At 38.0% G+C, this 72,089-nt stretch overlaps 2 protein-coding genes, 1 long non-coding RNA gene and 1 other non-coding gene across 4 annotated transcripts; 2 read left to right on the top strand and 2 right to left on the bottom strand.

The window, feature by feature from the left end:
• Positions 1-943: 943 nt before the first annotated feature.
• On the bottom strand, positions 944-2,038 carry LOC113285875 (EID1-like F-box protein 3). The gene has a single exon (XM_026534645.1). The coding sequence runs from the start codon at positions 2,036-2,038 to the stop codon at positions 1,172-1,174; it is 867 nt and encodes a 288-aa protein (XP_026390430.1). The 3' UTR covers positions 944-1,171.
• Positions 2,039-46,951: 44,913 nt separating this feature from the next.
• LOC113283255 (probable calcium-binding protein CML36) lies at positions 46,952-48,053 on the top strand. Its single transcript, XM_026532458.1, has one exon. The coding sequence runs from the start codon at positions 47,126-47,128 to the stop codon at positions 47,804-47,806; it is 681 nt and encodes a 226-aa protein (XP_026388243.1). The 5' UTR covers positions 46,952-47,125; the 3' UTR covers positions 47,807-48,053.
• A 1,538-nt stretch (positions 48,054-49,591) lies between these two features.
• LOC113342248 lies at positions 49,592-49,716 on the bottom strand. The gene has a single exon (XR_003356538.1). It is a non-coding gene; the product is annotated as a U6atac minor spliceosomal RNA (small nuclear RNA).
• A 17,999-nt stretch (positions 49,717-67,715) lies between these two features.
• Positions 67,716-68,844, top strand: LOC113327688. The gene is made up of 2 exons (XR_003349146.1): positions 67,716-67,977; positions 68,383-68,844. It is a non-coding gene; the product is annotated as an uncharacterized LOC113327688 (long non-coding RNA).
• The last annotated feature ends 3,245 nt before the right edge of the window (positions 68,845-72,089 follow it).

The following is a 72,089-nucleotide window of genomic DNA, read 5'->3' as shown; positions in this document are numbered from 1 at the left end:
AATTTGGACCCGGGGAAGTGATGACATGCATCGAGCTTTTCTTTTGCGAAATTTGGATTACATGTTCAATAGGTTTATTGATCAATGATTTTTGTTTTTAAGATGAGACACCTCTGAGTCTCTGACAGATTGATAATGATAAAAAAGACTTCATAGAATTCGACTCTAGCAAACTAATTTGGTTTATAGATAAACTTATTTTTAAGTGGCAACAACTAAGATCACTTTATTCATTCTCATTTTGGAAAAAAAAAATCTGGACTGCATTACTCCGACGGAGCTGGGGCGGCTGCGAAATGAACACATCTGTTCCAAACAATAGGGCCTCTCTGTAATATGCCCGGTGGAAATATGCGAGGTATTAATCCATCGAAAGTTTCTACCAGCATATCATAACACTTCCTTCCAATCTTATTGATGAGTTTTTGGCAACAATCATAAGTCATACTCTTGGTATTCATAGCCATCTCTGATAAAACATACAGAGAACATTTTTCTGAGAAGTTGCTTGTGCAAGAATCTAAATATTTATAGTATCCTGGATAAGGTTCTGGTGGTGCAATGTCTCTTAAAATGTACCAGAAAGGACCACTGTATTGTGATGGTGCAGGTGCCGGTGCAACACTAGATCCAATACTAGGCGTAAACATTGCTGCAAAGGAAGCTAGTAACAATACCGCCGTCATCGTCACTTGTGCAGTAGTGTTAGGCATATTGATTTACTTGGGTTTGAATACTGAACTGCTGCTACTTTTTGGTATATTTTTTGCTGAGGCATGTTTATATAGTGGTGAATTTGACGACAACAGATACGAAACCCTTGAAACTTCGGATTAATTTGATCGGTTATTTTCCTTAATCTCATTGTAGTTACTTATGCAGTAACCTTCAAAATTTAAGCCTAAATCAATTCGTTACGTTTACTTCTTGAACTGAAATACTATTAGGAAACCAAAATTTCATTAACAACTAAAACTTACAAAATGAGAACAACTTACATGGAATACTATCAGGAACCCAAAATTGAAGACTAAAAATGCAGCATCTGGAATGCCACATAAACCTTAAAAACTTCAAAAACAACAAATCCTATCACTACTCGCCACACACTTAAAAACAAAAACCAAAAACATTTAAAAAAAAAGGACAAAAAGAGGAGAAAATTGTTCGTTCATAAACAAATCAATGTTTCAAAAACTTCCTCACCACTTGAACTTGTTTTTCCAGTACTACTCGATCCCACCGGTTCGTCGTTCTCATCATCATCATCTTCATCATCATCATCATCAGACGATAATCTAGTTAACCAGCACGTCCCATGTAAATGACCATGCACACAAACAAAATACTCCAACCTACTAGCATCAACAGACCCAAGTTTTCTCAAAGCACTCTTCGTTGGTACAAGCTTAGCCAATGTCATACTCCAAACACGAGACTTACAGTAAGGACATCGAACATGATGTTCAAACTGTATTTGTCGTTTGATTAAACACTCTCTAGTTTTTGATTTCACAAATCCTTTAAATACCCCTCTGAAAACACCCAAATCATCGTCATTACCATCAATACCACCAGCAGCATTAATATTACCAGTACCATGTTCACAAGGATCGCAAATGTACAATACATCAGTTTGACATTTTTTGATCAAGAAACTCTGACCAGAAGTCTTGGAAAACCGAGAAGCACTGGCGAAATGACCTTTCAGGACTTGTTCCACTTGGAAGTTTGGACTGGGTTTCCCGCCACAACAGTAGAATAAAATCTTAGCTAGTGAGTCCCAACCACCATTCAATCTTCCATTCGCCGGCGCCATTCCTTCGACCATACGAGGTGCTCGTGATATGCATAATTCTCTCCATAGTACTCTTTTCGCGACGGCGCTTACTTTCCGACAAACACATGCCATTAAACATAGAATGTGTGGATCCCAATTGATTGATTGAGAGACTAAATAGAGAACTTTTTCATCAAGAATTCCTGATGAACTATCTGATGTTGTTGATAAATCGTTTGATCTTAATCTCTGGTTCATTGTTTTTTTTTTTTATGAGCTGAAATGAAGAAAAACAAAAAATTTCGCGATTTGAGAATTTGTTAACCTGTGACAGTGGTTGGACATTTATATACTCCCTAGTCTTGAAATAGGTCCACACGCGTTTGCTGAACAGTGGTTGGTAACTTTAGCCAAAGTAATTTCGGCAACGATAGACACGTGTTTAGATCTCTAATAAAAAAGAATCTTTGCTGAGAGCAGAATATTATTGATCGATTATGGACTGTTTCATTTAGCTTTTTACCAATCAACTCAACACGTGTCTTAAATAACCTGAACATAAAGATATTTCTCGAGGAACAAAATATATCTGGTTGCTACGTGTCGATTCTTAAAAGCAAATGCAGGTTGTTAAACGTTTTAGCTGATTTTAGCTAACAAGAGTCTTACATTTGGGGTCCTAACAAGCTTACACGTATAAAACAGATTATCTCGTAGAATGATCACACTTTAACAACCTCTTTTTTAACTGAAAAGTACATAAGACTTCCCCCGATCGAGAACAGCAAGCAATATCTAAAGTCAGTAAGCCTAGTCATCGACCTTTTTGCAATTCTATGACCATTAACTTTCTCCCTTTTTTTCCTCCGACATGTACATTAACCTTAGACACCAGATTACTGCAAATCCTTTTCCAGTCCTTGAAGTCTAACTAAAAAGAACCGGATATATATTTAAAGTAAATAACTCATGCCCTCGACAGCTCGACTCCACAAACTTCCAAAGGGGAGGCAGGTTGTGAAGAATGGGTCTACGAGCCACCAATTGACACTATGCGAGGATGCAAAATAAGCTTCTCCCTCCGTCCCACTATTAGATGACCTAGTTGAAGTTTGCATGATTTTTAGGGCAAGGAATAGAAGAGAGTATTTTTAAGTATATTTTACAATTATATCCTTATGGATAATAACTTGTAAAATTTAGAAATAATTTATCTCTCAAACTATATCACGGATTTTCGTAAACTTTGTATCATTGAAAATCATTTTAAAACACCTACATAACGAGTATAAACATGGATATCAAATTATACATATTTCTTGTACTACCGATAATCAATCAAAAGGATAATTTTAGAAATATTTCCTTATTTAATGAAATAGGTCAACTAATAGTGGGATAAAATTTTAAACTAAATAGGTCATCTAATAATGAGACGAAGGTAGTATAATAGTCAAAAATTGGCTTGAATAGTCAAAAGTGGGGTTCCGATCCAATTGGGATGGGGTGTGCAGCTTCAAGATGGCTCTGCGCCTGTCAACTTCTCCTTTCAAACCTTGCTACAGTAGATTCTTCATATATTAATACTTTTTTTTTTGTTTTTTATAAACAAGGGAACTTTTCATTACTAGAAATTCGAGATAACAATGAGTTTAAGATCGAAACTATGAGAATAGAAAGTAATAAAAACATACCGTAAAAATATGACACCGAGAAATCTGAGAAGAGAAAGACAAGGATTACCGGAGTAAGACAAATACAAGTATGAATAAGATCCGATTAAATAAGAGGAGGAATGGATTTTCTCGGCATTAAAATCCAACCATTTAGTTAGTTTTTCTTCTTTAAAAATGTATGCTACCAAAATAGGAGTGATTTGCTCAAATCTCTTGTAACTAGTGATGCAGCTTCCGTCGTCAAAGAAATCACCGTTAAAGATTCCGTCATCGGATAAGTTGATGATGAAGATTTCGTCGCCTTGGAGAGCATCATTATTGATTTTAAAACCCAACTCATGTCAATAACCAAGAATCGCCATTAAAGCGAAGATAAACCTCAAAAGAATAGATAAAACCACCATATATATATATATATATATACTAGTGTTGATAAGTAGAAAACATGATAATAACTAAGCCAAAATAACTAACATAGAAAGCAAAGAATGGTGAAGAAATCTGTTCAGATTCGGTCCAAAACGAACCAAATCTGAGCAGAGAAGGGTTGTTTGTGATGGTTTTGTTGAAGAAGAAGAAGAAGTGAGAGAGGGGAGAGAGAGAAGAGAGGGGGGAAATCTCGTATATTAATACTCCATATATCAATAACCGGATACAAAATCATAGTCCTAACCTGTAAGATTATACATTTATCAACCTCCATATATTAATAAGGGTTGTTTGGTTTTTGGTACTTACTTTTTGACCTCAACCTGGGTTTGGTCTAACATTTGTCCAGGCTTTGCGTTTGGTCTAAAGACCAACGTTGACCCGTGTTGACTCGGTTACATGGTGACTTGTCTAACTATTGACTTTTTTTTTCTTTTTACAGCCCTCGACTTATTAAACATTTTCTTAATCCACCCCCAACTGACAACTCACTCTCACGATTCTCACCTAAGTAGCGAAGAAGACCCCAAACTCGTTCTCACTTTTTTGCAGCCAAGCTCAATTTTTATCCAAGTAGCGAAGAAGACCCCCACCAAAATCATGCCTCCAAACCAGAAATTAAACCTCAAATCATCCAAATTATATACTCTAAATCTATCAGTATTTGATGATGATGACGATTTTCAAAATCCTAGACAGCTAATTTTCCTTACCCAAAACCTAAAATCCCAGAAACCCAAGACAGTTTCTCAATCAAATCCCTGTGTAACTCCATCTGATGATTGAATCAACTGTGGATAGTTTGGTTGAAAGCAGCAATGGTGGTGTGTTTGAAATGAATGATGAACTTGAAGCCATTGAGTCCACGTTGTCCGAGAATTACAGCGCTGATAATAGCGAGGGTTCAAACAATTTCAGTGGGTTTGAACTGATTTGAGTTAAGAATTTAAGGTTTGATCGATTCATGGAGAGTTAGGGTATGAGATTGAGGAGCTGAAATCAAGGGCTTTGTATTTGGCTGCGATTAGAAGAAGATAAAGATGTTGATGATTTCACTTATTGAGTTGTGTTATTCAAGAATTGGAAGCTAGGCTTTTCTGAAGAAGTTGAGATTTGGGATTTGATGGTGTTGTTGTCGGATTTGAAATGGCCAAGAACATATTGATGGCGGTTTTGAGGTTGTGTTGCGATGCAGTGAAGCTGGTGATGGAGAACAGGTAAGTAGTGTTGCTGAGAAGAAAATAGAAAGAACAGATTGTGTTGTTCTTAATTGATCTTGTTTTTCAAATTTTGAGATGCAAATGGCACAATCCAGTGTTCATGAGTTGTGAATTCCTTTGATTGAATCAAATTTAGGTTCTGACTGTTTGGATTTTGAAGTGATTGCGGATTTTTTTCTGGTGAGATTTGGTTGTTGTTGAAGAGGAATCTGGGTGAATGATTGTGTATTGGCGGTGACTGGATGATTTAAGGTGGTGGTGATGATGGTGATGTTACTGTTGTTATGGTGGTGCAGCAGCAGACACATAGAAGGAGAAGAAAAGAAAATGGGGGAGTTATCATTTTTCAGGCCTCTGGTAGTTTATACATAATAATTTAAGGGGTGCAAAGAAAATAAACCAAGCAGTACACCATTTTTTAAGAATTAGCAATGGCCCTGGCTGTTGCTGGCTGGGGTCGCAACGGAAGATACCTGTTGCAAAACAGCGTGTTGTAGATTTTTGCAACGACGTCATCCCGTTGTGACTCTTGGTCAGCAACGGGGATTCGCAATGGCCGTTGCCGGTGCGAACGGTGTTTATTCGCAACCAAATCCTGTCGTTGCTAAGTTGTTGCTAGTTCCAGGAATACTCCTGCTACCGGGAACTAAATGATATTGGTTCTGGTTCTAATTTAGCAACAGAAAATAGGCGTTGCTAATTTTTTGAAACAGGAAAAGAAAAAGGTGTGGTCTTCATTGACCTGGTCAAAATCCATTTCCCCCCACATTTACCCCCTGCAGTTTCCCGGTTCCCCATATTCATCATTCCACAGATATACAAACTATATCATTCATTCAATGGACAGACACAGATATACAAACTTGACACATTCATTCAATTTCATTTCCACATTCACCATTATGAAAAAAATGATTCTTCAATTGAAGTTAACAAGATACAAATGTATACTATCACAACAAACTATGTCATTCATTCAATGGACATACACAGAAACATACTTAGTTCCTAAGTTCAGTTCATACAAGTTACAAAATTCCTAAGTCCTTCTAACTTAAATCACTATAATGAAATACTACATTAACTTACAAATCTTGCAGCTGCTAAGGGACCTAATGGCTGTTGCTTTGTTCTCCAACCTTACAGAGCATTATTCAATTAATCTGCGAACAAAGCATCACAAATTCTTCCAATCAGATATCCAGTATATATGCTTATAAAGATTGAGTCGAAGAATAATAGGTTATATACATTCAATTAATGAAACAGAAACATGTATGCCTAGTTTTCCTAAAACCCACAAACATCCCTCTCACTACTTATATGGTTCTGTTACTCTTGCTATCAAACTTTTGGTGCAAGTCCATACAACAAGCGTAATGTCCTATCTGTTGGCGAGTTCAATTTCTATTGAACTGTATTTTCACTGGTATATTCAAGAGATGTCAAGTTGATTTCCTCAGCTTTAGCAAGGCGCATTTCAATTTTAGTTGACATGACTTCATAGGATGATCATTGGACTCGTTGATTGAAGAACGGTCTTCCACTTCCTAAAAGAAAAGATATTGGTACAAATTCAGCAATAATAAATCATTCAAAGAATTTCTCCAAGTTTCATAAGAAGCGGGTAACAAAGCACAAAAGGATAAAAGTTGTTTCATTAATCCAAAAATTTGGTGATAGTCATCATATTCTCTTGCTTACAGTCCACATCCACAAGTATCATTAGGGAATTCATTAAATAAAAGGAAGGGATTCAAATTAGTTAACAGTTACACAAGAAGACACATGAATATCATTTCACAGCAATAGTTGGCTCACAACAGAATCGCTGCAACTGATTTATTTTTTCAATAACTGCAAACGATATCGTGTTTCTCTGTGCTAGATGCATTTACTGGAAAATAAATGATACTAACCGATGATATTCAACACTAATGAGATATTTTCTTCAAAGAAAGCTGTAACAAGGTTGGGGATGATTAAGCAATGTTTCCGAAAAGTAATGAAACAAGGGCTCCGGAGCCAAAGTTTGTACTAATAATAGTCAAAAGAGGTGATGAGAGATTCTAATTTGTGAGGGCTAAAAATTTCTAACAAGGAACATAAGTGCAATACTGAGTCCAGTACATCAATCAAGTAACAATTCTGTACGCATTTATCAGATTTGTAAGTAAAAGATGCAAGAAATGACTCGCATTGACGAGACATTCCGTGCTTGTCTTGAAACTAAAGAATTTGCCAGGACAAATGATCCTACCCCGATTCCTAAGATTAGTTTCTCGATGTATGTTAACTAATCAAGAATGACATTAAGTAACAGACCAGTTCAGATGCTAGAATATTACAATGTCACAGAGAATTACAGAAATGTATAGCACCTCGACAACAACCAAATGTTGTCAAATTTGAGATGAACTTGTTGTGCTTCTCAGGAACAATCAAAGTCAACTAGTGTTCCATTAATTGATTATCCATTGAAATTGTTTGCCACTATTGGGAGTAAAAAGGGACAAGAAATTTACGGAACAAGCAAGAAGGAGCTTACCAGTCCAGTACAGTTAGTCTCAGTCTTAGCTTATCGCCTAGGATATATATATTGTGAAATCCACAGCCAAGATGCACAAGCACGTAACAATCATCTGCAGTGTAACCACATCATTCCTTATGAGGGAAAGTAGGACTTCAAAAGCACGAAATAATGTAACAAACTAATATATTAACATCAGAACTAGAATGCATACCATGGAAACTCTATATGCTGAAATATTTTCCCTAACAGAATATGCAAGGTCAGATCCTCTTTCTGAATATGAACCTAATCTAGATAAGACGTATAGAAAGAAATGTAAAGGTCTCCTCTCACTGAGCAAACTCCATCACTCTAAAGTTATGTGAGCAACAAATTCAACTGAAAGAAGAGTTTGAACAACCAGATGATCCATACTTTTACCTTTTGTCTCCAATGCAGAAGAGCAACAATAATATCAAGCAAATCGCACATATATTTGTCCATTCTGCTAGAACTTGACATGAATATAGATGTTGGTTAAACTTGAACATAGAAGTCACTAACAAGCTGGTTAGGACAAGATTAGGAAATTGATGTAATCCTAAGGGAATTAGAAGTCATCTAGTTCTAAGAAAAGGAAAGACATGTAATAAGGTAATAGGACTAGGAAAATGAATTCATAGTTCTATATATATATATATGATCACCAAAGTTGTGGTTGATCATATGAGCAAGATTAGAGCTTGTGTTTAGTATTGAGAGATTTTCTAAACATCAATAAAGAGAGTTGTCTTTATATAAGCTAAGTTTCATCTTGCAGTTGCCATTAATTGGTATCAGAGCTTGTCTCTGAGCCATGGAAAATGAAACCACCATTGTGGGTGCAAAACAGTTCACGCCACCATCAATACAAGTTCCAATCCTCAACGCCGCAAACTACACAGTATGGGCCATGAGAATGAAGGTACTGATGAAAATCTACAAAGTTTGGGAAACAATTGATCCTGGTACATTGGACCCAGACAAAAACAATGTTGCCATTGGATTACTCTTTCAAGCAATACCAAAATGTCTTGTTCTACAAGTTGGTGAACAAGAAACTTCAAAGAAAATTTGGGATCAAATAAAGGCACGTAATCTCGGAGCTGATCGAGTTAAAGAAGCCCGTCTGCAAACCTTAATGTCTGAATTTGAAAGAGTGAAGATGAAAGACACTGATACTATTGATAGCTTTGCAAGAAAGCTGTCAGAGATAGCCTCGAAAGCTGCGTCACTTGGAAAATCCATTGATGAAGATAAACTGGTAAAGAATTTTCTCAATAGTTTACCAAGATCCAAGTATATTCATATCATAGCTTCTCTCGAACAAGTCTTAGATTTAAAGAAGACTAGCTATGAAGATATAATTGGAAGATTGAAAGCATATGAAGAGAGAATCCTTGATGAAGAAAACAATGGAGAAACTCAAGGAAAACTCTTGTACACAAACTCTTACCAACAAAACTCTACGACAAGAGGAAGAGGTCGTGGAAGAGGTGGTAGAGGAAACAGAGGCCGAGGAAGGGGAGGAAGGTTTAACTCACAAGATAGAACAACAAGTCAGAATGATCAAAACCAAGGGAAAGAAAAGAAGGATAGATCAAACATTATTTGTTACAGATGTGATAAACCAGGACACTTCTCCTCTGTATGCCTTGAAAGAATACAAAAGATGGAAGAAACAAACAAGAATGAAACAAGGGAATCAGATACATCTCTTTTCATGCACGAAGTTGTATTTTTAAACGAAGGGAAACTAATACCAAAGAACTACGAATCAAAGGATGGAGAAGAAGGAATCCGGTATTTAGATAATGGAGCCAGCAATCACATGACTGGTAAGAGACACTACTTTTCTGAACTCAATGAGAAAATCAAAGGACAAGTGAAGTTTGGGATGGATCTTCTGTAGAAATTGAAGGGAAAGGATCAATTCTATTTCAGAGCAAGACCGGAGAACAGAAGCTTGTCACAAACATCTACTTCATCCCAAACTTATAAAGCAACATTCTAAGTTTATTACAAGCTACAGAAGTTGGATGTGATGTTAGAATGCGACAAGATTATCTAACAGTTCATGACCCAAGTGGAAGACTTTTAGTTAGAGTCTCACGCTCACAGAATAGACTCTACAAGATAAGTCTCATGATTGGAAGGTCATTGTGTCTGAATATGAGACTGGAAGATCAGACATGGAAGTGGCACGCAAGGTTAGGACACATAAGTTTCAGAACCTTAAAAACTATGTCTGAGAACAAGATGGTTCGAGGGCTACCACAGATAAATGATGAATCAAGGATCTGTGAATCATGTTTAGTTGGGAAACAAACGCGTCAAGGTTTTCCAAAAGCAACAACATTCAGAGCCTCAAAGCCATTAGAGCTTCTTCATGCTGATTTATGTGGTCCTATTACACCACAAACCCTTGTAAATAACAAATACATATTTTTTATTATAGATGACTTCTCAAGATATATGTGGTCTATTCTTATGAAAGAAAAGAGTGAAGCATTTGACAGATTCAAAGCTTTCAGAAATCTGATAGAAAAAGAGTTAAAAGAGGAGGTCAAAATGCTTAGAACTGATAGAGGAGGAGAGTTCACTTCCTTAGAGTTCAACAAGTTCTGTGAGTCAAATGGAATCAAAAGGCAACTCACAGCACCATATACACCACAACAAAACGGAGTGGTGGAGAGGAGAAACAGGACTCTAATGGAGATGACAAGAAGTTCTTTAAAGGCTATGCAGGTACCTAATTATCTATGGGGAGAAGCTGTATGACACTCCACATACCTAATAAACAGGATACCTACGAAATATCTGAAATACATGACTCCATATGAAAGTTTGCGAAAGAGAAAACCAAACATAGATCATTTAAGAGTGTTTGGTTGCAAAGCATACGCAAAAGTTGATTCTGCAACTCTTAAGAAACTGGATGATCGATCTCAGACTCTTGTGCATCTAGGAATTGAGCCTGGATCCAAAGCTTACAGATTATTCAATCCAACAACGAAAAGAGTAATAGTGAGTCGAGATGTGGTATTCGATGAAAAAGCAAACTGGAACTGGAAAGAAACTAATGATGGACCAAGTAGGGATCCAGGAATGTTTCACATGAGATGGGGCCAAGTAATTGATGAAGGCGAAGGACCCATAATCATCAATACCAATGGAAACAATAATTTTAATCAAGAAGAAGAAGAGAATAATGAAAACACTGAGAATAACGAAGAAGAAGAAGAGATCGATGGAATAACTCAACCCATTCCACTGCGAAAATCGACAAGACAGATACAAAAGCCACAGTATCTGGAGGATTATGTTCTTCAAGCTGCAGAAGAATGTGAGATTATGCTACTTTCTGTTAATTATGAACCAAGGAATTTTTAGTAAGCAAAGGTCTCGACTAAATGGACACAAGCATGTAGAGAAGAAATTATTTCAATCAACAGAAAAAAGACTTGGTTTCTAGTTGATAAGCCAGGTGGGGTAAAAGTGATTGGTCTTAAGTGGATCTTCAAAATAAAACGGAATGCTGATGGTACTGTCAATAAATACAAAGCAAGGCTTGTAGCTAAAGGATATGTACAAGAATCAGGCATATATTTTGATGAAGTTTTTGCACCAGGTTCTAGAATTGAAACAATACGTTTATTAATTACAGAGGCAACATCAAACTCATGGGAAATTCACCACTTAGACGTTAAGACAGCATTCTTACATGGTGAATTGCGAGAAGATGTGTATGTTGAACAACCAGAAGGTTTTGAAGTAAAAGGACAAGAGCATAAGGTTTATAAGTTATCAAAAGCTCTATATGGTCTAAGACAAGCTCCTCGAGCCTGGAATACAAAGTTAGATCAAATCTTAAGAGAAATCAGATTTGTTAAGTGCTCTAAAGAAACATCAGTATACAGAAGAGAAGAAAAGGGAACGCTTCTTGTGATTGCAGTCTATGTAGATGATCTATTTTTGACTGGCAACTCCCTTCAGGTGATCAATGAGTTCAAGAGAGAAATGTCATCAAAGTTTGAGATGTCAGACCTCGAAAAACTCACTTATTACCTTGGCATAGAAGTCCATCAAGGAGTAGATGGGATTCAGATTAAACAAGAAGCTTATGCAAGGAGAATTCTGAAAGAAGCAGGACTTGAAACTTGTAATCCAACTAAGATACCAATGGAGTTTGGGCTTAAAGTTTCAAAGGCACAAGAAGAAGCAGAGATTGATTCAACGAGTTATAGAAGAAATGTTGGATGCCTAAGATACTTATTACACACAAGACCAGATTTGGCTTTCTCTGTGGGAGTAGCAAGCCGTTATATGCAGAGTCTACGCAAGTCTCATGGTGATGTAATAAAGCAGATATTGAGATATCTAAGAGGAACAATCAGCTGTGGGTTGAAGTATGGTCGAGGAGGATCAAAAGGAATTGTTGGGTATAGTGACAACAGTCATAATATTGAACAAGATGATGGAAAAGGTACAAATGGTCATATATTTTATCTAGGTGAAGCACCTATTACATGGTGTTCACAGAAGCAAGACACTGTAGCCCTCTCATCCTGTGAAGCTGAGTTTATGGCTGCAACAGAAGCAGCTAAACAATCAATATGGCTTCAAGAACTGTTGGGTGAAATCAAAGGAAGAGAACCTGGAAAAGTTCTCATCAAGATTGATAATAATTCTGCAACTCCACAATCCAGTGTTTCATGGGAAGACGAAACACATTCACAAAAGGTATCATTTCATACGAGAATGTATCGAGAAGGAGATCATCAACGTTGAACACATACCATGAACTGAGAAGAAAGCAGATATATTGACAAAGGCATTAGCTCGGATCAAGTTTGAAGAAATGAGACAATTGATTGGAGTACAAGATATGTCACGGGTAAGGTTGAAGCTTAACGGGGAGAATGTTGGTTAAACTTCAACATAGAAGTCACTAACAAGCTGGTTAGGACAAGATTAGGAAATTGATGTAATCCTAAGGGAATTAGAAGTCATCTAGTTCTAAGAAAAGGAAAGACATGTAATAAGGTAATAGGACTAGGAAAAGGAATTCATAGTTCTATATATATATGATCACCAAAGTTGTGGTTGATCATATGAGCAAGATTAGAGCTTGTGTTTAGTTTTGAGAGATTTTCTAAACATCAATAAAGAGAGTTGTCTTTATATAAACTAAGTTTCGTCTTGCAGTTGCCATTAATAGACTCATAAAAAGATGTATAAATGATAAAGAATTACACTCCAAGCAATAGTTCAAAAGTGCACTCACAGTGAGAAAAAGAAGGGTAGGAAGAACAATAAATAAGAAATCCATAACCAGCGTGCTCATGTAAATTCTCCAACTTATACCATCAATAGTCCCATCTTTTTCTTTCTTTGATGTGATTTTCTTGGCATGTAAAGGGCCTGGGCAGTCGATAATTGGATTAACCATTACGACAAGTAATTAGAATGTCATATTGATTGAACTATCATATCACAAAATTAAGAAGGATTACTACATAGTCCCTTTGAGCAAACATAGTGACGCAAAACAATCAAAGACTGCACAGAAAGATGGGACCTATATGGTTAATAATTGTCATATCTATGATGCAACTGGACAAGAACACAAAATCAGGGCAAAAAATTCAGCTTACAGGTACAATTGTTGAGAGGGAGACAATTTCAAGAATGGAAGATCCTGTCAGGTTGCTTACGAATCTAAACATTAGAGAAGAAAAGTGTAAGTGGTTGAGCCGTTAATAACTTAAGAAACAACGATATAAATTAATGAAGATCATGCTCTTGTTTCAGATGCTTGTTGGGGTTGAAGGAATTTCGAAGAGGATCCATTTGGGTGTTAAGGTGAAAAAAATTCTAAACTATGCCTTTAAGAGAAAAATTCTTTCATCCGTCTCGTACGTTTTCGATAACAATTGAAAAAAGGGTGTTTTTAGTAAACCGTGAGTGTGAATTGAAAGCATCCAAAACGCAAATATATTCATCCATCACAATTCATATACACGTGGCAGAATTTATCCTACGTTTCAAATTGCATAATAATCCCTAAGTCTATAATATATTTTCCTAAAGAAGATTCAAAGAATAAATTGGCGAGAATTTACTTTCAAAAATTGAGAACTCCGACAATTCTGTCCCTATTAACCTAGTTCCAAGCACTTATACCTTCTTTTGGATGAATCTCTGCAACCTGAACGGTTGACAAACCAAAGTTAGTCTCTAATTAAAAAAACATAACACATTATTGCTGAAATGAGAACATAGAAATTGGGAATGGCAAGAAAAGAAATAACATCAAATTAAAACAGATGACACTGGCTGCAACTCTCTTGTCACTTGTCGCAAAAAATGAGCACATAGTTTGCTTACAGAATTAGATTGACTTCAAATTACAGAAGGTAAAGACCCGTGAGTTTTGATGTGTACTGTATTGTAACTAGTAATTTATACAGAAAGGTGGTCTTCCACAAGTTTGTTCTTGAAAACACATTAGAAATGCCTAGTATTGAGAAAAACAAAATGAGCATAATACACAGTTAAAAAAATTTGAAACTTTTGTTGTTGTGGTCGAATAAAGGCATGACTCATGAGTGAGGGCAACAATGTAGCTTCAACTGAGTCCTTGTGGTAGGGTTACTGAAGCCCTTAGGTTAACGACAGAAACATCCTCTCAACAAAGAGAGAATGAGCTACAAGTAGCTTTTGCAATTCACCACTAGGACCATTTTTATCATGCTCACTAAGATTCTATTGAAATCAAAATCAGACTTAAAAAAATTCTCACATTCAGTCCATACAAACTTATAAAATTTTCTAAGTTCAGAAATAATACAAAATTTCTAAGTTCAGTCCATTTTTATTATGCTCACTGAGATGTTATTATCATAAAACTTCAGATAAATGATATAAAAGAACCAAAATAATCAAAACAATTTCATAGTTGGATATACCTACTTAGTTCTTCCTAAACCAACTCTGACCAGTTCTTCTTCAAACTCTGATGAACTGAAATGACATTACAACAACAAACCATAAAATCAGTTTATAATTTACAACCCAAAAATACAAATTAAACCCCAAACTAAAAATACATCAAAATCCCTAAAAAACTTAACATAGAACAATATATCAAACTTATACCTTCAATGTTCATCAGATCTCCAAAGTACTTCAGTTCTTCAATCTTGACAAACCCTAAAATGGAAACAATCAAATCGTATTAGATTCACATAAGAAACCCTAAAACTGAAATCGAAAGAATCAGATTCACAAATGAAATCGAAAAACTGAAATCAAAGATTAAACCCTAAAATCGAAATCTGTAAACCCTAAAAAATATGTCAAAGATTATACATGATGATAGAGTTCTACACGATGATAGAGTTCAGAGATTGAGAAGAGAATAAAGAGCTCAGCTGAGAAGATCGAGATGGAGACGGAGATGGAGATGGAGAAGAGAGGAGAGGAGAGGAGAGAGTGAGTCGAGACAGTCTGCTTGTGGCGGAGAAAAAATGAAGAAGGAAATGGAATAATGGCAGGATATAGCTAAGATTGGGATTAAGGGTGGAAAAAAAAACTCTTGACCAAAGTTTGACTGGGGCGTTTTCATCAGCTCTAGTGTTCCTACCGCACAAGCGCATCACACGCTTGAACAAACTGCAGTTGCAATTCGCAACCTTACCGGCGAGGTTGCAAAATTCGCAACAGATCCTTGTCGTTGCGAAAAAATAGCAACGGGGATTAGCAATAACAATTTCGCAACGGACCTACTGCCGTTGCAAATCTGGGTTGCAAATTCCTTAAAATGGTGTAGTGAAGTCAATAGTTAGACAGGTCACCATGTAACCGAGTCAACATGGGTCAACGTTGGTCTTTAGACCGAACGCAAAGCCTGGACAAATATTAGACCAAACTCAGGTTTAGGTCAAAAAGTAAGTACCAAAAACCAAATAACCCTATTAATAATTTTGTGTGTTCCGAAGAGTATTAATATATGGAGATTATACTGTATCACCAATATTTTTATTACTGATTTCACTTCTTGCTATCACTAATACTTTCATCAGCGATTTGGCTTTGAAAAATATCAAAACTAATGATTTTTTTAAGGGATAATTAGCCTTTGGTACTTGGGTTTAGACCAACACTAGGCTTTGGTCTAACATTTGTCCAACGTTAGGGCTTGGTACCTGGACCACACGTTGACCCATGTTGACTGTATAACTGGTGACGTGTTTAACCCTATAAACATTAAATTGCGCAAATACTGTTTTAACTTTAACTTTTGTAACAATGACTTGTTGTGTCCTTAACTTTCTTCACTATTCAGTCTTCTTCTCAAAACTCTCGCGTATGTTTTCAGTAGCAGGAGCATTTTTTTTTACTCAGCAGCAGGAACATCTCCATCGCCTCTCTTTTTTCAACACAGTAGAAACAACAATTTATCCTATTTCTTCACCGCTAACAAGGATTCAGTGCTGAATTTCGTTTTTTCTTCTCAAATCTCACAGTTAACAGCGAGAATGGAAAATTTGCCGCCATCACCATTTTGATGATGAATCTATTCTAAAAGTATAAACAAGGACAACTGATTGAGTATTTATCTGTTAACAATATCACAGAATGATGAATCATTCTCATGTATTGATTCTTGATAATTAACTATTGACGGTAACCTATTTATTCATTTTTTTCGTTTGATTTTGTTAGGGTTTCACTGAATTTTCCAAATTGGGTTTTGTTGAATTTTTTGTTGCGGTTTGTTACGTTTGTAAATTGGGTTTGTTAGGGTTTCACTCAATTTTCCCAATTGTATTGAATTTCCATAGTTGATTACAATTATAGAGTTTATCCGCCTCTCTCAAGTTAGATTGTTTGAATGATTATAGATTGTGCTGAGTAATTCTGTGGTGACATATATGGGTTGTTCAATTCGTATTAACAGTCACGGGTTGGAGTTTCAATTTGAGAAGAAAATCAATTAACAGTTGGGTTCAGATTACAATTTGGGGAAGAACATCAATTAGGGTTCTTCTTCACATACGGTCATGTTAACGGTGTTAACTAGATATATTTTTTTAAATATTTACTAAACAGAAGTCAAGATTTAACTGGTCAATTAGAGTCAACGTGTGGTCCAGATACCAAGCCCTAACGCTGGACAAATGTTAGACCAAAACCTAGTATTGGTCCAAAACCAAGTACCAAAGGCCAATTATCCCTTCTTTTAAAAGAAAAATGGGCGGGGGTAAAATCCTTCTCAAATTTAACTAGCTTTGTCGAGCTAGCCTGGTCATGCCGATTGTAAAAATAAATAGCCATTATGTTTCGAATTAATTTTTCATTTTATTGGTAATTTTAGACTCAATTAATGAAAATGATACAGATAAAGGTAATGATCTTCTGATGATCAATGACGATGGAAGTATCTTTAAGGATGCATGGTTGTTGACTTGGTGTAAGAACTGTATATCGAATATAAAACAAATAGATCTTTTTATATTTTTGGAGAATGGAAGCGTGAAACATAAAAAGTAAGGCAGAAAAATATAAATAATTGAGCTAAATTCATATTTTCGTTGATAATTTTAATGTATACTGTAAACTATAGCGAACATGTCTCCTTTTATAAGGAAATATTACTCTGACAAAAATAGTCCGAAAATAATTCTATTAACTCTATAAGGCTTTAACTTGGAAAATAAGAGATACCTATTGATAGGTGTTTAAAAACACTTCTCTAATTATCGATTGATTATGTTTTCTTAACTAGTTTGCTTGCAAAATTGTATTATTAGTTTTCTTTTATATTTTATGGGAATTTTGGAGTTTATTCCCGAAAAGAATAAGAAATCATCCAATAGGTTATAAAAATGCACAATTATCTAGGAGTCCTTGATATCATCTCGAAGAGAACGAAAAGACGAAGCCAATGGAGAAAGAATGGAATCAATCCGACGTCGTATGAAGAATCTGGAAGCATATGAAGCAAGTCGAAGTTATCGAAAACTAGAGAACCTGCAGAACTGTTATTGGCACCCGATTAATATACTAAGGGCCACCTTCTTCTTCTTCCTAAAACTATAGAAGTTGGTCGAGATTTTCATAACTCAGTGTTCCCATTCCAGCTCAATCATGAAGACTACCTCTGCACCAAGTCCTTCTCGCCGGCAAGCCTTATGTCACGATGGCTCATCGGTTAAGGAAAAGGAATTGTGTGTTATATTGAGAACCTGGAGAAGATTCAGATATGGTTATTAGCCGAGACAAGACAGGGATGAAGAAGAGCTCGTTGCCATTGAAACAGAGAATGAATGAAGGAGATAATGAGGTTTTTAGAGTTCTCATAGAGCCAGGAAGGATGGGTCTGGATTGTGTATGAATTTCAATGCTGCAGGGAAGGAGATGTGCAAAGTATCATCAACAGCAAGCTCGATATCTGCATTACCAGCGAATTACACGAGAAACGTTTGTAAAAATACCTGAACGACCTGTGTCTCCAGCTGATGGTAGTGAAGGTCTGGTTGTCTGAGTTCGGGAACTGAGATGATAAGCTGTGATTGCTGTTGGATAATGAGAACCAGTCGAGCTCAAGTCGAACAGAGAAGATGCAAGGAGAGCTTGAGAGGTCTGTTAGGTGATCAAACTGAAGCATGACGATGGAAGGTCGAGCTTGGTAAGAGCATGTATCTGCTACCACTATCGGTGATGGTTACTAATGGGACAGTGGCTGTGATGATTGGAACTGAGAGAAGATGATCGATTGAGTAACTGCCAGTGAGATGAATTTGGCAGCTGCCATTGAAGATGGAGTTGAATATGAAGCGGAGTATAGCCAGATGCTATTGCCATTCATTGGAGTGATGACGAGTTGAGCTTGAGTTACAAAACAGGGAAAGAGTATTGCAGTGATGACTAGCGAGAAATGGTGGATGGGTTAAAGCTCGAGTGCAGGAATGGATTAATGTCACTGTTAGAGACAATGGAGAGACTCGAGTTATTTGTTGCTGAGAAGAGATTGAGCAAACGATGCTAAGTGATGGGTTAGCTGATGGAAGTTGCAAGTGAAGATGGAGATGGGATGGTAGCTCGAAATGGTGTGAACTGGTGAATGGTTTCGAGCTGAGTTTGTGTGGTGATGTTGGTAGAACAGCACTGCAATGGAGTGTTGGTCTTGGCTTGTGTTGTCTTCTATTCAAATGGGGTTGTCTCGGGCTGGGGCTTTGTTTGTGTTGCTGTAATGGAGATGATCTGAAGATAAAAGAGCTCGTGATTGTCTGCAGGTTGCCATGGAATTGATGGTGGAACTGAAAGCATTGTTGGTTGTGCAAGCTTAAATCTGAGAGGACTAAGAATGGGGAAGTAAAGTTTCAACTGTTGTTGTTGTTCAGTGCTGGTACTGGTAAAGAGAACTGATGATGTTAATGTCAGAGTAAAAGACGAAATGGGTGTAGTTCTTGTGGAATCTATGGATGGTTAAATGAGGTTTCAGAAGACAAAGTTGCAGTAGGTGATGCTTGAAGTGGAGAGACAAATGGTCCTGGTGGTATGTTCTGTTATAGATGGCCAGTTCAAGAATTGCTTGGATTGCAAATGGGTGCTGCGTATGAGGTGCAGCTCAGATGGAGGAAGGAGTTGGCAGTGCAGTGAAGGCTAGACGAGTTGTTGCTTGTATGAGTATTTGAGTGGCAGCGGAGGCAATGGTGGTGCAGTTCAAAAGCCGAGTTCGAGCTGCATTAGGAGACAGGAAACGGAAGATTACAGTGCAAGGAGTAATTGTAGGTTATGGAGCTGCTGGAGGTGGTTATGTTACTGGTATCAAGCAAGAGAAGTAGTTGCTTTGACATTGGCTGTTTGGAAGTGATGTTGTTAGCGATGCTCAGAGGGACTAAATTGTCGCAATGGAGCTGAGAGCCGAAGACAAGACACTGGAGTTGCAGTGTGTAAGCAAGGCAGTGGTGGAATTGAAGCTACAAGGAAGTGATGCAGTTGCATGAGTAATGGCATAACTAAGTGAATGAGTTGAGCTGAAACGATAAGTGTATGCTAGGAATGTAATTGTGCAGGGATTGAGTTCTGAATGGCCTAAGTTTGTTTGGGAAAACATGCCAGAACACTCAAAACTCGGCAGGAATCGGTTATGGCTGAGTCGACTCAGTGAGTTATCCCGAGTTGACTGAGAAGGACTTGGACCTGTATTGGCTGCTAATGGGCTGGAATGTGGTGAGGCCTTGGTCGAGATTTTTCTACTCACACAACATGAGGAGATATATAACTTTTCTTTTGGGATCTCTTTGGGGAGGAATATATTATCTTTGCTTCTACTTTTATCCTAGGGTTTGAACATGATAGTTCTAGTTTTCCTTCTTGTTATGAACTCCATTCACATGTTTAGATAATTTTATCTTGGTTAAGGAACAAGTTGGAATTCCAACCATGGTTTTTATGCAATGAATTAGTTTTGTCTCCATACTTTGTTGCTTATGATTCACTATTAATAAGGTTATATGATTTTGAATGCATGTTTAGTCGAGTCGCGAATCGGTTGAATTAGTTTTCATCTCTATTGCTAGATTAGAGTTATTATACGTAAAAGTGATAATTCCTAATTGCAAGTAGCATAATTGTGAGTATTGCTTGTAGTGATGCATCCTAGTAGTCACAAGTGGACCATAACCTTTGTTAAATCGGATTAGTGCTTTTACACGTTCGATTGCTTTGATTAGTCTTATTCCATATAACTCAATGCTTTTAGGGAGTTAAACTTAATTGTGCTTTTACACTTTAGGTTGCTTTCTAGGAAGAATTCACATATGCATCTTTTAATGTGGTTGTGATGAAATCAGGGAATTAGCGAGATATACTTGCGATCAAGATATCTTAGGACTCTTAATAAAGTTGAGATTAAATATCAATTCTAGTTATTATTGAAAAGCATGTTTGTGGATGAAAACGATATCCTTGACCAATCCTTTCACATATTTGAATTGTGTGCTTTATTTCTTTGTTTTGCTTTTATTTTGTTTTAGTATATCAAAATCAAAAAATCCCCTTGGCTTTACATAAGAAACCGAAACATATTGACAACCTAGTCCTCTCTGTGGGAACGATCATTTCTTACCCTTGCTATATTATATATTTTGAGTAGTGAGAAAGTAATATTATTTTTGACGCATACGATAGCGATCAAATTTTGGCGCCGCTGTTGTCACTTGTTTTTGGTTTCTTATTTTTGTTTTTAGTTTGTTTATTATTTTGGTTTTTCTTATTTTTCTAGTTTTTAACCTTGGTTTGAGAACTCTTGTTTCAGGTACCTATTATGGAAGGAGCATATTGGAACAGTGGATACGGTTTTCAACCTCCTCAACACTATGACGATTGGCCACCACCTATGGGATAAGATCGAAACCAATTGATTGGATATGATCAGTAACCAAGAGCTTATGGTGATTTTCATACATACAAACAACAACCTTGTAGTAGGTATGTAAGTCAAGCACCTAGGTGGGACAATTCTACTTCTTATTTTGTTTATCCGAGATGTATGAGTATTATAAATGGACTAGACCAACTTGACAGTGATAAAGGGAATGTCGCACAAACCAATCTCTGCAACACTTTTTCTTACCCGACTTTAGATCGTAGTTATGATCATTCACACATTCAAAGGGAAGAGTCACGGGAAAGAGAACCTATTGTAACCAATGGTGGTAAGCGTGTGAATGTTAGAAAACTTGCACATAAATTATACAAGTTGGAAGATGATGGAAACTCGGAAGATCTTGTCGATAAAATTAGTAGGACCATTCATATGGAGCTTCAACGGCGTCGTGATAAAGGATGGTAAATCGATGAAGATTCTTATTACGGTGAGTCTGAAAATGAAGATGACTGTGTTGAAAAGGACCAACCTTTGGAGATATTTGATGACACTAGTGTAGAGGACTCAACTCTTGATCTTTATAATGATCAAGCACCTATTCAAAAGGTACATGAGTATGATGAAACTAGTGTTTTACAGAATTTCGTTGCAACAAGGTTTGAATCTAATGAAGAAGAAAAGGAATATGTTGGCACTTGTGTAGATTACTCAAGCATTGATCTTTATAATGATCAAGAGCCTATTCAAAGGGTGGAGCTTGAGGATGATGCATTTTTGAGTCTTCTAAAAAAGTTCCTTGTAGTGAAATTTGGAGCCGCAAAAGAGTATGTGTCTTACAACAAAGAGGAGTGTGTTGAGAATGAAACCGATATGACCAATATTGTGGAAGACCCAATTGAGCTTGCATATGATTGTAATGTTGATGTTAATGTCGAGACTTTGGTTAAGGCAGAAACTGACGGAGAATGGTTGCAAGGTTTGATAGAGGACCATGATATACAAGAGGTGAATAATTCACTTGAATTTTTCAAGGATGAAGAGGATTCCGTGATACAAGAGATTGTGCAAGGTTTGTCTAACCCTTTTCCTATTGTTTCTTCTCCTTTACCTCTTATTGGTTTGAATGTATGTGCTTCGAGAATATTATTTAATGACTTTGTTTCTCGATTTCCTCCATTAGAGATACTTGATTTTCATATTATGCAGGTTTTGGAACAAGAAACCGTGGAAGTACCCGACTTCTACATTCTTTATACACTTCCAAGTGTGGACAATAATAAGTGTGGGGGAAACTTTTATCGGTTAATAGCTTCATTTATATTTTATTGTGATAATATGTGTGCGAAGATAGTGTTTTCAAAACAGGTATTATGGGTGGATCCCCAATTTTTTAGGTTATTGGTGTATGGGGAATTCGTCGTGCAAGTCGGCCTAAAAACGTTAAACTAAGCGCTAAATGGGAGGCAACCCACTGAGTTTGTATTTCTATATTTTGTTTTTCATATCATATTTGCATCCCCATGTTTAACTTCCTTGAGTCCATAATCTATTTTAGAAGAAAATTATGACGAATACCTTTTCGTCAGAGAATTTCAGACTGCACGTAGTTCAGTGCAGAGACCATAACAGTCAGACCGTTTATCGAAACACTGTTCCCTTTTGACACTTGGTATAAAAGACGTAGGCGAACAACTTTAGTGAAATAGTGGTTTGCCAAATTCCTTACCAATTTGTATAGTTTTCGTGTTTTATCTGCTGTTACGTCAGAATTCAGAATTTTCGGTTTTTCACATTAAGGACAATGTGAAGTTTAAGTGTGGGGGAGTGGTTAAGCATTTGCAATTTAAATTTTTCATGAAATTTTCAACTTTTGTGTAAAATAGTGAATAAAAAACTCCAACTTGTGGTTAGTTTAGAGTCACATAGTATACATGTCGCTAAGATTACATCGAGATTCTCATAAGAGTGACTGAACTTAGAGATGACAGAGAACATGATCGGGTTTCTTACTTGTATGAGAGTTAAAGTTGGATTTAACCATCCCAGTGGCAAATGAGGTGCAAACTGAATTCGGTATTAGATTTGTGATCCCCTATAGTGGAGACTACCCATGTTACATCATGAGAGGCACCGACCTTCACTTCTTTGTACCTGTCTAAATATGTGCTTTTAGAGAGTGTCACCGTACGTAAACTCCGGGTAGAATGGTGAGCTACCCAACCTCCCACCAATAGAAGCACTTTTTTGATCTCTTGAGTGCTATTTTATCAATCATGATGGTGACATCGAATTGCTAACTTACATATCACTTGTATTCTTGTTCGCAGTTAGCACCATCACTTTATCTCTCTCTACACCAACAGTCCATAGAAACACCATCATCATCAACAAGAGGAGCATCACAAATTCGAAGGAAAGTTGAAGACGTTCAAGGTTTACAAGCAACAGTACAGAAATGAGCAGATTCAGATTCAAGTAAAGCAACAAGACAAGGAGCAGAATTTTTACAAGTTGAAGACTATTGTACAAGAGCGAAGATTATTAAGATGAGAGTTCAAGGAGTTTATGATATGGATACATAGAAGTTGTGAATAATCAAGCGGTAAAGTACTTACACCATGGCCTTTGTACTTGCATTTTTTTTATTTTATCATATTTGTATATTATTTCTCTTGTTCTAAAGAGAAAACAAAAAAAAACAAAAAAAAAGGAAGAAGAAAATAAAATTAAAAAAAATACAGAAAAGAAAAGAAAAGAAAAAAATAACAAGAGAGAATTTTGTTAGGTTTATTATTTTGTTTTATTTTTATTTTGTATTTGTTGTATTTTTCTTGTCTCAATAAAAAAAAGAAAAAAAATAACTAAAAAAGAGACAAGAAAAATCCTTTGTATCATATTTTGGGTTTGTATAGTTCGTTTTTAGTTTTGTATTCTTTCAATAAAGCCAATGGAAAGAAGGAATATCCACAATGAAGTTTCAAGCAACAAGGAATTAGAGGAAAGAGTTACATTGTCAAGATTCTACGAAGTTCAAGATTTCATCATCAAGAGTTAACCGAAGACGAAGATGAAGACAAGGATTGAAGACCGAAGACGTTTCTATGGATGTTGTGAGAGTGGTGCTACCTGCACGCCGAACGGATAACGAGGTAAGTAAGCATATTCCCACCTTCGTTAAGTGGTTGATTTCCTTTCTTAGAGATCGTCAGAAAAAAAGGTTTTAAAAATGAATAAAAGATGTAGGTTTTCAAAACAATTCGGAGGATTTTTGCTTTCCTACCATTCAACGTGTCGCAGGATTCTCTCTTTATTCCTACCTGGACACATGTGTGACCCATAAAAAGTTGTTTATTATTGAGAGCAACTTCATAAAACCCTTTCTTGTGAGGCAGAGTCGAGACTTTTGATCACTCCGAACCCGAATTTCTTTCGAGAAGGGATGGTTATTTCTTTCTCAATTTTTAAAGATGAGATTGTGTACATTTATGTGTCTAACTTCTTATTACTAGTGTGCAGAATTTCTTTGTCTTCTTAGCGCGTTGGATGCTATCATTTCGGAGAACTAGTAAGTTGGAAAAGTAGGTTTTGTGGGTATATCTCTAGTAAACCTTCACGAGAATATAACTCGTCCACTAGGGACACCTAGGGGTTTAAAGGCATGTTATTCATGCTAAGAGTAACCGTACTCTCGACGACACGGAGTTGTTGTATTTTATTTTTATTTCGTTTTGTTTGCTCGAGGACTAGCAAAGTCTAAGTGTGGGGGAATTTGATAGGTGTTTAAAAACACCTCCCTAAGTATCGATTGATTATACTTTCTTAGATAGTTTGCTTGCGAAATTGTATTATTAGATTTCGTTTATATTTTATGGGAATTTTGGAGTTTATTCCCGAAAAGAATAAGAAATCGTCCAATAGGCTATAAAAGATGCACAATCATCTAGGAGTCCTTGATATCATCTCGAAGAGCACGAAAAGACGCAGCCAATGACGAAAGAAAGGAATCAATCCGACGTCGTATGAAGAATCTGGAAGCATATGAAGCAAGTCGAAGTTGTCAAAAACTAGAGAACCTACAGAACTGTTATTGGCACCCGATTAATTTACTAACGGCCACCTTCTTCTTCTTCCTAAAACTACAGAAGTTGGTCGAGATTTTCATAACTCAGTGTTCCCATTCCAGCTCAATCATGAAGACTACCTCTGCACCAAGTCCTTCTCGCCGGAAAGCCTTATGTCACGATGGATCATCGGTTAAGGCAAAGGCATTGTGTGTTATATTGAGAACCTGGAGAAGATTCAGATATGGTTATTGGCCGAGACAAGACAGGGATGAAGAAGAGCTCGTTGCCATTGAAACAGAGAATGAATGAAGGAGATAATGAAGTTTTTAGAGTTCTCATAGAGCCAGGAAGGATGGGTCTGGATTGTGTATGAATTTCAATGCTGCAGGGAAGGAGATGTGCAAAGTATCATCAACAGCAAGCTCGATATCTGCATTACCAGCGAATTACACGAGAAAAACGTTTGTAAAAATGCCTGAACGACCTGTGTCTCCAGCCGATGGTAGTGAAGGTCTGGTTGTCTGAGTTCGGGAACTGAGATGATAAGCTGTGATTGCTGTTGGTTAATGAGAACCAGTCGAGCTCAAGTCGAACAGAGAAGATGCAGGGAGAGCTTGAGAGGTCTGTTAGGTGATCAAACTTAAGCATGACGATTGAAGGTCGAGCTTGGTAAGAGCATGTAGCTGCTACCACTATCGGTGATGGTTATTAATGGGACAGTGGCTGTGATGATTAGAACTGAGAGAAGATGATCGATTGAGTAACTGCCAGTGAGATGAATTTGGCAGCTGCCATTGAAGATAGAGTTGAATATGAAGCGGAGTATAGCCATATGCTATTTCCATTCATTGGAGTGATGACGAGTTGAGCTCGAGTTAGAAAACAGGGAAAGAATATTGCAGTGATGACCAGCGAGGAATGGTGGATGGGTTAAAGCTCGAGTGCAGGAATGGATTAATGGCACTGTTAGAGACAATGGAGAGACTCGAGTTATTTGTTGCTGAGAAGAGATTGAGCAAACGATGCTAAGTGATGGGTTAGCTGATGGAAGTTGCAAGTGAAGATGGAGATGGGATGGTAGCTCGAAATGGTGTGAACTGGTGAATGGTTTCGAGCTGAGTTTGTGTAGTGATGTTGGTAGAACAGCACTGCAATGGAGTGTTGGTCTTGGCTTGTGTTGTCTTCTATTCAAATGGGGTTGTCTCGGGCTGGGGCTTTGTTTGTGTTGCTGTAATGGAGATGATCTGAAGATAAAAGAGCTCGTGATTTTCTGCAGGTTGCCATGGAATTGATGGTGGAACTGAAAGCATTGTTGGTTGTGCAAGCTTAAATCTGAGAGGACTAAGAATGGGGAAGTAAAGTTTCAACTGTTGTTGTTGTTCAGTGCTGGTACTGGTAAAGAGAACTGATGATGTTAATGTCAGAGTAAAAGACGAAATGGGTGTAGTTCTTGTGGAATCTATGGATGGTTAAATGAGGTTTCAGAAGACAGTTGCAGTAGGTGATGCTTGAAGTGGAGAGGCAAATGGTCATGGTGGTATGTTCTGTTATAGATTGCCAGTTCAAGAATTGCTTGGATTGCAAATGGAGGAAGGAGTTGGCAGTGCAGTGATGGCTAGATGAGCTGTTGCTTGTATGAATATTTGAGTGGCAGCGGAGGCATTGGTGGTGCAGTTCAAAAGCCGAGTTCGAGCTGCATTAGGAGACAGGAAACGGAAGATTACAGTGCAAGGAGTAATTGCAGGTTATGGAGCTGCTGGAGGTGGTTATGCTGCTGGTATCAAGCAAGAGAAGTAGTTTCTTTGACATTGGCTGTTTGAAAGTGATGTTGCTGGCGATGCTCAGAGGGACCGAATTGTCGCAATGGAGCTGAGAGCCGAAGTCAAGACACTAGAGTTGCAGTCGTGTAAGCAAGGCAGTGGTGGAATTGAAGCTACAAGGAAGTGATGCAGTTGCATGAGTAATGGCATAACTAAGTGAATGAGTTGAGCTGAAACGATAAGTGTATGCTAGGAATGTAATTGTGCAGGGATTGAGTTCTGAATGGCCTAAGTTTGCTTGGGAAAACATGCCAGAACACTCAAAACTCGGCAGGAATCGGTTATGGCTGAGTCAACTCAGTGAGTTATCCCGAGTTGACTGAGAAGGACTTGGACCTGTATTGGCTGCTAATGGGCTGGAATGTGGTGAGGCCTTGGTCGAGATTTTTCTACTCACACAACATGAGGAGATATATAACTTTTCTTTTGGGATCTCTTTGGGGAGGAATATATTATCTTTGCTTCTACTTTTATCTTAGGGTTTGAACATGATAGTTCTAGTTTTCCTTCTTGTTATGAACTCCATTCACATGTTTAGATAATTTTATCTTGGTTAAGGAATAAGTTGGAATTCCAACCATGGTTTTTATGCAATGAATTAGTTTTGTCTCCATACTTTGTTGCTTATGATTCACTATTAATATGGTTATATGATTTGAATGCATGTTTAGTCGAGTCGCGAATCGGTTGAATTAGTTTTCATCTCTATTGCTAGATTAGGGTTATTATACGTAAAAGTGATAATTCCTAATTGCAAGTAGCATAATTGTGAGTATTGCTTGTAGTGATGCATTCTAGTAGTCACAAGTGGATCATAACCTTTGTTAAATCGGATTAGTGCTTTTACACGTTCGATTGCTTTGATTAGTCTTATTCCATATAACTCAATGCTTTTAGGGAGTTAAAATTAATTGTGCTTTTACACTTTAGGTTGCTTTCTAGGAAGAATTCACATATGCATCTTTTAATGTGGTTGTGATGAAATCATGGAATTAGCGATATATACTTGCGATCAAGATATCTTAGGACTCTTAATAAAGTTGAGATTAAGTACCGATTCTAGTTATTGTTGAAAAGCATGTTTGTGGATGAAAACGATATCCTTGACCAATCATTTCACATATTTGAATTGTGTACTTTATTTCTTTGTTTTGCTTTTATTTTATTTTAGTATATAAAAATCAGAAAATCCCCCTGGCTTTACATAAGAAACCGAAACATATTGACAACCTAGTCCTCTCTGTGGGAACGATCCTTTCTTACCCTTGCTATATTATATATTTTGAGTAGTGAGAAAGTAATATTATTTTTGACGCATACGATAGCGATCACCTATACTGAAATATTAGATATTAAACAACAATAATAATTAATAATGAAAATATAAATCTGAAATCTAACATATGTCCTACATCAGGCCCGTCATATTAAAAGTACTGAAGAACATGCCCTATATCAAGCCCTCATCTTGAAAAGAACTTGATGTCTAGTTTACCAGATACTACAGACGACCCGTCCCGCGAATAATATATATACTTAGAATATGTTGACGAGCGTAGAGTTAAACAACATATAACGTATCACTGATCACAAAAATTGACGTCAATGTAGGTAACACTTGGAATAACAACTTTCTCGCAATACTTTTGACAGACAAAAAAAATTTGTATCTAACTTTCGATATGTAATAACAGAAGTACAAAAAACTTCAATTTGGGTGTTACACGACTCACCAGAATATTTAATATCTCAGTTTTGATGTTGGAGAAACTTCCTCATCAGTGTCTGGGTGTATAACTTGTTGTTGATTATGAGAAACATGAAAATATGGACTTGTTCTAATATTACGAGGTTGAAGAGCATCATTGTGATTTCATGGTAAGATCGGTTAAACTTATTAAAATAAATTCAATTTTACGTTGATTTACGGCCAGGATTCTGCAAGTTGATGTTGACTCACGGTTTAAAATTCTGGAAGTTTACGTTGAATTTCTGCTTGATATTTTGCAGGCTAAGTTTGAGTTGCAATTTTTAATCCTGCCGCATCCGTAAGGATATGCAAAATGTCATCAAAGATAAGTTTTCTTTCGTGGACCATGCATGATGGGTTAAGCCGGTTTTACAACTTGGCTTTACAATTAATTAAAAGAGTTGTAAACGTAATAAAAATGAAGGAACTAACGGATTGGTTCACCCCTGGTAACATTTGCTCAAATGAAGAACTTGCAATCTTGAAATTTGTTGAACTTGCATACAAATTTATCCTGTCATTGTCATTGGGATTAAGCTCGTACTAAAATCTTTTCTTAATGGCATAACCTCTTAGGTGCTTCTTGAACTCCTATTTGACCATAAACCGCATCTCATAAATATTTTATCATCAACAACCATGAGTAAAGTATTGTCATCAGCAGGAAACTACTCTTCATCATTATCTGCATCAACATCTAGACTACTCGCTCAAACTAGTTGTACCAGGAGTTTTGTTTCTCATGAGTGGGCTTATTACCACCCTCAGTTTGTCGTTGGACTTCTGTTACACCTACAAACACATTAGCATTTGGGTTGTCAATTCATTATACACAAAATAACAAACTACTAAGTAAAACAGAACCCTGTAAGTTAAAGAATTACCTTCACCTTCAGATTCAGAGTTAGAATTATCACCATTATGGTCAGAATCTGATCCTTCAATATTATAAGGAACAATAATTTATTTTTCTTTTGGACCTTCTTGCTCAACACCACTTCCTTGTACTTTATTTTTTGCTTTCATATATAGTTGTGGGTGTATAAAATCAACACAGTTGTAGTCCCCAAAGTAGTTTTTTACACATTCACAGTAAACAACAATGCCCATTTCTTCAGTATCAGAAACTGGACTTCTATGATCATCATTTGGATGACAAACATCTTCAACATCATTAGTTGTTGAATGTTCTCATACTCCAACTCATCTTGTTGTGTTTCAATACTAAGTAAATCATCCTCATAATCATCCGCATTCACAAATAACTCTTGTCACTGCCACTACACCTACTCACTGCATCAATAGACTCTCCAATAATCCTTGGATTCTTTTTAATAAAATGTGGTGAAGTAGTTGTAGACTTCTTATTAGGTGTGGCAAACATATTTGGATCAAGTCTTACTGGTGAATTATCATAGTTAATGCATGTTATTGAACTACTTCTAACCTCATTATGTCTTGATTCCCTCTTATTTGTTATCCCAGAACTTGAAGCACATCCATCACCAGGAGGCACAATCCTTTCACTAACAATACACCATAAATTCACATACACTCAATAACTTCCTTTATCCAATATTTCACTGAGAATCATTAACCATATATTCTGGTTTATCATTACCAATCCAAATCACCTCAACCTTCTTAGTTGGTGTTAAGTTAAGGGCAGAATGAACTTTATCACAAAATGGATTTAACCCTAGCATCCACATTATCAAAATACTTAACCTTATTAGTCCAAAATCATTTTATCCTGAAACTCTTAGTAGAGTACGTACTTCTTCACATATTTCCTGCACACATTATAGTTGAACGTTACAAATACATTTACTCATTCAAACACTTCATAAATTATACTCATACAACATACAATTCGGAACAGAAACCCTCTAATTTGAACACACAATTAGAAAAATTATTGTACAAACAATTCATAAAATTATTTTTCAGAAAAAAACACTGAATGATCTGATTCAAATCCGGGTTTTTAGAGATTATATGGCACAATAAAGAATTACGTTTGAAAAAGCGGGGGTCTAACAACCACACCCAATTATTCGTTTAGCAATCTGTATGGACTAACTCCAATATACTTTCAAGGGAATCAACTAGACAGTCAGACTCAATCTTAAGAAAAGTATATCAAAGAGTTATATCTCAATTTCTCAATTCAATCTGTGATCAAACAAATAGGAATTTGCGAGCCTAATTGAATATAAGATATAACTTGGACGGTATCAAAAGCCAATATCCAAGTGTCAATCAATTTAATCAACAATCAAAGGTTGGATTCCCAATTGATTGAACTTACACATAACCTGTGATATTTCAATTATAAAGATAAACAATATAATGTGGCAAAGAAATAACACAGACACCAGAAATTTTGTTAACGAGGAAACCGCAAATACAGAAAAACCCCGGGACCTAGTCCAGAATAAACACACACTGATTATAAGTTGTTACACCAATTTCCTACTACCAATTCGGACTAGATGTAATACCTACTTCAACACTTGTAGAACTCCTAGCAGAATACCGATTCTCTTTAGAAATTCTTCACGCAAATCTTCTAGCAGAACCCACGGCTCTCTTTAGAAGATACAACAACACGACTGATATGATTTGATATTTTTTTTTTGCACAAAACACCGGTTTGATTTCCCTTTAGATGTGAATCAAGGTTTTGGAAATCTTTTGTTTGTTTTGATAAAAAAAAATTACTAGGTAAAAGTGAAAAAGCGGGGGTCTAACAACACCACCCAATATTTCGCTTAGAACTCTGTATGGACTAACTCCGAAATACTTTGCTAGAGAATCAACTAGACAGTCAGACTCAATCTAGATAAAAGTATCTCAAGGAGTTAATATCTCTCTCTGGATTTGATATTTACTCAAGCTAAAATCAATAACGAGTCTTTATCAAATACAAGGAATAACTTGGACGGTACCAAAGACCAATGTCCAAGGATCAATTAATATCAATCACCAACCAAAGTTTGGATTTACAATTGATGATCACGAACGTACAACCTGTATTATTTCAATTATATAAAATATAATGCGGAAAAGAAATAACACAGACACCAGAAGTTTTGTTAACGAGGAAACCACAAATGCAGAAAAACCCCGGGACCTAGCCCATATTGAATACACACTGTATTAAGCCGCTACAGACACTAGCCTTCTCCAAGCTAATTTTGGACTGGACTATAGTTGAACCCCAATCAGTCTCCCACCGATCCAAGGTACAGTTGTACTCCCATGCCTCTGATCCCAGCAGGATACTGCGCACTTGATTCCCTTAGATGATCTCACCCACAACCAAGAGTTGATGCAACCCAAAATCGCAGACTTGATAATAAACAAATCTGTCTCACACAGAAAAGTCTATCAAAGGATAAATTTGTCTCCCACAGATAAACCCTAGGTTTTGTTCCGTCTTAAGATATTAAATCAAGGTGAACAGGAACCAATTGATAATGCGGTCTTATATTCCCAAAGAACAGCCTAGATTAATGTTGTGAACATCTTGATGATGAAAAACTAACAATAACTATCAGAACTTGATTAACTTGTGATGAGAAAAACTCTTTTAACGCGCGATGAAGAAAAACTTTAATAAATCGCGATAAAAAGAACTGATAGTGAAAAATCCCAGATTGACAAGGCATGAACCATAGTAATACGCTCCTATTTTCCCCACCGTTTGTCCATTGCTGCAGAGAAGAAAATATCGAACATAATCGACAAGTAATGAGGTGTGGGATAGATCTGGGGACACTTCGTTTGGTATTCAACCATTTTAATCCAACGGTACAAATATCTTAGAGATGAGTGAACCCGATGACATAATTGTAATTGACTTTATTGAGGGACAATTAGGTAATTCTCATACCTGAATTAACTCTGACGAGTGACATAACGCTCCTATCAGTTGTCTAGTGACTAATTTGCAAAGACTTTGTAACAACGTGACCTATTTGTGAATCGGGATAAATAAGATTGACTATTTATGATAATCCCCAAATAACTATTGATATTAAAATAAGATAATTTTTAGTCATACTTTATGTTAATCCCAAATCAAATAAGATAATGTAATTAAAGTAGTTATAGTTTTATCTTTTGGGCAGACACGTTAGTGCCTTCTATTTAGTGGTCGGGTGCTATAATAAATGTGAGTCCAGGCATGTGCGTAACTCGTGTGGGAGTGTACGTATGTCCCCGTTTTATTATCTTCTTGTACTGATTCAACATCATTTAAGGAAATAAAACTTATCTTCTCTCTTAATTATTCTTTTTCTTCTCATCCCATATTCTAGATCTGGATTTCTGCATCTTAACACCATCTTTGTAGTGTATATCACTACAAGTTTAATCACGACAGTTGTTCTGGAGAACGGTTACAATGGTTAATCAAAAAGATATCAACGAAATCAACAACAAGTTAAACTATACTATAAAAATAATGGATGAGTCTTGCATCTCGAGAGAAGTTGATCAAATCAAGATATCATAAGTTGTGGCCAAAACGCTGTCTGCTCAGATTGTTTAGCTCCTAATGCGGTTAAGACTACGAAAGATCGTTTGAGAAGACTACAACACTTGGTGGTGGTGGAATACTAGACCCTCATCACGATTCTGGAAGTCATAACAGATTTATAATATGAGGAATCTGATGAGGTATTTTATCAGATATCTAATCAATTTTAGAATTCTCATAAACCTAAGGTTGAATTTCCTAAGTTAATTTGATGGAAGTAATCAAGGTTCATGGATACGAAATGCAAAAAGTTTTTTCAACTTCATCCTATTGATGAAGAACAACGAGTTATGATGGCTTCATTATATTTAGAGGGTAAAGAAAATATTTGGTACCAAGATAATCAGGAAGGTCATGAAATGATATGTTGGGAAACTTTTAGTAGGGATATTACATATCGATTTGAGGATTTAGGCCATGATGATGTAGTGGGTGAGTTTAATAAGTTAAGTCAAGTGAATATATCAAGAACTATTTAAGGAACTCAAGGAATTAATGCTTGCTAAGAGCAAGCACATAACAGAAGAGTAATTCACTTCTAGCTTTATCAGTGGGCTAAAGGTAAAACTCAGGATAGCTGTACAAATATTTTCTCTTACTTTTCTGCAACAAGCTATTTACCTAGACAAAAAGAAAAAAAAAATTACTGGAAAACATAGCTCAAAAGTAGGAGTGTACATCGGACCGAGCAGGCCAGCCCAAGCCCGATTGCTGCACAGGCCGGGATAGACGGGCTTGTAGTCCTTACTACCCATCAAGTTTAATAGGCCAGGTCGAGATGGGAAATAGGAAAAAATTAGTGTCGATGGCCCGTCCATACCCATGAAACAATACATGCCAAGCCAGGTGGGGCCGCGCAGGCCTGGGCACAAGAGATAATCCAAAAATTAAAAAAAAAAAATATAGTATAGTTTTTTTTAGCTTGATGAATGATGATACATCTCTAACACGTTCAAATGATAGTTCGAGCAATTCATATTCATTATTGTGAAATGTAAGTCAAAATTTTCTTAAACCTCAATAATTTGTCCAAACATGAAATTTAATTCCTAGTGAAATCCGCCACACTGCTAGAAAACTTTATTTCATGTTATCGGACAGTCAGGTCGGGTAAATAAACAGGCTACCTGGAAGGCAAACAGTCCGGGCTCCAATGTTTGACCAAATACCGGGTCCGCCCACTTATAATTATCGGGCAGGCTGGGTAAGCCCATGATAGGCTGTCGTGAGCCCATGGGCTCCTTCGGACCCGGGCGGTACACAGCAGGCCGCAGGCTTCCAGGCATTTTGTACTCCCCTACTCAAAATAGTAAATCCATTACCACCTCTATCCATTCCAAGCCACAGTTCAAGAAATTTCGCCACACCACCTAAGTCAAATTCACCTTCTCCAAGACACAATAACTCCACTAGCCCAAAGTTTTCACCAATAAGAAAATTCACCTATACTGAAATGAGAGCAAGAAAAAAAATTATTGTGTTATAATTGTGATGAAGAGTACAAGTTGGTTCATAGGTGTGTAAATCAACAGTCGTTTATCTTAGTGGGAGATGATGAGGAACTATTATCTTCATAAGATGGTTATTTTAAGAGCTAGAAGAACTGTTATACCCTAAGTTTACCTATCATATAAGAGTTAGAGGGAGGAGTAGATATATCATTGCATGCTCTCTTTAGGAATGTATCTTATAACACTATAAAGATTCAAGGAATCACTAGAGGGAAGAGGTATCTCACAATCTTATTGGACTATAGAAGTACACACAACTTCCTTGACCATAAGATTGCTTGAAGCAGTAGTAGTTTGATTGAACCTACATCATTGTTTCAAGTAGTAGTAGTTGATGGTAATAAATTATAAAGTGATGCCAAAATGTCCACAGTTTTCTTGGAAAATGTAGGGACATAAATCCAAGTTTGATGTGAGGTTGCTTGCTCCTGAAGGTTGTGACATAATGCTAGGTGTAGATTTAATGAAAGAGATTAGTCCAGTTCATATTGATTTTAAACAAGTGAAGATTACATTTTGCAGAGAAGGTAAAAGGCTTGAATTACTTGGAAAAACTGATTCAGCTAGTGTGTCCATGATATCTGGTTTTGCTTTCCAGAGATACTTTAAGAGAAACAAACATGAAATTATGGGAAATCGTTACTAAATAACATCCAGTTAACTTACAAATCAAACTCTTGCCAAAATTCAACCACTTTTATAAGAGTTCCAATCAATTTTTCAAAGAACCTACATCTCTTCCTCCTAATAGGATGCATGATGGAATGACCAACATGTACCATCCTTGAAAGACTTAAGAGGATTTTTGGGACTTACTGGATACTATAAGAAATTTATCCAAAACTATGCGTTAATCTGTAAACTTCTTACTAATATGTTGAAGAAGAATACCTTCCAATGGAGTTCTGTAGCACAAGGAGCCTTTGAGATTCTTAAGAAATCCATGTCTACTACTCCAGTACTTGCTTTCCCTGACTTCAACCAAACCTTTTGAGATAGCTAATTGATGCTTGTGACACTAGGGTTAGTGTTGTGCTCATGCAGTAGAGGAAGCCAATTTCTTACTTCAGTAAAGGCATGGGAGCAAGATTTCTAACTCTACCAACTTATGAGAACAATAAGAAGAGTGTGGTGATGGTTGTCACTAAATGAAGATCCTACTTGCTGGGCAGTAAATTCTTTATCTTTATATGCCACCAAAGCATTGAGTACTTTATGGAACAAAAAATTCATACCATGCTGGCATAAAAATGGTTATCCAAGTTGTTAGGCTACAATTATGAGCCAAAGTATAGGAAGGAACTGACAATAAGGTGAAAGATGCCCTTTCCAGAATCCATATAGAAGACCCTTCATCTTGTCATGAGATATCACTGGTTCAACCAATATGGTTGTAAGTACAAGAGAGCTATAAAGAGGATAAATTATCTCAGTTAATTCCAAAGTTGCTAACACAAGCTAAAGACACTTCAGGGTATACTTATGAGCAAAAAATCATAAGGTTCAAGACAAGATTTACATTGGAGAACAAGGATATATGAGACAATGAATTATCATTGGCATACATTCATCTTCTCTTGGTGGATACTTTGGTATAGAAACAAGCTATCAAAAGGATAACTTGTATTTTCAATGGACATGAATGCATCCTCAAATTATCAAGTTTGTACATGCATGTGAGATTTATCAGCAACATAAATGTTAGAGCATAGCTCGGTCGACCTCGCATGTGTTGCTATATCAAGCATGTTTGTCAATGTTAGTGATCAAAACTATGAGTCTTGATTTCTAGTCTATTATAGCTAAGTCTCGGACTAGGATAGAAAAGTGTAGTTGAGCTCAAGGACTTTATGGCAATTCATCATACAACGACGAAGATCTACTCAAGGAACCGTGGAGCTTCATCAACAAAAAGGTATGTGGAGACTTGAACTTATATATCACTCAAAAGTCTATCTCTTCTATCTCCTACTTCTTATGAGACAAAAAGTCGTATGCTATATAGACTGGATCATATACATTTGACATTTCGAGCTGAGTATTCACTATTTATCTTTTTCTCGAAATCGTGTGTTGGTAAAGCGTTTCACTTTGATCAAGTTTATCTTCACCTAGTGACGAAAGTCATGAAAAGTTTCAATTACTTTGAGAATTGAGAATTGCTCTGACGTGGAATGGTCTGTGAAAAACGGGTATATAACGTCCTCTGAGAATGTCTCAATAATTGGAATGAGAGTTTAGATTACATAACCATGTATTCCTTAATCCGAAATTTTCGAACTTTGTTGATTGAGATAAACCGGAGGAAATTGCTTTGCCAAGTCCGCGAACTAAGTTTGCGAACTCAGTCCACGAACTGACGGAAGTTCTCTTGCTGATAATTTTTGCTAGGATTTTCCAAAAACTCGTTTGCGTATTTAGTCCGCGAACTCAGTCCGCGAACTGGCGGAAGTCTCTTTGCCGAGATTTTCTGCTGAGTTTGGAAAACTCTGCCGGTTGCCTTAAGACCGCGAACTTGTTTGTGAGTTTAAGTGGTTATGATCTAAAGATGTGCTCTGAACATGAAACTTAAATTACTAAGAAATGCTTTATGCAAACCGTGGCTACAAATTTCATGAGCCGATTCAGTCGAATCGAATCTTCTTTGTGTCAATTGTGTCTTGTGTAGTTACATAAGATCTCATAGCAATTGAACAACTCTCTAACTAGTTCATTTGAGTCAATTGAACTAGTTATGGTGAAGAAGAACTAGGTTAATATGAATTTCTCATATAATTAACCTTTTGGGTTACTATGTTGAACCAACATACACGTACATGTTTGGGCATGGTTTTCACAAACCCAGTAAACGTCTACCCAAGTGTGTGTGACAAGCTAAGTTTTCGATCTAACGGTTGAACTATAGTCCAGTCCGAAGTTAGCTTGTATTAGGCTAGTGTCTGTAGCGGCTTAATACAATGTGTATTCATTTTGGACTAGGTCCCGGGGTTTTTCTGCATTTGCGGTTTCCTCGTTAACAAAACTTTTGGTGTCTGTGTTATTTCTTTTCCGCATTATATTTTTTATATAATTGAAATAATACAGTTTGTGCGTTAAAAATCATCAATTGGAAATCCAACCTTTGGTTGTTGATTGATATTGGTTGATCCTTGGACATTGGTCTTTGGTACCGTCCAGGTTATCTCTCTTTGATAAAGACTCGCAGATTTTCATTTGCTTGAGTAAAAATCAAATCGAGAGATTGAGATATAAACTCTTTGATATATCTTTTTATTGATTGAGTCTAAATGTCTAGTTGATTCTCATAAAAAGTATATTGGAGTTTGTCCATACAGATTGCTAAGCGAAATATTGGGTGGTGTTGTTAGACCCCCTCTTTTTCAATTGGTATCAGAGCCGGCAAACACATTAAAGACCTCAAAAGTCTGTGTTTGTAGCGGTCTGACTATATGGACTATAAAGTCTCAATAGACGCATCACCAGGTTTAAAAAACAACCGCAAGAAAAGGTCTGACAAACTGGTGTCTCTTAAAAAAGGGTTGGAATAACAAATCCGGATCAACTATGGCCTTGTTGCAGAAATTGCAATTCTTAAGGATTTGATATCTGGAAATACTCCCTTTGAGAAGTTGAAAAATCTCAGTTGTTCCTCTCTCAAGAAAAGTCATAAATCAGATAGTAATCAACGACAGAATGTTGAGAAAACTGATATGACAAGGAACCATTCAGACAATCTTCAAAGCATAGGATCATGTTGTGATCCATCCGATCATATACATCAAGCTTGTATGTCCTTTCAAAAGAGTCTTAACGTTGCAAGTAATCTTTGTAAGAAAGCTAAACAACTGTATGATTCTCTAAAAGTTCTCACAACACTACCAGGAAACTATAAATTGAGAAGTATTAGTAGCATGGGTACCTTTTCTTTAAGATCTACATCTCTCTTTCAATGGTTTCTTGATAGTGGATGCAGTCGATATATGACAGGAGATCTCACTTGGTTTGTTTCGTCTGTTGACTATGAAGGAGGTCCTGTAACATTCGGAGATGGAAGGTGTTGCTACATTAGCAAAAAGGGAACGATCAAGCTACCCGGTGTTCCAGAAATCCATGATGTGGTATACGTTAAAGGTATGACTGCTAATCTTCTTTCTATTAGTCAAATTTGCGACAAGGGCCATCGCTTTGTCTTCAATGAGAATGGATGTGACATTGTTGACAAATCAGGGAAAGTGATTTTTCAAGGAACTCGTGGTAAAAAAACTGTTGTCTTCTTGATACTCAGTTTAGCAACCGTTGAAATTTGACTAAGGTGGAATCTACACATCTTTGGCATGAGCGTTTTGGTCACATCAATTATCGCCTTCTAACTAATATCATTAACAAATAACTTGTTAGAGGCATTCCCAAAATCAATGCAAAGATTGAAGGTGTATGTGGTTCCTGTCAAAAGGGTAAGCAAACGAAAGTTCACCACAAATCATATCGAGATATTCTCACTAAAGCTCCACTTGATTTAATTCATATGGACCTCTTCGGACCAATTCAACAACCCACCATTGCCGGTAAGAAGTATGTTTTAGTTATGGTAGATGATTACACCATATTTACTTGGGTGGCATTCCTATCCCATAAGAATGAAACCCTTAGTGAATTCAAGATTATTTTTAAAAGGATCCAGAACGAACAAGGTCGCAAACTAAAGAAAATTAAAAGCGATCGTGGTACTAAATTCAAAGACACCAAGGTATTTGAGTTCTGTGACGAACTGGGATCATTCAACAATACTCACCACCAATTAATCCTCAAGCTAATGGAGTTGATGAGAGAAAGAATAGGAACATCCAGGAAATGGCCAGGGTAATGCTCCACAACAAAAACTTACCTCTAAGATTTTTGGGGAGAAGCTGTCTTTACAACATGTTACTTGATCAACCGTGTATTTACGGTCTAAAACCCTTAACACTCCTTATGAGTTATGGTATGGAAGTAAACCCAACTTACACTATCTCAGGGTGTTTGAAAGTAAGTGCTATATTCTGAAAGATCGAGAACAGAAAGGGAAATTCGACACCAAAAGTGACGAAGGTATCTTTCTTGGATATGCTTCTGATAGTCGTGGTTTTCGAGTTTTTAATCTCAGAACACAAGTCATGATGGAATCTGCTAATGTTATCATCGACGAAATTAGTAATTTTCGTCAAGATAGTTCTCCTACTGAGTTGCCTCCAACTGAGACAATTGAGAAAGTCAAAGAAATTCCAGAATCAGTTGAAGTTATCCCAACTGTTACTGATCCAGACATTTCTAGTGACGAGGAGAAGAGCACTGATCAAGCCATTCCATATGAACAAGAGCGTGTCCCTCCACGACATCTTTGGGTTCAAAGGAATCATGACCCCAACATTATCATTGGGGGAAGGGATTCTACAGCCAAAACAAGGGGTCAACTTCAAAATATATGCAATTTTGGTTGTTATCTTTCACAGGTGGAACCAAGGAATACTGATGAAGCTCTGAAAGATCCCTTTTGGGTAAATACGATGCATGAAGAGTTAAATAAATTTGAAAGACAAGAAGTCTGGGAACGTGTACCTTGTCCTACAAATGTCAATATTGTTGGTACCAAATGGATATTCAAAAACAAGTATGATGAATTTGGCACAATTCTCAGATATAAAGCTAGACTTGTCGCTCAAGGATATTCACAGATTGAAAGAATCGATTTTGACGAAACCTTTGCACCTGTGGCACGTCTTGAGTCCATTCGAATTTTATTGGCCCATGCCTGCTTTCTCAAGATTAAGTTGTTTCAGATGGACATAAAATCTGCGTTCCTGAATGGAATTTTAAAAGAGGAAGTCTATGTCGCTCAACCTAAGGGGTTCGAAAACCCTGATTTCCCAGATCATGTGCTAAAGCTCAAAAAGGCGTTATATGGATTGAAGCAAGCACCAAGAGCCTGGTTTGAGAAACTTACTACCTCTCTTATTAGAAAAGGTTTTTCAAGAAGAGGAGATGATAAAACATTGTTTACCAAATGGAGTGGGAAATATGTGGTCATTGCTCAAATCTATGTAGATGATATCGTCTATGGATCAACTTCTGAAAAATTCGCAAAAGATTTCCAAGTCTCTCTTGCTAAAGAATTTAAAATGAGCAATGTTGGTGAATTAAAATTCTTCTTAGGATTACAGATTCAACAACATAAGGAAGGTATTTACTTATCCCAAGAGAAGTACGCACGTAATCTTGTGTCAAGATTTGGTCTGGATAAGTCGTCTTCTAAGTTGACTCCTATGCCTACCACTGGTAAATTGCACAGGGATGAGAAAGGAGCAAAAGTGGATTAAAAATTATATCGATCCATTATAGGTAGACTTTTGTATCTTACAGCTACTAGACCTGACATTTCTTTCAGTGTTGGTTGTTGTGCTAGGTTTCAGGCGGATCCAAAAGAATCTCATCTTGCAGCTGCAAAGAGGATCATACGATATATAAATCACACTGTTGGGTATGGTCTCTCATACACTTTTGATACTAATGCTGACCTTTCTACTTATTCTGATGTTGATTGGGCAGGATGTGTAGAAGACAGAAAAAGTACATCAGGGGCTTCTACTATGTAGGTCTCAATCTTGTAGCGTGGCATAGCAAGAAACAAAACTCTCAATCCCTGTCCACATGTAAAGAAAATATATATTGCTGTCGGATCATGTCGTACTCAACTCCTATGGATGAAACAGATGCTTGCTGATTATGGAATTGATACTGGAATAATGAAGATCTTTTGTGATAACTCCAGTGCGATTTGAATTACTGGGAATCCTGTTGAGCACTCAAGAACAAAGCACATTGACATAAGGTACCATTTTATTCGTGATCTTTATGAAAATGGTATCATCAGTATGGAGTTTGTGCCTTCCGAACAACAATTGGCTGATATTCTCACCAAACCCTTAGACACTGCAACGTTTCAACACTTGCGGCAGTCTATTGGTGTTGTTTTGGTTCATTAAAACGTTTCATTGACTCTTGCCCCTATACTTATCCTTATCTTTTGGGCAATTGAGTTTGAAACTTCAGTAGGTACTTTCCAGTTCAATTTCTGTAGGATTGTTGTTATTGTCTTTTTAGTATCTCTTTAGTGCTTCAAAATCCTTATTTTCTTTCGAAATTAAGGTTGTTCTTGTTGTTCTTTCGGGAATGAAATCAAATGGGGGAGAGTTCTTTTGAACTTGTGCTTAATGGTAATATCTTGTGGGGTGTGCGGCTGTGGAATTTTATAAGGGTTATCTTGTATCTTAAAACTCCTTGATGAATGCATTTAGCTTCGGCTTTATGATTGCATATAAATTAAGTTGGTATGTATTTTTCTTTTAGTCTATGAAATGTCTCTTTTGGAAATTTCATTATGATCCCGTTCTTTTACCTTTGCCAATTTTATTGACAAAAAAGGGGAGAAATAATGTAGTTCACACTACAAATATATATGGTTTTCGGACCATTGTGTAAGGGGGAGTGGTTTCCATGATCGAGATGGAGTATTGACTAAGGGGGAGTGATACATATCACCATAGTATTGTTGTTAAAGTCGTGATGCAATTGGACTTTGATGTTACATAATGATACTATGACACTGTATAATAATGATCGAGAATCTCGATTTCTCTCATTGTTATAGCTACGGATCTTCAACAACGGTGGTGCTAAACTTACAACCTTTGGGATCATTGGAGTACTTGGAAGGACGAAGATTTCAAGGAACGTTGAAGATTAGGCTATGGAATAGGAGCCACTAAAGTTTATCTTTTTTGTATTCCATATGTATTAATAGTTTTGTCACTAAAATCGACAAATGGGGAGATTGTTAGAGCATAGATCGGTCGACCTCGCATGTGCTATATCAAGCATGTTTGTCAATGTTAGTGATCAAAACTGTGAGTCTTGATTTCTAGTATATTATAGCTAAGTCTCGGACTAGGATAGAAAAGTGTAGTTGAGCTCAAGGACTTCATGGAAATTCATCATACAACGATGAAGATCTACTCAAGGAACCGTGGAACTTCATCAACAAAAAGGTATGCGGAGACTTGAACATTTCGAGCTGAGTATTCACTACTTATCTTTTTCTCAAAATCGTGTGTTGGTAAAGCGTTTCGCTTTGATCAAGTTTATCTTCACCTAGTGACGAAAGTCATGAAAAGTTTCAATTACTTTGAGAATTGCTTTGACGTGAAACGGTATGTGAACAACGGCTATATAACGTCCTCTAAGAATGTCTCAATAATTGGAATGAGAGTTTAGATTACATAACCATGTATTTCTTAATCTGAAGTTTTCGAACTTTGTTGATTGAGATAAACCGGAGGAATTGGCTTTGTCAACTCCGCGAACTCAGTCCGCGAACTGACGGAAGTTCTCTTGCTGAGAATTTCTGCTGGGATTTTCCAAAAACTCGTTTGCGTGTTTAGTCCGCGAACTCAGTCCGCGAACTGGCGGAAGTCTCTTTGCCGAGATTTTCTGCTGATTTTGGAAAACTCTGCCGGTTGCCTTAAGTCCGCGAACTTGTTTGTGAGTTTAAGTGGTTATGATCTAAAGATGTGCTCTAAACATGAAACTTAAATTACTAATGAATGCTTTATGCAAACCGTGGCTATAAAGTTCATGAGCCGATTCAATCGAATCGAATCATCTTTGTTTCAATTGTGTCTTGTGTAGTTACGTAAGATCTCATAGAAATTGAAAAACTCTCTAACTAGTTCATTTGAGTCAATTGAACTAGTTATGGTGAAGAAGAACTAGTTTAATATGAATTTTCATATGGTTAACCTTTTGGGTTACTATGTTGAAGCAACATACACGTACACGTTTGGGAATGGTTTTCACAAACCCAGTAAACGTCTACCCAAGTGTGTGTGACAAGCTAAGTTTTCGATCTAACGGTTGAGAAATATTAGCTTGAATCTAAATCAGGTTTTCCTCTAACGGTGAATGTGGATTGCTTTGTAACTAAGGAAAAACCCTGATTTGAAGGCTATATAAAGGAGACATCTAGCATTGTGCAAAACTAATCCCCACATGTCTGTGTGATACTAATGCGCTTGCTAGAGTCGGTTCTCCTTTAACCTTTGATTTTATTCTCTAAAACCAGGTTAACGACTTAAAGACTTCATTGGGATTGTGAAGCCATACCGATACTACTTTTATCGTAGTTGTGTGATCTGATCTTGCATCTTCTATCATACGAGTACAATCTATTGATTGGCTTGAGATCGTGAGAGTTCTCCGATAGGCAAGATAAAGAAGTCACAAACATCTTCGTCTCACTGTTTGTGATTCCTCGATAAACCGCTTGTGTAGTCAAGAAGGATTGTTGAGAGGTGATTGATTAATCTAGGTTGTTCTTCGGAATATAAGACCGAATTATCAATTGGTTCCTGTTCACCTTGATTTTATATCTTAAGACGACACAAAAACCTAGGGTTTTTCTGTGGGAGACAAATTTATCCTTTGATAGACTTTTCTGTGTGAGACAGATTTGTTTATTATCAAGTCTGCGATTTTGGGTTGTATTAACTCTTAGTTGTGGGTGAGATCATCTAAGGGAATCAAGTGCGCAGTATCCTGCTGGGATCGGAGGCGTAGGAGTACAACTGTACCTTGGATCGGTGGGAACTGATTGGGGTTCAACTATAGTCCAGTCCGAAGTTAGCTTGTATTAGGCTAGTGTCTGTAGCGGCTTAATACAATGTGTATTCATTCTAGACTAGGTCCCGGGGTTTTTCTGCATTTGCGGTTTCCTCGTTAACAAAACTTTTGGTGTCTGTGTTATTTATTTTCTGCATTATATTTTTTATATAATTAAAATAATACAGTTTGTGCGTTAAAGATCATCAATTGGAAATCCAACCTTTGGTTGTTGATTGATATTGATTGATCCTTGGACATTGGTCTTTGGTACCGTAAAAGTTATCTCTCTTTGATAAAGACTCGCAGATTTCCATTTGCTTGAGTAAAAATCAAATCGAGAGATTTAGATATAAACTCTTTGATATATCTTTTTATTGATTGAGTCTAACTGTATAGTTGATTCTCATAAAAAGTATATTGGAGTTTGTCCATACAAATTGCTAAGCGAAATATTGGGTGGTGTTGTTAGACCCCCGCTTTTTCAATAAAGGAGAAACATCCTTACCAACAGGTCTCCTACAACCATTACATGTACCTGAACAAGCATGGAAACACATAAGCTTGGACTTCATCACCGGGGTACCAGAGAAGTAATACTAATTGTAGTAGACAAGTTCACTAAGTATACAACCACTTCTTATCATTAAGTCATCCTTACTCTGTAATGTTAGTTGTAAGGTATTCATTGACACCATTTTCAAGTTATATGGGTTACCCAAGATTGTTGTTTCATATATAGGGATAATGTATTCCTTAGCAATTTTTGGCTGGCTCTTTTTCAGTAAAATGGGAACTACAGCACGTATGAGTACAACATATCACCCCCAAACTGATGGCCAGGCTGAGAGAGTTAATGCATGTCTAGAAACATACTTAAGATGTACGACAAGTTTCAAACCAACTAATAAGTCTCCTGGTTGACCTTAGTTGAATGGTGGTTGAACACTTGGTATCACTCCAGCCTAGAGTTCACTCCTTTTGAATCATTATATGGTTATTCTCCTCCACAGTTTGGACTGGAATCTCCTGGTGAAGGTATAAATGCTACCGCTGAAGAATATCTACAAAAAATATAAGTTATGTCTCAGTTACTCAAGGGTGTGTTATAAGAAGCTCAACATAGGGTTAAGAAACAAGCGGGAAGAAAGTGCATGAAGAGGTCCTTCGAAGTGGGAGATTGGTCTATTTGAGATTACAACCATATAGACAATCTTCAGTTCATTTGAGAAGAAATTTGAAGCTATTCGCTAAGTTTTTTGAACAAGGACAAAGAGGTACAACAGAGTGCCCTACCAGTATTGAACAAGGACAAAGAGGTGAAGGTACTAGATCAAGGCTAGTAACGAAGAATAACCAACGAGTATCTTAAGTTTTGGTTGCATGTTAGAATATGTCTACTAAGGAAGCTACCTGGGAAGACACACAATTTATGAAGAATCGATTTCCTAAGCTGATCGTTGAGGTCAAGGATCTTGAAAAGTAGTGGGTATTTGTAGTAAAACTAATTATAGTTTTATCTTTTGGGCAGATCCGTTAGCGCCTTCTATCTAGTGATCAAGTGTTATAATAAGTATAAGTCCAGGCATTTGCATAACCCGTGTGGGAGTGTATGTTATGTCCCCCTTTTATTGTCTTCTCGTATTGATTCAGAGTCAGTTAAGTAAATAGAACTTGTATTCTCTCGATTATTCTTTTTCTTCTCATCCCATATTCTAGATCTGGATTTCCGCATCTTAGCATTATCTTTGTAGTGTAGATCACTACAGATAATCCAAAATCAGGTTTATCTCTGGTAAAAGTAACTTTTTTTTTTTTTTTGTTAATCTTAAGCATCCTCCACCACGCTCTTGGCCGATGGTTAACATATTCCTTTAGCACATGCTCTTTTGGTTGAGTAAAAGTGCACAAAAATATTATCCCTTCGGCAGATGCTCTTTTGACTGCTGGACAAGTCTTTATTCACTATTAGCATAAACTCCCATTGTAAATAAGAAAAAAAAAAAGAAAAGAAGAAGAAGAAAGTAAAGAATGCAAATTGGTCGGGAAAATCACTAAATACATTTGAAACAGCCAGTGACGTGAGACATAAAACCTGCTACATGACTTTACTGACGCATGCCTCTCTTTAATCAAATGAAAAAAGGTCCACTAAAGTCACTAGACTTTAGCATCAGCATGTTATTAACACTATTTAGGAAAAACAAAATAACATGATGGATACCTGTGATTTTTAATTGCTTTAATTATTTGTTTTTCTGATTGTGATGCGAAAGAGGAAGCAACAAGGTAAGTGCCCACAAAATCCAGAAAAAAACACGCTTCCGACGCTGTCACGCATTATTGTCCCAACGAATAAAAACAGGAGTCACCAAATTGTCAGAAATACCCTTACAAATATGCCGATCACGTCAGTTTTTATTAATTATTATACGAAAAATATTAAAATATTAATTGATTTTCATTGGAAAAATCAAAAAATCCCTATAAATCTTCTGCTTAAAGAGAAGTTGGGAAGTTTCCGCGAAGCTCACTATGATGGGAGGAAAACCCACCGAACTCTCCTATAACATGGACTCATTCCTCTGCAGAATTTGCATTATCTCTTCATCTTCTTCTTCCTCCCCACCTTCCTCATTCATAATTTTCAACGCCGTTTTCAGTTGTCCTGTAATTTCATTTCAAGATGAAATTGACAAAATATCATCCAAGAAACCTATTCAGATCTAAAAAGAGTAAATCTTCATCAGTGTCAAGAACGGATGATCCCGGATTTGGTTCAGGTTCGTCATTAGCCTCATCGTCATCATCGACAAATCTAAAAGAAGGTTCATCTGCCGGTACTCCAACAAGTGTGCTTCCGGCGAACAGTCCATTTCTGCTTCAATCGAAATCAGGTGTGGAAGAAGAATTATGGTCAGTAGAAACTCATTTTGAATTAGTTGAAGCATTTAAGTTAATTGATAAAGATGGTGATGGAAAAATCACCAGATCTGAACTTGAATCTGTTTTACAAAGAATCGGCGGTGAACCGCCGAGTAGAGATGAGGTTATGATTATGTTTAGTGAGATTGATTCAGATGGTGATGGTTTTATTACTCTAGAGGAATTTAGTGCTATTAGTTCAGCTTTTGAACCACCTGCTAGTGGTTCTTCTGAACTTCGTGATGTGTTTGATTACTTTGATACTGATAAGAATGGTAAAATCTCTGCTGAGGAATTGTTAGGTGTTTTCAGGGCGATTGGTGGTGATGAACAACGATTTACGTTAGATGAATGTAAATCTATGATTAGTGGTGTTGATTCTGATGGTGATGGTTTTGTTTGTTTTAAAGATTTCTCAAAAATGATGGAAAGACAAAGATGAAAACCATCATTTTGATTGAGAATTTGAGAACGTTATATTTATACAATCGGTTTCTTTTTTTAGAAGAAGATTTTTGTCTTCTGTTATTAGATTTAGATGATAATGATGATGATCTGGTTCATATTAATCACTATAAATGATAGTAATGGCTAATATTAATCAATCAAATCAAATTTTTATTTTCTTTATTTTTCGGAGTCTCTTGAAGAAGATGTTAATGTGAATAATTATTTTTCTTTTTTTTTTTCCTTGTTGTTTTAGACTTTTATGGATATGTAATCGATTTACTTCAGAAATGAAATTTAAGTAATGGTTTCTAATCTAATTCTACCTCCTAATGAAATTTAAGTACATTTTTATTCTTTGTTTTCTTTGAAGCAATCTTAGAATTGTTGTATTTCAATGTAGAACAGAGTCTGATAATGGTGGTGGTTTTGGGGGAATTTCTTGTTGATTATTTATAACTTAGACCTTGATATAGAATAATGGAATTCATCAATAGAGTAGTTTATGGATCTTCCTGGAACCTTGTTACTTAAAAAATGTTTGGTAATTCGGGTGGGAGTGTGGATGATGACGCTCGTAAGTGCTTGAGGAAATGCCTCACCAAATTCCTGCTTACTTATTATGTGGTAAACAACAAAACTGTCTTGGAGGCTTCCCTTCTGTGGAGAAAAATCTAGTTAACCAAGACAGCAAGTGGTGCAAGCCTCTTCGGCGCAATATACATGGGAATGTTGTTGACCCTTTTTAAGCTAAAACAGTGACACAAGGAACAGTTGTTCTGTGGTTTTAGTTCTTTAGCTTTTATATTAGCAAGATACAAAGGAACAATGACCCTTTTTAACCTCCAAAGTACATTTCTCCCTGTTACAAAAGAGTATTTTAATTGGTTGATTGTTTCTACGTATATATTTTGATATAAAGATTTCAGATAATTCGACTCTAGCAAACCAAATTTTTTAGATAAAAACTCATTTTAATTGACAACAACCAGAATCATTTTATTCATTCTCAATTTGCAAACAAAACCCTGGACTGCATTAATCCGACGACGGAGATGGAGCCGGTGCGGCTGCTAAATGAACACAACTGTTCCAGACAACAGGACCTCTTTGGAATATGCCAGGTGGAAAAAATGTGATCCTTGGCTCCACCAAAAGTTTCCACCACCATATCTTGTTGATGAGTTCTTGGCAACAACCATAATCCGACCTCTGGACATTGAATACCAAATCCAACGAAAGATCCAGACCACATTTCTTCGAGAAGTGACTTGTGCAAGAATCTAAGTATTTATAGCATCCTGGGTAAGGTTCGGGTGGTAAAACATCTTTAAAATTTTTAGAGAAACCATTGGCAGGTGATGGTGCAGGTGCAGGTGCAGGTGCAACATTGAATCCAATACTAGGTCCAAACATTGCTGCAACAGAAGCAAGTAACAATGCCGCCGTCATCGTCACTCTTGCAGTGTTCATAAATCCTGCAATATTGATTTACTTGACTTTGAAATTGAGTACTGAACTAATGTTCTGGTTTATTCTTGTAAAGACATACTTATATACCGGTGAATTTGATGACAACAAAATATTAGTCCAATTAGCTAGCGTTTTAATTTTTTCCGGTTATATTCATTAATCCCATTGCGTAGTTACATTATGCAGTAACCTTCAAAAATTTAAGTTTCTTTATGGATCCTGTTACATTTATGAGCACATAATTTTTGCTTCTGGTTTTGTCCACCTAAAAATTAAAATTTGCTTCTGGTTTTGTCCACCTAAAATTAAAAAATTTTGGTAAGATCCGCCGAAGCGGGTAGCCTTAACCAGATGTGTGGTAACAAGTAAGCTCGAAAGCTGTTCCCGTCCCTGTCAGGGGAGATGCCAACCGTCTCTCCTTTCAACGAACACAACAGTCTAAGCTCAACAAGAGAATTATATAGCGTATGACTCGTTTGGTTTTAAACAGTGTGGGACTAAATATAATTCACCCTTTGTCCTCTGGCTTGACATTATCTTGCTTCTCATGTCTGTGGCTGTTTTGGGACTTAATACTGCTCTATAATTTTGTTTGATGCAAGTGAAAGCAAACACTTCTAACTTGACATGTGCCGATCAGTTGGTTTTTTATCCCCAGTTTGATGTTAAAAATTACACACATGGACTAAGTTTTACATAAATATTTTTCAGTTCAAACAGGGTGCATGTTTGTTACCCTAGTTGGCTAACATTATGTGCTCTCACGCATCTTCTCTATGTGATTCATGTCAATAATGTTCTCTACCAACACGCCTTCTTGGTGCAACATTTTTCTTGAACATTTGAGCTAGAAATGGGACGTATGTTGTTTGTCATGCATCCATAATGCCCAGTACAACTTTTCTTTTCTTTTTCTTGCCATGTGAAGAAACACAAAGCATCGTTAATGCAGAAACTTGCGGTGAGCATGCGAGTGCCATGCGTTGGTATTCATCACAATGCAAACTCACGCTCAGGTAGTAATATTCATCTTTAATGCAATGCATCATTAGTTAGGTTGGTGGTGGTGGTGGGCCGGGTTTAAGATTGTTGATGGTTGGTAACTTGATATCGGTCCATCACCTACCAGGATGATGCTCTCCTCCTCCAATCAATTAGTCATTTTCTCCTCAACCAACATTTGTTTTTTTCTTTCTTTTGGAAGCTGTGGTGGGGGCGATGGCCCCTCCTTGTGGTATTTTACCCATTTTTTTCGGACTGATACAATGACACACTCTCTTACCGACTCTTTCTAGAAGCAATGCGTTCATTACATCTTACACCAAACTGTTAGAATATATACAGTCTTTTGCAGGTGTAGTTAGAGTGGATTTATTGATTACTGAGACACATTTTAAGATAGATTCTGTTATCAGTCAACATTTCTTGTTTTGCTCCTCTGGTAGCTGTAACTTCATTACAATTCTTATACAAACCCTCCTAAACTCTACCTTTCTAGAGATCGAGAGAAAGGAAGCCCGGCTAAACTGGGGCCTATGCCATTTAATTTGAGTCTATAAATTTTTTTCATCCACCCCATAAAAAATGATGAGGGGTGTCTAAGTTTGATGAAACTACCATTTTACCATGTATCAAATATTAATACTACTAATTTGTCCCCATCAAATCCTAATCATAAAATTAAAAACTAAAATCAAAATCATAAAACTAAACATAAAATTTAAAACTAAAATCAAAATCAATTTCATTTCCATCTCCACTTCAACTGATTCTTCTTCTTTTCTTCTCAACCCAATCCTATAAACTAGGTTTTAGTAACATAAATTGCTCAAAAATTGAAAATTTTGAAATCAAAATTTTCCTGGTTTATCAGAATCGGTTAACGTTAATGTATATGTGATCCGATTGCAAATAGAAACGGTTTATGTTCATGCCCACAAAGACCGATTGTCCTTGATATGTTTTCTGGTTCGAGAAATTTGAACCAGAATCGGATTACATTAGCACTTATAAAAACCGATTGTTGATGTATAATGTTAGAATCGGATTTTATATGTGTGTCGAGTAAACCGATTGTTGTTCTCAATTTTTCTGTATCTTTTTTTTTGTTAGAATCGGATTACATGAGCATTCTTATAAACCGATTCCTGTTGTGCAATGTCATGAATCGGTTTTTACATATGTATCGTGTAAACCGATTCTGGTTAACCCATTTTTTCTTCAGTTAATACTCGATCGTAAAATGAGTATGAAATCATACTCGATTTCATTTCATTAACTCGGGTATAGAATGAATTTTAATTTTATTTGATGTTTAACAACACTATAATTTACAGATAAAAAAGAGAAAATTTACCCACAATCGGTTTACTTTCATGCCAATATAAACCGATTATGGATAATCGGTTGATTTTCATTTCCATATAAACCGATTCTGGGTAGAAGCTAGTTTCAATAAATCTCTGTATGTTTTTGAGGTTACAATCGGTATATGTTTTTGATAACATATACCGATTCTGAGTTGGTGTTCTTCAAAAAAATTCAAAATTTCAAAAAATTTCATGTTCAGATGATTAATTAACACAAGCTAATTTCACATCTAACACTATATTTTACCACTAATCACCCGAATTAACACTAATTAATCAGGGATAAATTAGCCATTAAGAAAATAGTTGGTTAAGGGGTTTCTATGAATTACTTCTTAATGATCCTATTTTGTCATGTAGCTATAGGCCCCAATTAAGTGGCATAGGCCCCAATTTATCCAAGAAAAAAAAGAATCAGTTTTTCTTCTTCTTCAGATAAAATGTCCAAAAACGAAAAAGATATTAACATAATGGTTTATCTTGATAATTGGTATGAGCGGACTCGGAAAAAGATTCAAGGAAATTGTGATCCGCGAATTATTAAATTTGTAAGGAGTTGGGAAAAGATGCAGATCAAGTGAAAGCTTATTGTGGCAACACCTGACCATATGCATCATCAGCACTCGTGTTGTGTTCAGAAATTTCGCCATATTGATTTACTTGACTTTGAACCACTGCTTGATCTCTGGTATATTGTGTGTGGTATACTACTAGTGTATACTAGTGAATTTGATAATTCTAGTTCGATCAATGTCTTACGTTTTCGGTTTATTCATTTTTATTTCTTTAATCACATTTGTAGTTAATAATGAAGTAACCTAGCTTGAAATTTTAATCTTATTGTGAACATGTAAATCACGAAGGCATCTATATGTTCACAAACAATATTTAAACTCTAGGTACTAACTCGTGCTGATAATACAATGGCATTGATTCCTTGGCTCAAAACCTTCGGGTTTATCATAGCCTCATCTAAGAACACTGCGAGTGTCATTTACGCAAGGGGAGATAAAGAAAACGAAGCATAAAAGTAAAACTCATGAAGCGTTAGACAAAAATAAAGTGCTGAAGTGTAAATGAGACCGGGATTTACGTGGTTCAGCACTAAGACCTACATCCACGGGGCTGTTGTTTCACTATGTACTTGATGATTACAAAGATAGTCAAGTGACTTTGTAGTTTACATAGGTCCGACTATTGTAAAGGACTAACTTACACTTACAATCTTTTCTCTCTCTCCTTCTCCCCCAGTTTTTCCGATCCCTTTACTCTTGGTGGAGAGGGGGTATTTATAGGGTTAGAGTGTGAGACCCATCTCTGAGGACCGTTGGAGCCTTATCTTCTTGTGTTCCGTGTCCATCCCGCGGGGGTCTTCGTTTATTACCTCATCACGCAGAGTCGTCTTCGTTCGTTCCACGGGTTGATCGACACGTATGTTGCTCAGAGTGTTTAATGCGGGTAGTTGAGGTGCCTGCTCGTGTCAGACAGGTGTCTTCTGCCCCTGTTACATCCGTGTCAGTTCATTTTCTCTCCACCGTTGATCTTGGCTTCTTTTGGGGATGAGATAAAGTAACTCTTCGGGAGTTATCTGGTGCTCCGCAGTACATCGTGTTACCGGTACATCTTTTTAACTTCTGCCCTTAGATTTGTTTGGGCCAAGATCCAACGTCGCGCGGGATGAGTATCTTAGCTGTGGGCACATGTCATCATGCTTTGATGACTTTGTCCGCATGCTCTCCACGTATGTTCCTATATACACGTGTTTGATGATGAAATATGTGCACACAATTTTCCCCTTTTCTTCGGGCTTGAGTGTTTAGTGGGAGCATTGAAGAAAACAGTCGTTACATATTCTTCCTCTCTCCTAATAACTTCTCCTAGAGACTTGGCATGTTTCGTATTCGTGCATTAACTGCTCATTTAATGGGCACGTTTCCCGTTCCTCCCTTAGCTTCATTCTCTTTCTTTCGAGTATATTAAGGAAGGGAGAAAAATTAATTTCATTCTCTGTCATTCTTTGTTCTTCAGCCATTAAATTCTGTCTTTCTTTGTTCTTCAGTCATTAAATTCTTTCTTTCTTTGTTTTTCAGTCATTCAATTCTCTGTCTTAGCATTTATCACGCTCCCTTCATTGTTTCTAGTTTGTTTCGTTATCTGTCAGTCTTCATTCTTTGTTCTTAGACCATTAAATCCTCTGTCTTAGCATTAATCACGCTCCCTTCTTCATTGTTACTGGTTTGTTGTCCTCTTCCTGGCTGCTGTTTGTGGTGGTAAGGTTTCTTTTCTTTGTTCCTTTTGTTTTAAGCTGTGTCGGTTGTAAATTTGCTGCTGTTGATCGTTTTGTATCCTCCCATTTTTGCTGCTGCCGTCCTTGTTTGTGATGAAGAACCCTTTTCTAATGTTTGTATGCTAGTTTGCCCCTGTTCTTCGTCGGAAATCAAGGAGGCCATTGTTTTACGTGTATTGAATGGATTTTTGAGTTTGGGGTTTTTAGGGTTTCTCTGCTATGTTGAGATGGACTTCCAATTTTGTGGTTTTTGATCTTTGGTAATGACCTTGTGTTTGTTTCTAACTTGTTTATGTCGTATTTTTCGCAGCCATGTCTGACCGTCCGCGTCCTCCTCATCAAACTGCGGGTTCTAGTCTACGGAGATATCCTCCGCGCAGAGAGTCTCAAATGGATCCCCGTGGTATTAGAGTTTCTTGTTCAGGCTCGAAGGCCTCTCTTCCCAGGAAAGATGGTCCTTCAAAAAATCCTTCCGGGTCTCGAAACGCTGCCGAGCGTGCGGTTTCTCGTCCTCGTGATGACGTTAGGTGTACGCAGACACCTCATCGTGCGGTTGCTTTTGATGTTCCTCCGCTGTGTTCAGTAGTGCCTGTGCAGTACCCTCTACCTTCGAGGTTCGTTTCTATGCCCCTGAAGATGATATTACTTATGAGCTCCTCTCGAAGTATCAGTTTGACGAGTTCCATCTGTTGACTACGGTAGGAGCTTTCGAGGCGGGTCTTATGCTGCCGTTATACAAGTTCGGCGACTCCTTCTATTACGATGTGCTTGCTGGTCGTGAAGGCTCTTCTACCAATACTCACAGCCGTTCTGTGTCTCAATTATCGGGGAATTATCTCCGCGCACTGAAGGAGTGTTATCTGCGGATTAAGGGGCAGACGACGATGACCTGTTACGTTCCAAATCCCGCAGAGAGGTAATGGTACACTCCTGAAAACTTCAACAACTCTTTTGGCGATTACGTCAATAGTAGGAATCGTAAGCCGTGGAGTGTAAGCCTTCGGAATCTTGCTGCTCCTCGAGGTGAGATTCGTCTGTTAAGTGAGGTCAGCGATGCCAAACTGAAGTATGTTCCGGGCACCGAGGGGTCTAGTCAGCGGAAAATTTTTCCGGCCCGTGAGAGGATCAAGCGTGACCATGACTACGAGTGGCACGCTACTGTGATCGAAGTCGTTGGCCCTTGGGCGTACGGTTGGATTCCCGTTCCACGCGGTTGGCGTCCTTCTGGGAGTAGCAAGCCATGTGAATCTTCTCCGGCTCGTTATGGAGATTTCTGTCCCTGGCGTTTAAACTTCGCAGGTATGAACTTTCCTTACGCCCTCGACGTCGTTGAAGGAGACGAGGAGGAAGGTTCTGGTGCCATACTTCCACCGAAGAGTGCCACTACTGCTAAGGTATGGTTATATCAGTTTCTGGACGCGCTTGGTCGAAAAGTAACTCTGTGGAAAGTAATTGTTCGGGAAGTAACTCTGTGGAACATGTGTTGGTTTGCAGGCTTCGAAGAAGAAAAAGATTGGGCCGAAGCAGTCTTCTACGATTGGGATGGGTGAGGCTGAGGTTCATGAAGAAGTTACCAGTCCGGCAAACGAAGAGTTTGCCTAGGATGACATTTCTGATGGGGAAGAACGTATTGATACTTCCCCCCCTAATGTTGAGGATATTGGTGCGGGTTTTGAAGTGGATGGAGGAAATAATGCCGCGGAGGCTGATGGCGGTGTTCTCGCAGATATGTCAGTCCTTGCTGGTGATGCTGCGGGAACTCTCCCCACCATGTCTCAAGAATTCTCGTTTGACCGGGTTTATTCCGTAGGGGATCTCCTTGACGATGCTCTTGATTTTCCTGAAGACTTCTCTCTACTTTCTCCCAATGATGATTGGGATGTGCTCGGGGAATCTGGTAAGGACGACACTGCTGCACAGGACGGGGGCGCGGGTGATCACGATGTGCGTGTTGATGCCGAAACTTGTGTTGATTAGGCAATATCAGCCAAAGGTAAGTCCGTGGTTGATTCGCCTTCTGAGGATTTCCCTCACTCGCTGACTTTTGAGGGTGAGGACGCTATAATGGATTGGCTTAAGAAAAAGGGTTTGCTATTTGTCCCTCATCCTGCCCCTGTTATTGCTGGTGAAAAGGATTCCGATGCTTATACCCGTCGTATGATGGAACTCTCGTCCAAGGCGCGGGTATCCGAGATGTGGGGAAAGAATTTTAGTGTTCCCGAGGCTGCCCTTGTACCAGAGCCTCCTACTTCTGTCGAGGATATGATGGCCATATCTGACGGTTACCAGTATGGTTTTCCTCAGCAGCGTGTCTTGGAGGTAAGTCTTCGTTCATATCTCTTCGTGACGATTGAATCCTTCGGTGTAATCATGTTTGCCGTTTTTATGTGTAGATGATGAGGAGTGAGCATTGTAACCATGTTCTGTATCAATTCTTCAAGGCGAAATCTTTGAAGCTGGAGGCTAAGCTTCGTCACCGAAAAAGGAACTATCTGTGGCTGAGGTAGAAACAGAAGAACTGAAGAGGAGCCTTAAAGAGAAAGAAAAGCTGGGTGAAGCGGAGGCTGGGCTTCGTTCAGAGCTTACTGTCGTACATGCTGAGTTAGAGCAAACTCGCGGACAAGTTTCAACTTTCACAGGTTTGATTCTTTTCCTCTTTTACCCTCGTAGTGCGTCGTAATTCCTCTATTCCTTAGTTGTTCTGTCTGAGTCTCCCCACCCTATCTCCAGTGGGTGGCGTCCCCGAGTTGATATGGCTTCGAAACGAAAGGGCACGGCAAAAATCTCGTATCAAGGAGCTGGTCGAGAAAATTAAGAGTGAAGCCAAAAAGTGGGACGCGCGGGCTGAGGTATGGCGCGAAAGGCATGTTCAAATGGTTGATATGCAGAATCAGTATAACCATGACCGTACTTTGTTCAATGGTACACTGCTGTGGACAAGTGAGAATCTGCGGGAATCCCGTGAGCGATCTTCGTTGTTGGAGTCTAGGATACATCTTCTGGAAGAGGAACAAAAGGCTCGCTCCCTTCCTTTTCCGGGAGTTATGAGAGCATGCTGAGTCTTACCAGAGAACGGGACGATGCCCGAGCCGAAGTTTGGGCTCTAAGCAAGGCCCTGCGTCTCGCGCTGAAATAGCGCGTTGGTGAGTCTGAGAGAAATCTTGAAGTATGTATGTACAGACTTGGCAAAGGGTATCAGAGATAAACAACGAGGTCAACCATCTTCGTCACATGGATTCGATGAAGCAGGTAGAACTAGATGCCAGTCAATTTACTCTCACCAACCTTCAACTAGATTATAAGAAATTATCCGCGGAATATGACCATCTTGATGAAGCGCGAGATGCGGTTGTTAATGAGTATGAAGAGGCTTCGGCTTGTGTCGAAGGTATAACTCTATTTCATCGAGTGTGATTGTGTCTTTTCTGTGCTAACTCCCTTGTGTTGTCTTTTTCAGAGCTCGAGGGACAACTCCGCGTTGCAAATGAAAAATTTGAAAAGGCTCAATCTTCCTTAGCGCAGCAGGAAGAACAGACTAATCATTTTAAGAGTTTGGCGGCGTCCCGCGAAGAGGCCGTTGGTGCAGCTTCTAAAGAAGTGAATCGTCTATCTTCGTTGTTATCCCAAGCCCAACAGCGGACGACAGTTATTATGCATAAGGCTCGGTGTCAATTGGCTGAGGAGACAAACAAGATGCTGGAGAAGATTGAGCTTGGCCTTAAGACCGAGCATGGCCTTGTGAAAGCTATCCGCGTCGTCCAGTGCCTGCTTCCTTGCCTGGCTCTCGGGACCCTCATCTGGTGGGAGCGTCCCTTCAACTCTTCGGAACAACCTGCTGATGGGGCGTCTTCTAAGTAGAGACCGCGCATCATTATCCTTCCGTTAGATTTTGTAATTTTGTGTAAAAGAATATTTTTGGTGTATTCCTTGTAAATTTTGATGTGTATTTACAATCCATGGCCTTGCGCTTTTTGTAACCAACCTTTATGAAATGGATCATTTTTTTGATATACCTGCAATATCAGTTTGTTGTTTATTTTAGCATTGTGATGAAAGACGCTAAAAAAAAAGAGTTTTAAGTGTTTGGGTGCGATACCGAAGGGAGGTACCTTCGTGATCGGCTTGAGACCTGTCACCCCGCTGGCGAACCCTTGGCCAGAGGATTCCCAGACGGTGGGGGCCGAGGCAACGTTCTAGGATATGGGGTTAAAAAATTTACATACACCCATTCCGTCGACCCGTTGCCTTAAGATTGGTTGGGTATCTCTTTCTGCTGGGTGCCTTCCCCCTGGTCTTACACTTATGGACACTGATGGGGGAGCCCTGAGAGATTGTAGATTAACTACTTTCCCCAATATTGTTGATAGTTTAGTTACTTGAATTAGAAAGCTTGTTTGATTGATAGGTTGAGGCCTGCAATTCCTCGTCCAGAGATAGAAACATGTAGAGCGGTCACGCTCCTTCTTCTTCTGGTACCTTCACGCAGTGCAAAGCTGCGCTCCTATGGGAATATGGTTTAGCCACTTAGCATTCCAAGGATGTCGGAGGACCTCGCCTTTCAGATTGCGAAGGTAGTAGGAACCGCTTCCCGCAATGTCGTGTATTATAAAGGTCCTCCCCACGTAGGTGCTAACTTTCCCCATCTCTTTCTCTCGTTGATACTGTGGGATTGTTCTCAACACATACTGTCCCTCTACAAAATTCCGAAGCTTTACCTTTTTGTTGTACTCCCTTGCAGTCTTCGTTGATAATTTTCCATCTTCTGCAATGCTGCTTCCCTTCTTTCTTCTAGGTCGTCCAATCTCTCTAACATCATGTCTGTTGTGAGATTTTTCTCCCACGCTTCGGTCTTTGTGGTTGGCATGAGTATCTCTGTCGGGATGACTGCTTCAGCTCCATAAGTGAGGAGAAACGGGGATTCCCCGTGGCAGATCTTCGTTGTCTGTATGCCCATAACACATTATGCAACTGTTCACACCATCGCCCCTTATGTTCGTCTAATTGTTTTTTGAGGATAAGGGCGAGGGTCTTGTTGGTGGCTTCCGCTTGTCCGTTGCTTTGAGGGTATATGGGGTGGATTTGTTTTCCTTATTTTGAAAGCATCGAGCATGTCTATGTTTTTCCCTGTAATTGCTTACCATTATCGGACGATTTCTGGTATGCCGAACCTGCAATGATGTTTGGAATATGAAAGTAAACACATCCACGTCTCTGATCCTGGCTAAGGCTTTAGCTTCCACCCATTTACTGAAGTAGTCCGTGGCTACTATCAAAAATCGCTTTTCCCTGACCTTCGATGAAAGGCCCGACGATATCTATGCCCCATTTGCAATGGCCACGGGCTATCTACAGAATTTAACATTGTTGCTGGCGCGTGTATCTTTTTGGCGAAGCGCTGACATTCTTCACACGTCGGGACATCTTGCGGCATCCTGTATCATTGTGGGCCAGTAATATCCTTGCGTTTTGCTTTGTCGGCTAGTGATCTCATACCGCTATGATTCCCTGCGTCCCATAATGGATGTCGTTTAGAATTCGGTGCCCCTCTTTCGGATAAGCAACGTAGTAAGGTCCGAGGAAGGATTTCTTGTACAGGACCCCATCCCGAATCATATCTTCCTACTTTGGAGAGTATTTTCCTAGCTGTTTATGGTCCGCGGGTAAACTTCCCTTTTCGAGAAACGCATGGATCACCGTTCTCCAATCATCTTCGTTGCTGAAGTCTTCGTCTTGATTTGCTCTTGACAGGATATCTTCTTCGTCAAAATCGTTATGGATGTCTCTCCTACCTGGTCTTCGATATTTTCTTCCACTGTATCTTGATTGGTAGCGAAGGAGAATTGAGATGCAATCGAAGGCTCGTATACCCTTGTTATTTTAATAGCTTCGACGCTTTTCCTTCAGCATGGATATATATGCTAGGGCATCCGCGTGCCTGAGATCCCTTCTGCATAAGTGCCGGAACTTGATGTTCGGAATTTGTGACGCCAATGTTTGGACCAAGGCCATGTAAGCTGAGAGGGTGTCATCGTACACATTGTACTCGAGCCTATTTGCCGTATGACAAGCTGAATCACTTGTCAGTCTTACATCGGTTACCCATCTCTATTATTATGGAGGGCATGTACGACTGCCTCGTATTCGACGATGTTGTTGGTATGCTCTTTGAATTCTAACCTGAGTGCCTGTACAATCCTTTCTCCGGTTGGGGTGGTGATGACAATGCCTATTCCTGCTCCTTCCTTATTTTTGGAACCGTCGACGAAGACTTCCCATTGTCTTTGACTCGAGGGTTCGAGGATATCCATTGGATCCTTGCTTTCTTCCTCGGCTTCTGGTATTCCCTTAATCTCTCGTCGTTGTCCAGGGGAGGTCTGCTAAGAAATCCGCCAAAACTTGGGATTTTCGAGAATGTTGAATTTCATGAATGATGTTGAATTGGTCCAGGTGGGTGTTCCACTTGGCTATTCTGCCCACTTTTCCCGCGCTTTTGAGGACTGCTTCCAGTGGTGCTTTGCATGGGACCCGAATGAGTGAGTTAGGAAGTAGGTTCTCAGCTTTTGAGTAGCCCATACCAATGCTAGGATAAGCTGTTCGATCTTTGTGTAGTTCCTTTCCGCAGAATTGAGGGTCTTACTGACGTAATAGATAGGTTGTTCTATCTTCGTATTGGTTTTGACCAACACTGCGCTGACTGCGTCTTCGTTGCTGCTATGTATAATGCCAAAACCTCATCAGGATCCGGCTTCTGCAGGATCGGAATTGAAGCTAGGTGTTCTTTGATTTTTTGGAAGGCTTCTTCGCATTCTGCGGTCCATTCAAACTTGCTCCCTTTTTTGAGAATATTGAAGAAATGTCATTTGTCCGAGGATCGGGCAATAAATCTGCCCAAGGCTGCTTGGACCCATTGAGTTCTGCACTTCTTTTAAATTCTTCGGGGATGGCATTTCTACTATGGCCTGAATCTTCTGGGTCTACCTCATCCCCTTTTTGTTACCAAACCCGAGGAATTTCCCGAGGTGACACCGAAAGTACATTTCTCTGGATTTACTTTCATGTGATGTTTCTCATTGCTTCGAAGATATCTCTCAGATCCTGTGGTGATCTTTGCGCAGCTTGCTTTTGACGAGCATATCGTCAACGTAGACTTCTAAGGTACTACCATCCATGGCCTGAAATAGCATCGACCATTCTTTGGTATGTTGCCCCTGCGTTTCGAAGTCCGAAAGGCATTCTAGTGTAGCAATAAAGGCCATGTGGGTGTAGAACGCTGTGTGTGGCTGATCTCTTCTGCCAGGGCTACTTGGTTGTAGCCAGAATGTCCATCCATGAATGACAGTTCTCTTCATATCCTTCTACTCGCTTCTACCAGCTGATCTATGCTTGGCAAGGATAGCTATCCTTTGGACATGCTTGTTGAGGTTAGTAAATCGATGCATATCCTAACCCCCCATTTTTCTTAGGAACGACGACCATATTGGAGATCCACGTAGGGTACTTGACTTCCTTGATGAAACCTGCGTCTAGTAGTTTTCGAAGTTCTTTTTCCACTGCCTTATGATATCCGGCGCAACTTTTCTTATTTTTGTCTGAAAGGTGGGTGCCTGGTTTGATGCGCAGCTCGTGTTGGATTATTTTGGGTCAATCCCAGGCATATCTCCTAATTTCCAGGCGAATACATCCGCGTATTCTTTAAGTAATTGGTCAGGAATCTTCTCTTTTTCGTCCATTATGGTCCCTACTTTGATCATCTTCGGGTTTTCCTCCGTTCCTATGTTGATTTCTTTTACGGGCTCTACTGGCGTGAAACCGGCTTCGGATCCCCGAGGACTGGGGCGTTCTTTAATTGCTACTTGGTATGTTTCTGTTTGGCTGATGAAGTACTTGTCTCTGTGTTCCGGACATTATCATCTTTGGTCAAATCCCTTCCTGTAGTTTCCTTGAGGAACTGGTCTATGGCCTTCTCTTTCGCAGCTTCTTTATTTTTAAGTCTTCGGGTTTTGTGTTGCTTTTCTTGTTCGTTGTTGATGCGATCTTGAGTGGCTTGGCACTCTCTTGCAGAGACCCGATCTCCCTTGATTTCCATTACTCCCTCAGGTGTAGGGAATCTGAGATATTGGTAGTACGTTGCCGCCACTCCCTTGAGTTTATGTAACCATTTTCGTCCAATGATGGCATTGTAGGGGGACGGGGCGTCCACTACGCTGAACCGTGTTTCTACTTTCATGGGTCCGGCGTCAACCTGCAACACGATGTCTCCCAAGGGCTTCGTGGGTGCTCCATTAAATCCGTAGATGGTGTAATAAGAGGTCATTAGCTGTTATTCATGGAGCTTCATTCGTTTGAATGCATCGTAGAATAGAACGTTCACTGAGCTTCCCCCGTCTATGAGGATCTTTTTAAGGTTACATCCAGCCACGGGTAGTGTGAGGACCAAGGGGTCGTTATGGTCTTCCATATCTTCATCGATATCTTCAGCATCGAAGATAATAGGTGAGTCCATCCACTCTTCATGTTCGTCCACCTCTATCCCATCGATCTTATACAATTCACATCGGTTCTCGAACTGCTTCCGTAACCTCTTTCCTATCTGTGCTGTAAGTAAGGGCCCTGCGGTTTCAGAACACGAGATGGTGTTGATTGTGCGGTTCCCTTCTGGAAGTTGGACTGGCTTGGTTTGTTTAGATCCATCCTCTGCGACATCCTTTCGTATGTAATGTTTGAGCTCGCCTGCATCAATCAATCTTTGGATCATTATTTTGATGTTTTTACATTTTTCGGTCTGGTGCCCGTTGAAACAGTGGTATTCACAGTAATCTTTGGATTTCTTGGTTCTTGGGGGTTGTTTTCCCTTAGACCATGGACATTCCAGATTTTCCCTTCCTTTGACCTCTCGCAGGATCCGAGCATAGCTAGCATTGAGCTTTGTGTAAACTTGATCTTCGAACTTCCGATCGTCTTTTCGCCTTTCGTCCCTTCGTTCTTTCCTATCTTCGTGAGGTTGTTCCACCGAGAAATTCCTTTTGGTCCCAGTGGTTTGTTCTGCGGAATTTGTACGGTGAGTTCTCTGTGGGTAAATATTTTTCGTGGTTGTAGTAATAAAGGTTCAAACTCTCGGACTTGTGAAGGTAATGTATTTTTAGATTTATAAAAATTATATACACAAAAAAATTAACAATGGTGCAAGAGGTACTGGGGTTTAGGATTCCACCGAATTCATTTCTTAAGGTTCAAATAATGATTCTTTTAACAATTATAGCTCAGTAAATATATAAAATATATTGACTCTTATTTTTGCCAAGATAAATTCTCCAAATATTAGATGTAAATGTTAAGCATGAGGCATCAAATCATCTAAGCTAAGCATGCCGCATCAAATCAAATGACAACTAATTTTTTCAAATCATAATTTCAATTAAAATTAGTGCAAAAGTCATGAGAAGAATTAAATATAATTACCCAAGTGTGAAATAAGGCTTTCTCCATCACCCCAGTGTTGGGGTTTAGCTCCTCATATTAATCATAATCTCAAAATACATGTATTAAGCTCAAAAAGTTGATTAAAGGGAGTAAAACAAGTGAACAGAAAAATTGCAACAGAAATAACTGTTGCAAAGGCGCTGTTCACCGTTACAAAAGGAACAACGATAAAAAGATAAACTGTCGTTGTAGCGTTTTAAGACCCACACTACGACCCACGAGCCACTGTCTGTCACTGTTGAAGAACGACTGCTCTGGCTGGTCCGTTCTTCGTGTTCTTCAGGCGTGTTAATGGCAGCAGCAGCAACAGGTAACTTCTCTGCAACTCCTCCTGCGCCTCTCTGCTCGCCTCCAAACCTCCCCAAACTCTCGACAACCATTCTAGTAGACCCAAAGATCATATTTATACTCAAAGACACGCTGAAATCCCTCGCCATAACTCCAAATAATTCGTCTTTACTCCGCAGTGAATAACATTATTTTTGAATATTTTCTTACCAGATTTAGAATTTCACACGTAAACTTCGATCCTGCACACTCTAGTAAGCCTTATACATGCCTCATAAGTCATCCAACTCCTCCAAAACACTCCATGCACAACCAAAACACACAAAACACCGTGTACAGGTCGTGTTCACTCCGTGTAGCTCTGTTTTGATCTCGAGAATCAAATCGATATTTCCAGCCAATTCCGATCAAATTCGACACCCAAACTATCTTCCTTAGGCTAAATCACATCTTTCTGCCAAAATTCAGCCATTGAATCGACCTACAACTACTTCATTTCTTCGATCGAAAATTCTCCTGAACTATGAACATTTTCCCGCCAATTTTCAGTTTTCAAATTGTTGAAGAAGGTGCCCCTTATCCTGGACTGGGGTGCGAATAGCAGATGCCTTGGGGGTGACCTGGGGGTGCCCCTTAGTAATTAGGTTACCCCTTATCCAAACTTGGGAGTCCGAATAACACGTGTCCTCCGGGTGCCAAAATCAACTTTTCGAGCCGAATTTTCTTAAAATATTTATTTCCAAAAAAATACCTACAAATACATAAAATAACAAAATTAGTACAAAATCGAGTGCCAACAATATATAGTATTGAGAACAAAATAGACACATAAATGTGTCTATCAGTTTTCACGCTGGATTTCTTCAAGACGAGCGTGTTTTTCAATAATTATTCGAAGATCCCCCTCTGTCTTAGGCACGCTTCCATGAATCTCAACAAAGAGTGGACTCATTCGGTCTAATCCCCACTTGTAGCAGTTGATACTTACCACCGGGTCCACACTTCCTATGGCTTGGAAGACCTTGTGCCATCTGTTGGTGTATTCCCTCGTGGTTTCCTTATAGCCGATTGCCAGTGAAAAGAGCTTATCCATTCCAGTATTAACAGCCTTGTTGTACATGTAAGTTCTTAAGAACTTTTCTGCGAGTTGGTCGTAGGAGTGGATGGAGTTTGGTGGCAGATTATCAAACCAAGACAATGCCGATCCCTTCAGACTCGATGGGAAGTATCTACAGAGTACTGCGTCGTTCTGGCTCCATCTAGCCAGTACACGGTTATAATACCGAATGTGTGCAGCGGGATCGCTGGATCCGTCATAGCATTCGAATGTCGGGACAGGGCATTTGAGTGGAATAGGGGTGTTCGCCAGGCGATGAGTTAAGGGTGTGGAGTTAGCCTCTCTCATGACTTCTTCTAACCTTCCTCCGCCTTGTCTACTTTTTAATTGCATGATCTCTGCCATCATTTCATCACACAGCTCTTCCATCGCGCGGTGGTTCCCTACGTTCCTCTGCTCGTGATAGCTTGACTCTCTATCGTTATAATCTGGGTCGGATGCGCTACTTCCTATGGCCGCGTTTCCATTGGCCGCTACGATGACTCTTCGGTCTCGGTTTGGTTCGGGTGCCTTTGAATTTGCTTCATCGAGTTGTTGGCTCGTCTTTGTGCTTAAGGCAATCCGGTCTTTTAAATCCTGGTTTTCTCTGGCCAACAAAGCCACAGCATCCGCGTAAACCTTTTGGCTTTTCTTCAATTCTTCAAGTTCGGCCATCAATCGGTCTGATTGGTTCGACCCTTGATTGGGAGTCCCATCTCGTGCTACTACTGCCATCGTGCCGCCTTCTTCTATGGTTTGTACTAAAGGCGGGGGAGGTTCAGCTTCGATTGTTGGCATTCCCAGATCGGGCGGAGTGCCCATCTGCGGTGTTAGAGCCACCTGCACAGTTTGATTCAGCTCATTGGTTGATGGCATTCCGAAGGTTGGCGGATGCGCGGGTTGGTACGTTCTGGATTCATCCACCCTTTCTTTTGGTTGGTGAAATTGATTCGTAGCAAGAGTTTTCACGGCTTCCGTAGTCTTCGGGACTGCCGCTGTCGTATTATATTTTGTTGCCGCTGCTCTGAGGGCCGCGACTGCAACGGAATTAGCATTCATAGGCGAAGTGATTTCCGCAGTGTCCTGTCTCTGACTGGTCATTTTGGCTTTGTCTCCTTTCTGCTTGCTCCGGGTGATGACCGGGGTTGTCCTCGGTGCTTCCTTCGACGTGGCTCTGGATTTTCCTACTTCTTGCATCTTTCTGCACAAGGGAATTTCAAACAACGAGAAACAGAAATGTCCGTGCGGATCGGGTTAGTTTGCGAAAATTCCTAATTCCACGACAGGGAGAAACTGCCCGAGGGCCACAAAGAACTCTTAGGGAAGCCCATTTGATTAAAACATGAGTTAAAGTATATGGATTAAATTCTTATTAAAAGTGCGGATTCATTGAAAGTATAAGGAAACGCGAGAAAACCCCTTTTAAAACTGCACGTAAATCCTTTGAAAACTTACGAAAACCCAACGGAAAGATAGGTCCGTACGAGATCTATAAAAATGTAGATCCGTGGATCTAAGTAATAAATCTTTTAACCAGTAAACGACGATACTGTCGGTAGTACCGAAGACAACGGGTGCGTTTTTGAACATGGTAAAGTTAATAAAAGATAAATACTGTTAAAGATAATGAAGCAGAGCAATCTTACGCTAATTTAATTATGAAATCACAGGATAAGATAAATCTTTTATCGGGACGAAGTCCCTGTTTCTAGCGCCAAATTGTGAACACGTAAATCACGAAGGCATCTATATGTTCACAAACAATATTCAAACTCTAGGTACCAACTCGTGCTGATAATACAATGGCATTGATTCCTTGGCTCAAAACCTTCGGGTTTATCATAGCCTCATCTAAGAATACTGCGAGTGACGTTTACGCAAGGGGAGATAAAGAAAACGAAGCATAAAAGTAAAACTCATGAAGCGTTAGACAAAAATAAAGTGCTGAAGTGTAAATGAGACCGGGATTTACGTGGTTCAGCACTAAGGCCTACATCCACGGGGCTGTTGTTTCACTATGTACTTGATGATTACAAAGATAATCGAGTGACTTTGTAGTTTACATAGGTCCGTCTATTGTAAAGGACTAACTTACACTTACAATCTTTTCTCTCTCTCCTTCTCCCCCAGTTTTTCCGATCCCTTTACTCTTGGTGGAGAGGGGGTATTTATAGGGTTACAGTGTGGGACCCATCTCTGAGGACCGTTGGAGCCTTATCTTCTTGTGTTCTGTGTCCATCCCGCGGGGGTCTTCGCTCGTTCCACGGGTTGATCGACACGTATGTTGCTCAGAGTGTTTAATGCGGGTAGTTGAGGTGCCTGCTCGTGTCAGGCAAGTGTCTTTTGCCCCTGTTACATCCGTGTCAGTTCATTTTCTCTCCACCGTTGATCTTGGCTTCTTTTGGGGATGAGATAAAGTAACTCTTCGGGAGTTATCTGGTGCTCCGCAGTACATCGTGTTACCGGTACATATTTTTAACTTCTGCCCTTAGATTTGTTTGGGCCAAGATCCAACGTCGGCGGGATGAGTATCTTAGCTGTGGGCACATGTCATCATGCTTTGATGACTTTGTCCGCATGCTCTCCACGTATGTTCCTATATAAACGTGTTTGATGATGAAATATGTGCACAAACTTATTAATGGATGAGAATATAAATTAATACTGTAAAATTTAAATGAATCTGTATTACATTTTTGGGCACATAATTCTTTTTTATAATGGTGGGTGGGTCTTGATAAGTACTGACCTGAGTGAATAACAATGGTGAAGTACTAGATAAGGTTCTAAGATTCTTGAAGATATGGTCATACTAAAAACTGAAAAGCATCATTTTCAACAAAAGAAAAGAAAATGCAGCTAGCTCTTGACAAAACACAGGACAATTGAAATGCTCATGGTACTCTAATGAATCACAATGCAATAACCTCACATATGACAAAGACTTCAGCGGTGGAGCTAAGTTTTTGAAGTTGGTGGTGGGTTACTAATGACCCACCTTAACTCTACCTCTTTCATCAACATCATCAAAACTTCCTCATCATCTCCTTCTTACTACTCTACAATTTTGTTCTTCATAAAATGACGAAAAAGAAAAGGAAGAAACAAAACAGTGGTCAGTGGTGGATCTTGATAATTTGGTACGAGGGGACTTGGAAAATTGGAGCTAGCAGGTAATTACCTACATATGTGAAAAACCTGATCACACATGCATGATATACCTAAAGAGACTTTTAATTAGTAACTCTTAGTTCAATTGACCAGCCTTAAAGGATTAATATGCATATGAATCGTACCGGTCACAGATCCGTAAGATTTCACCTACCCAAAACCAGCTGCAAATCTGTTACAACGACAGTCCACGAAATATAAAATATCCCACCATGCATGCATTTAATCCACTGCATTCTGGTAGTTAACCTAATTGATGCACCTGAAATGGTTGAGCTTTAGTGTTTAGTTGAGCCTAATGAAAGACAATTCATTTTTTTTTTTTACTGCTGTTTGCATAGCAATAATATCAATGTTACCGGATGTGTGTGACTCTTCTATAGGATTAACTCTGATTGATGATGCAGGTAACTACAAAGAAGCTAGAGGGTAGTCCTCCGGTCGGAACTCTAGAGAACTGCTTCAGAAAAATGGAGCTAAAACAGCATTTCAATGGACAGTCGAGCTGAGTGGGTAACACGTAGAATTCCAGAGTGATTCAGAAACTATTATAAAGCTGCTAATTGATATGTATGCCAAAGCAAAGGAAGAAAGATTCCAAAATAGTTCTTATTTTGAAAACCAGCACTACAAACTTTTAAATTTCCTAGGTCATGTCTTTGAAAACTAGCACTACAGGAGAACTGCTAGAGCAAATGGAGCTGAAGCAGCATTTTAATGGGCAGTCAATCGAGCTGAGTGGGAAACACGTCAAATTCCGGAGTGATTCTGAAGCTATCCTAAAGCTGCTCATTGATATGTATGCCAAAAGAAAGATTCCAAAATAGTTGATATTTTGAAAACCAACACTACAAAATTTTAAATTCCAAGGCTATGTCTTTTAATCTAGTTAGCAGATTTGGCAATTTTCTTGCGGCAAGTATCGTGTAATCAACTCTAGATGGTCGATCGGTTAACAACTTAACCAATCTGGGTCAATCTAAAACTCATCATGTTCAATGGATTGATGAACCACAACTTGCTGCGTCTATGTAACTTTCTTCCTTAATATAAAAAACAACAACAACAACAACAAAGAGGGATTGAGAGAGCATAATTATGATACCCTTGAAACGATTTAAGTTTCAATTTTGATTTAATATTGAAATTTTATAAATCCAAACATGCATTTCCCCTTATAATAAGAAAACAATAATGGAGATAATTTGAATCAAAACCCTTTTAAAGGTAGTATGAGATTCAAGAATTTTCACTTACAATCGAAGAACCCTCTCTCAAACGATTACATTTTTAAATAAGAAGAAAAAAGAAAAGGAAAACTCTGAAAACAATAAGCAAAACCAAGATCGTTCGATATAAAGCAAAATAAGCATGTTCACCACGATTTCATTTTCTAAAACTGAATAAGCAAAACATGTTTTCTGAAAACATGTCAACCTCAATGTTTTACATTGTAATATATTTTTACCATTTTTAAAACTAGAAAAGTATTTTTAAAAACTAAAAAAGCATGACCTTGTTACCTTATGTTTTCTTAAAATTGTGCAAATACCAAAATTGTGGGACAAGAGTATATTTTTTTCTAGGTTGAACCAAGATTGGAGCAGTAACAAAGGTTTATTATGAATTAGTATGTTTTCTTTTCTTAACTCACAATGGTTTTGCGTGGATGATTTTCTTTTCTTTATTCCTTTTATTTGGTGGTTTCGTGATATTATAATAATATATATATTTTGGTTTGTATTAATGGTAAAATGATTTACAAGGAAGGACTGTTGTAGGTATAATTTTGAGAAAGCGTAAAGCATTTTTGGTACAAATAAGAAACTAGTCAGAAGTGTTGTTGTGGATCAAATACAAGGAAAAAAGAAGTCGAAAAATTAACCTGCTATGCCGTATATACATATATAACGAGTTAAAAAAGTTTGTTGTTTAGTTATTTACACAAGAGATGAGGACGATCGTGTTATTTTTGCACCGTCGTAGTTACAATTTTTTTTTAATGCAAACGAGGTTTTATAATGAGCTAACTCTTCGGATTAAGTTTTAGGATTGCTATCAACATGCATAAGTACTTACTAATAGTAACAATTTCATTCTAATTTCCCTTACAAGATATGTTATAAATTTATAGGGCACAACCTTTCTTTATTTTTGCTCTCTTACTCCTCCTAAGTTCGATATCTTTAGTAGGAACTGAAATATATTCGTTGTTTAAAATAGTAGCAAAATATTCATCATCGTTAGTTAGTGCAGGTTCTAGACTTGTCACAAAGAAAGAAAAAAAAAACACATTTTTTTAATGTTTTTACATTGAAATATAATTGTAAGTTTTAATATTTTAACTCCTTACCCTTCTGTTTTTTCTTAATCGAATAATGAATATGTTGAACGATTTTTCCAAAAGATCCAAAGATGATAATAGTGGGCATAATATTCATCTTCTTCATGACATCATGTTGTAAAATGTAATCGCGTAGATTCCAAGTGAAGAATCATATCGATTTAGGGGTTATGCAAACTATGGTACAACTTACTTCATGATCCTTTATTCATATGTTTGCATTCACAATATAAAACTAGGACCATTATTCCAAGATTCCATCTCCTTTAAATGTTAATGCTATATCATGCCACGGTTGCATGACGAAGATATAAAAATAACAATCAAAGATAATTTTCTGTTGATTTTTGTAATTAAGAAATTTTTTTTTTCTCTCGATTATCATTATTAAAAGTAAATTATGGTTGTTGTGGTTCGTTATTCACATTAGACACTATTTTAATGGGATGTTTCTTATATCTTCTGGATATAAATATTTTGTTTATGATTTGGTTTGTTGCTAGCTGGTTGTATATGGGCACATGTGCCTAGATGTTTAATAACTTTAATGCTTTCTTGGCGTATGAACTGATTATATTAGAATACAAGGGAATGGAGAATAGAGTAAGCTGAAGCGGGATCAAGGTGCCTTGGTTGTTACTGCTAAACATACTTAATGCACTGGAAAGTACTGGCGCATCAGTGCTCGTAACGTGAGCGGACAAACGGTATCACCAATATAATTTGTTTGTGTACGTTGTATAGTGCAGATTAGTAATGGTATTGTACTATCATCTTTTGAATTCAGAAAAACTTTGTTACTGAGAAAAGGAGATCAAGGAGAGGAGGGTGAGACGACAAACATTTTGCAGTGACAGACGGCTGCAAATGATGGAAAAGTGAACATTTTGGTTACACTATTTCAGCCGGATTCTTGATGAAATTCAGTTTCACGCGTTTAGGATTTGGATGGTGGATAGTGGTATGAGATGGGATCCAATCACTGTTAGTGGGTTAACGAACCCACATGTTTAGCGTCTTTTTTTTTGTTTTTTTAACAACTCTGCCCTCGTTCCACACCTTTCATTGGCCTAGGAAAACCGCTGCACCCCGGTGATGTGATGGTTAGATGAACCCAACTGATTTTATAAACAGTTCACCCCCGTCTAAAATAGTAAATTCTTAAGAAAACTGTTTTCTATCTGATTTTACTGCCATTCTAAATTCCAAATTTTTTGATAATAGGTTCATTACGGATATTGAGCAGATGTAAGAATGGAGTTGCATGTTTGTTTATTTGGTTCTTACACCAATTTTCCCTTTATTACACAAAAAGGGTTTTTTTTTCCTGGAAAATAAAAATAGATTTTTTGTTAGTGAGTCATTTATTTATATTATTATTTTTCTGCAGCGAGATTTTTTATCTGTTATTAAATTAATTTTTTCGAAGAGAAAAGTTATATTAAAGAGAAAAGAACCTTACACAATACAAAGGAAGTTATACAATCATGAGAGTTTCCCAATTGCTCCAAATCAAACTAGGATTAACAAACTTAAAAATATCGAAATCACAAGATCAAACAACTACAAGTTGTTTGACAAGATCAACAATATTCGTTGCTTCTTTCTTCCTAGCTCCAAATACTCTCCCGTTCCATTCTTTCCAAAGTCTCCAACAAATAGTATAATGGATAATCCTCCATACTAATTTCCCTCTTCCTTGTAAGAAGTTTGTAGACCAAGGTTCAAGCAACTCAAATAAAGTATTCGGCACTGGCCACGATAATCTAA

This window comes from Papaver somniferum, chromosome 1, assembly GCF_003573695.1.
Source record: "Papaver somniferum cultivar HN1 chromosome 1, ASM357369v1, whole genome shotgun sequence".
Classification (NCBI taxonomy): Eukaryota; Viridiplantae; Streptophyta; class Magnoliopsida; order Ranunculales; family Papaveraceae; genus Papaver; species Papaver somniferum.
Note: the sequence above shows the minus strand (reverse complement) of the source record. Positions and strands in the feature narration are given on the sequence as shown.

What these genes read in the sequence shown, in the direction of transcription:
- LOC113283255 (XM_026532458.1), top strand. Translation starts at nt 47,126, where the DNA reads ATGAAATTGACAAAATATCATCCAAGAAACCTATTCAGATCTAAAAAG.
- LOC113285875 (XM_026534645.1), bottom strand. Translation starts at nt 2,038, where the DNA reads ATGAACCAGAGATTAAGATCAAACGATTTATCAACAACATCAGATAGT.